Source organism: Paramisgurnus dabryanus, chromosome 4, assembly GCF_030506205.2.
Source record: "Paramisgurnus dabryanus chromosome 4, PD_genome_1.1, whole genome shotgun sequence".
NCBI classification, from domain to species: domain Eukaryota; kingdom Metazoa; phylum Chordata; class Actinopteri; order Cypriniformes; family Cobitidae; genus Paramisgurnus; species Paramisgurnus dabryanus.
This window is the reverse complement of record NC_133340.1, coordinates 12550533-12622621: the sequence shown is the minus strand read 5'-3', so window position 1 is coordinate 12622621 and position 72089 is coordinate 12550533. Positions and strand designations below refer to the sequence as shown.

The 72089-nt window shown below is 39.0% G+C and overlaps 1 protein-coding gene across 1 annotated transcript; it reads right to left on the bottom strand.

Annotated features, from left to right (window-relative positions):
• Positions 1–57136: 57136 nt before the first annotated feature.
• Positions 57137–71558, bottom strand: sparcl1 (SPARC-like 1). Its single transcript, XM_065265261.2, has 11 exons — positions 71423–71558; positions 70091–70146; positions 68155–68220; positions 66629–67576; positions 66130–66232; positions 65507–65628; positions 65215–65335; positions 61074–61210; positions 59852–60000; positions 57843–57991; positions 57137–57706 (listed from the first exon to the last, which is right to left on the bottom strand). The coding sequence occupies exons 2-11, from the start codon at positions 70142–70144 to the stop codon at positions 57678–57680; spliced, it is 1878 nt and encodes a 625-aa protein (XP_065121333.1). The 5' UTR covers positions 70145–70146; positions 71423–71558; the 3' UTR covers positions 57137–57677.
• Between the last annotated feature and the right edge of the window lie 531 nt (positions 71559–72089).

Here is a 72089-nt window from a genome sequence, read left to right as displayed (position 1 = left end):
ATATTTTTATAAACTTAAAATACGACGTTTATAAGAGAGCTCCTCCCGGCCGAGTGCCAGAGGCAATCACAGCCGTTACGATATAACGTAAACAAATACCACACGACTCCGAGAGCGATATAGCTTTTATACAACAGTTCGACGGCACAGGTTTGAAAAACGAAAACTAGAAAACAACAACGGAGTTATTTTAAAAGCCTCTTTGTTTGGGAACTACTTTCTTCCGCCACGGATTTCACTCGGCTGTTTTGAATCTCATAACAACTCAATGGACGGAATAGCCGTTTCTTAATATTACCGTTTATTTGTAGTTTTAAGATTAGTTCAGTCGAGAATATATATGTATAATATTCAAATATGCAGTCATTTAGTTAAGATAGCGCCTGTTTGAACGTTTGCTTAAGGAAGCTTCGGTACGTGAGAACCAGAGAGCTGACGTCAGTGTTCACTCGCCCCGCTGACCACCGCCCTCTCTGGGCTACATCTCTGACAGGGATTCCCTGGCTCTGATGTTGGCCTTTGTCTGTTTTTGATGGTCAAATATGAAATCAAATCAGCAGTATTTGCGGTCATGAAACTATTACTTGTTTTCTGATTCATATTTAGTGTGTTTTGTGTTGTTATTGTTTTGGCGCGAGGTAAAAGTTAATAAAACTATACTTATATAATGTTACTATTGCTTTCCCATTTAATCTTAACGCGATACGAGCACTCGATTATTATTAGACTTTGGTCTTGTCTTTTGACACTAAATAAAAAAAACTTTTAGTGTCAGAGAGATGTTTTTGCATGCTGCTTATAAAAATATCAGTGGTGATATTTCATATACACACAGTGCCCTTCATAAATATTGGAATATGTTATTATATATGTAAAAATGTATTTCAGTGTATTTAAGGTCCAAATGTAATGGGACAGTTCGCTTAAAAGCTGTTTTATGGATATGAGTTGTGTACATGATGTGGGTTCACAGCCACAGCGTCCAAATGCCAAACTTCAACTTCAGACCACAACATGCTTCATTTATGAGGAGATTATTTAACAAATACAAAATTCATGTCCATTAAACAGCTTTTAAGTCATCTGTCCCATTACGTTTGGCCCAATTAAACGACTGTAATTCCTAAATCCTAAAGACAAATTGGAATTTGTGAATACCCTCTAAATAAAGCTCAGTGTGTGCACTCTGTCCCAATATTTATGGAGGGCACTGTATAATATATGGGCAACAAGGGTGTCATAGTTTTTGTAATTATCCTTGCCTGTAGACTTGTCAAAGTGTTAAGAATCAGAACAATCTCTAATAATAGCTTATTTTTATTTAAATGTAGGACAGTCAACAAGATGACTTATTGAAAGACCCGGAAAACATCACCATGGGCATATGTGTAATCAAATAGAAAGAAGGTGTTCTTGGCGACTATGACGATATTGGAATTGTTGTTGGAGTGATGATTCTTGAGCAGCTCAAATCTGTGGCACCAGCCTGCACTGATGCTGGGTACAATCTATGTGCTTAATTTTGCGTACCCCAAAGAAGTAAAATACTACTATGAATTTTTAGAAATTCATTATGCAGATGGATTCTAAAGCTCTCCCCAAAAATTCAAGGACTGAAAAACTTTTAATACTGAAATTTTGCAGCAGACATGTATGTGCATCCTCGATGTTAGTCCAGATGTCACAGCCTGATCTGTTTTTTCATTTAAGACCTGGGAATCAGTAGTTTTAAACATTTTAAAAATGCTTATAATGATTCATAAACAAATCTACTGTTGTCTGTAAAAATCTAACACTTTATTTTATGAATTATTGTGCAATGTGTAAAGTCAGCATTACTGTTTTTGACTTTTGTGCAGTTTAAACATTGTTGTTTTATTGAATCACAAACAATGTGGCCTCTTTCCACCTGTTGTTTTTTATTTTATATTTTGTGAATGTGCAGTGGGCACTTGTTTTAAACACTTGTACACACACAAAGAAATTGTTATTGAACATGCACTACATTTGCTGACATTAAAAAAAATAACATACTTGGTGTATTTGCAAAGCCATTTAAGTGTGATTTTTATATATTGTTTTTTAAGGTTAGTGATTGCAAGCACTTTCCTTAAAAATGTTGAAAGTTTATTTAAATGTAGCTAAAATAAATTGATTGCAACCACTTACCTTAAAAAAAACTTAGTAAATCCAGTTAATAATTTTTCATCAGTCATAAATAAATATTTTAAGAGAAAGTGGTATAATTAAATATGGCTGGAATTACTACACTTTTTTATACTAGGGTTACTAATTAAAATTGATTAAGTTCAACTAATTTTTTTTGTTTAAATGTAGCTTAAATAAATTGATTGCAACCGCTTACCTTAAAAAAATTGGGTAAATTGAATGAATCATTTTTTTCAGTGTAACTATGTATAACTTTGCAACTACATGTCAACTAACTTTCATTATTTTGCAACTACCGTAGGGATGTCATTTTATGTAAATCTAACCCTAAACCAAAGCAACAATGGTAAGAAATTAGGACAAACAAGTTGATAACCAATACGTGACAGTGACAAAAACAGAAAAGCGTGACATGCTCACGCTCAAACACGGCACAGTCCATACGTGCCTATAGGTAATTTCGTGATACTGGGTTGTTGTGGCAGATGATTGTGAAACTGTACTGATTTCAAAAGAAACGGTCTGCGAAAAAATATAGTGTGTTGTGCTCAAGTTAGCTAAACAACAGCTTGTTGCTAATTTCATTCATCCATTCGTAGTGAACAATGGATGCTATCAAGACTCCATTTTATATTGTTTTGCCATTTATTTTCACAAGGGATTATAAATGCATCAGTCTCAGTGTGCAAGGTTCCTGTGCTTGACGAATACTGTATGTTGGATAAAAAATACGAAAAAACGCATAAAAAAATGGACTTGTGTGCAAGGATCTTTAATCTTTGGATTTTGCATGATTTTGCCGGTCAAACACTTCAAAACATGCTGTACTAAAAACTAAGCCATACTGAGTGAGGAAAGCAAAACATTATGTTTACGCATGTTTATACTGTAAATCGCAAAGGTTAAAAACAACACATGAATGAGATGTTCTCCCCAAGAGCAGATGCAGTCCTTTTCTTTCGGCTCTGAAGTTCTATGTAAATTCTTGCATTTCTGCCGTTCAACACAGAGAAATTGATGCAAGTTCCTTGGTGGGAATAAATTACCACCAATTACCCTGTTATCGATACCATTGTTCTGTCTCAAAGTCAAGTTAGATCACAACAGAAGCATACACGGCACAATAACACAACCCAGTGAAATTACCTCATATGTCTTTACTATACTGAACCGACACTTAATAACAACAGCGGCGGTTTGACAAATGTCACATTCATAACTCTTCTCATGCTGGCAGAATTTTAAATGATGACTCTTTTTTCTGATAAATATAATTTTCTGAGGGTTCCTAAGATATTTCTTTCGCTTTCCCCAGCTCACCGTATCAGTCTAGAAGTGATTAAAAGTCTGTTTTGTTACACTTCCTATTTTAAATTAATCAAGCCCCGTGGGCCTTTGGGTTCCAGAGGAAATTTCATTCCAGCTGCAGTCTTGAAGCCAATAGCCCCATCTACAGAGTCACAAAAGAAGCGAAGTGAAACCTCAGTGTGCAACACTTATCAAATGAGACACAATAGAACACAACCAGCTAGACAGATTTATTACTGAAACGCTGAAAGGGTTTAACACACTCTCAAATCATAATTAGGGCACAACTTTGAAATTTCCTAAAACACCAGATATCACTAGTTTTGGTAAACATCTATAAAGTGAACATTTACATCATACAGGTTTGACTGTTAAAAATTGCTTGGAAATTAAACCCTTCCCTTTCAAATACACCTATGGTCCTCCTTCATGCTTTGCAATGTGATCAGTTAAAGATCTGTGGCTAGAGTCTGTGAAATCATCAGAGATAGAGATAGAGAAAGATTCGAAGACCATCATACTCTAGAGACTCAATTAGATTCTGCATGTCAGACAGATTTTTCTGTGTCTCATCCGAGCACCATTGCTATATTGTGGCTATTTGTTTCTACGCCTACATGCACCACAGTCTCTATTTAATAAAGGCTACAGAAACATGCTGATTTTCTGCTTGGGGCGTTTCAGGGGTTAGAAATAGGATTTAGCTCGGGGAATAGGTTATTGATTTATCCAACTGACCCAGTGAGGCCTGGCCGAGGACAAGCAGTGCTGATAAGGGTGAAAGTTAACAAGTAGCCACAAGTCTTCAGAAATCCTATAGAATTCTGACAGATGTAATACACCAGTGCTATTATGGAAATTAGGATAAGAACTCAGCGCTGCGTTGCATTCTGTTATAGTGTGCAAGGACAAAGCGTACAACAATAACCTATCATATTAACAATGAGCTATTACAAATACAAGAAGTTACTGGGCTTGAAATTTATCTTAATGTTCACTTCAGGAACAAAGGTAGCACAAAACACAATTTAATAAATATCTTCTGTCTAAGAAAACACTTAAATGTGAAGCCTATTTCAAAATATGACAGTGAAGTGCTTTTTTAATACTTGATATATTAGGAAAAATGTACTATATCAAACTTCCAGTATGCATGTATTTACATTTTTGCATTTTGACAGGCTGACATGATAAATAGAAAGAATTATTATTAGGGCCCGAGCACACTGGGGTGTGAGGACCCTATTGTTTTTGCTCAGTTTCTTCTGCTTTTTCTTCTCCGAAATGAATCGCATTTTTGAGGGCCTAAACATGCTCGAAAACTCATGCAACTTTGCACACACGTCAGAAGTGACGAAAAATTACATGTGGTATACTGTAGGCGTCAGAAGTGGGCGTGTAGAAATGGCTTGATAGCGCCACCTGCAAAATTTTAAAAGAACAACCCTCCCGCTACGAAAATCGTACATATACGAAATTTGGTAGGGTCATCTATCACCTTAAGATCTACAAAAAAGTCCCTTGGAACCAGGCTCTAAAACCCACAGGAAGTCAGCCATTTTGAAATTTCGCTGTGATTTCTGTGCAAATTTTGTCATTTCCAGGCTTCGTAATTTAACGAACTCCTCCTAGAGATTTAATCCGACCATCATCATATTTGGTCAGTATCATCTAAAGGCCTTTGCGATGTTAAATTGCGGAGCTTTTGACTTTTCGTTGGAGGGTGTGTCCTAGGCGGCCTGACAAATTTCAGCGTTTTCGCCATGAAACAGGATGTTGTTCTAACTCAGGCAAACAATGTCCAATCTGCCCCACGCTTCACATGTTTGATAAGGGTCTTGGCCTGAACACATTCCAATGCCAAAATTCAGCTTCAGTCATAGCGCCACCTAGATGCAGCAAGAAATACCATGTTTTACGCCATGATTTACTGCACTTAGAAATTTAATCAAATCATCATCATATCTGGTCAGACTGATTTTAAGCCCTTTGCGATGATAAATTGCGAAGATCTTGACTTTTCGTTGATGGGCGTGTCCGTGGCGGCCTGGCAAAGTGTGATGTTTCGCCATGAAACATGAAGTTGTTGTAATTCAGGCATACAATGTCAGATCTATCCCCGACTTCACACATTTGATATGGGTCCTGGCCTGAACACATCAACATGGCATAATTCAGTAACAGTCATAGCGCCACCTAGAGGCAGCAGGAAATACCACGTTTTACACTGTGACTTACTGCTCTTAGAGATTTAACCATATCAACATCATATTTCATCAGTGTAATCTCAAGACCTTGTGTGATGATAAATAGCATCGACCTTGACTTTTCGTTAAAGGGTGTGTCCTTGGTGGCCTCGCAAAATATCGACAAATGAATCGCATTTTGACAGGCTAAACAAGCTCAAAAAGTCATAAAACATTGCACACACGTCAGAAGTGGCAAAAATGTACATGTGGCATAGGCGCCAGAAGTGGGCGTGTAGAAATGGCTCAATAGCGCCACCTGCAAATTGTCAAGAGAACAGCCCCGCCGCTACGAAAAACCCACAGATACGAAATTTGGTAGGGTCATCTATCTCCCCAAGACCTACAAAAACGTCTCTTGGAGCGAAGCTCTAAACCCCACAGGAAGTCGGCCATTTTTAATTTTCCCTGTGATTTCGGTGCAAATTTTGTCATTTCCAGGCTTCGTACTTTAACGAACTCCTCCTAGAGAATTTGTCAGATCGTCATCATATTTGGTCAATCTTATCTAAAGGCCTTTGCGATGTTAAATTGCGGAGCTTTTGACTTTTCGATGGAGGGTGTGTCCGTGGCGGCCTGACAAAATTCAGCGTTTTCGCCATGAAACAGGAAGTTGTTATAACTAAGGCATACAATGTCCAATCTGCCCCACATTTCACAGGTTTGATAAGAGTCTTGGCCTGAACACATTTCAATGCAAATATTCAGCTTCAGTCCTAGCGCCACCTAGAGGTAGCAGGAAATGCCTTGTTTTACGCTGTGATTTACTGTTCTCAGAGATTTAATCAAATCATTATCATATCAGGTGAGACTGATCTTAAGCCCTTTGCGATGATAAATTGCGAAGATCTTGACTTTTCGTTGAAGGGCGTGTCTGTGGCGGCCTCGCAAAAAGTGATGTTTCGCCATGAAACAGGAATCTGTTGCAATTCAGGCATACATTGTCCGATCTGCCCTATACTTCACACTTTTGATAAGGGTCCTGGCCTGAACACATCAATATAAAAACAATCAGTTACAGTCACAGCGCCACCTGCTGCACACAAGAGGAGTGGCACATCAAAGTTCCTTTAAAAATCCACCTATATTTACCCACTTAAACTTAAATCCCCTTGGTTCAATGCTTTACTAAGGCCATAGGGTGGCGGTGCACATGCGTGCGAGGGCCTTCCATCGCTGCTTGCAGCTTTAATTTAAATTAAGATTACTGTCAAAAAACTTATGGATTCACCATGTTGCGCATAATTCCCTCCATGTTCTTTTTTGGGCCTTATTTAAAAAATCTAAGCGCATTGCCTAAAGCGCATGGTGTAACATGGCGTGTCCGACTCCATTTTTGCTAATTTAACGACGGGAAAAATTATTGTGCGCTGAGCGCACGTTTGAAAAGGGGTTGTTCCTATTTTCGTAATGAGTAATGGGTGTGTTTTGGGCGTAATGTGCAATAAACCAATGAGAGTCTCAGCATTTAAAAGCCAGTTGCGCTGGCGCCATGCCAATGTTGTCAAGACTGGGTTGGAGAGACAGGACGCAAACGCAAGGTTCCAAATAAATAACATTTAATAATAAAAACACGAGGGCTGACAAGGTGAATACAGAAACTCAGGAACATGAACACAGGAAACAGACAGGGTATCAATGACAATAATCCGGCGACAGGTGTGAAACAGACAGCAGTATAAATACACAACACTTAACAAGGAACAGGTTTGATGAGGAATCAGTCCGTGAATTGTCCAGGTGACATAATCTGAGACACAAACAAAACATGACACGGACTAGCCGTGACATAACCCTCCCCTCTACAAGTGGCTACCAGACACTCACATAAAACACAACAAAAACAAAGTCTGGTAGCGAGAGTCCAAGGGAGGGGTGGAGGGCTTGGGGACCCTGGCGAAGCCGGCAGCCACCGGGATGAGACCAACAGGACGGTTGGCCGGACTGCGCCAGGAGAAACGGAGCGATCGCTCCGAGAACCGAGGCAGACGAATTACCCCCCTCCTGGGAATCGTCGACGATCAGATGCCCCCGGAAATCATCTCCCATCCCCTCGTGGAAACGGAGACCCTCGCCTCGGTAGCCACCCCGGGGAAATGATCGGGCGTGGGCCGTTCCGGATCCCCCTGCGAGCAGGATGGTGGTCCTCCGAGGGACTGTCGATGACGACTCAACCGTTGGGGGACCGCCTGGGCCGATCCTCCTCCCGCAGGCCCGCAGGAGCGAGCGATCGCTCACGTGGTCCCCAAGAGACATCGGGGCTGATGGGGAATGAACCCCGATGTCACTACTCCCCCTCGACGAAACTCCTGGGGGAGCCGCCCTCCGTGAACCTGCTGCGTCCATTTTGACCGGATTATTCTGTCACGACTGGGTTGGAGAGACAGGACGCAAACGCAAGGTTCCAAATAAATAACATTTAATAATAAAAACACGAGGGCTGACAAGGTGAATACAGAAACTCAGGAACATGAACACAGGAAACAGACAGGGTATCAATGACAATAATCCTGCGACAGGTGTGAAACAGACAGCAGTATAAATACACAACACTTAACAAGGAACAGGTGTGATGAGGAATCAGTCCGTGAATTGTCCAGGTGACATAATCGGAGACACAACAAAACATGACACGGACTAGCCGTGACAGATGTCCTATTTAGATGGCAGAATTTGTAAACTGAAAAACTAAGCGGAGGAAGAAGAAGACCACTAGTTTAAGATTGATATAAAAAATGTGTTGTTTTAATTTGTTATTTTTTGGTATTAAAACCTTTTAAAGTCGTTCTCTTTCAGTCATAAATCTGTGTAATCTCAAAAAATTTTTATTACATTTGCTATTTAAACAACGTGGCGCTAAACGTGACAATGATAATTGCGCCGTGTTGAAACTAGCAAAAGACACTTGTGTCGCGCATTGCGCCGGGTGTGATTGAGCCCATATAATCTTTAGACAATTTATCTGGGTCTATTATGTCAATGCAAACAAACAGATTAGCATGGTAAATAAGTGGCACATGCTAGTCCTTTTGAAAATTCTAGTTGAATTTTGATGATAGCGATTACAAAATTGAGTTCAAAAACATTTTCTTTGCATTGCAGTTAAACTGTGTACTTACAATCATTTATAAAAATATCTTCTGTATCATCATCATTTATTACAATGCTTCCATAATATTTGTTTTCCTACCATGGAAGCCAGTGGCTACAATCAGCTGTGTGCTTACCATCATTTAACAAAATATCTTCTTTGGTGTTTATCAGAAAAAAAGAAATGCTGTCTATAAGTATATTTGCAGGTGCATGTCAACTTATTCCACTAACCCTAATGTCTTCACTAACCCTAACCCATACAGTCTACTTATACTCTAATGACAGTTAGCTGACATGTAGTAGCAAAGTTATTTCTAATATAAATAAAGTGTAACTGAATTTTCATTTTTTTGTTGAACTATCCCTTTAAGAACTGGACAGTAAAGTATGAATCAATTCCATGCGAAACTGATTGATTTAATCAAATATCTTGCAAATAAATAATTACTACTTTGAGGCCTTCAAAACCCGCTGAGGAAACAACCTCAAAAAAAATGCGAAACAAACACTTGAGTCAAATGCAGCTGACAAACTGCTTTGAATATTTTGTCTTTAAAATTAAACCACACTCTCAGAAAGAAAGGTACAAAAAGGTACAAAAGTTGTCACTGGGGCAGTAATTTTCCAAACAGTACTTTTTGTACCTAAGAGGTGCATGTGCATACTCATACCTCAAATGTATGTATTATATACCATCATGGAACATATAAGGACCTTTTAAAAGGTACTGTCCCAGTGACAACTTTTGTACCTTTTCTTCTGAGAGTACAGGGGGCACTGGAACTAAAAGGTGGCCCTGGACTTTCTCGCTCTAACTGATTTTGCCAAGTAAGAGATGTCCTTAGGGCAACATATTGAGTTAACTCAAGGACAACATTTTTGTAAATAAAACCTAAAACCACCCTAAACCATAACCAAACCCTAAAATCAGAGGGACATGCTAATTGAAAAACAATGGTCTAGAAGCAGCTAGTCCTGGTTGTAGATTAAACTTAAACAAACTGTATACTTATTTCTGAAATCTGATTGGTTGATTGAAATGTTGTCCCAGGTTCAACATAGTGTTGCCCTGAGGATATCAACCAATTGGCAAAATCAGGAGAGCCGGACTTTCTCACCCAAAGTGGTCCTCCACAGCCTGCAACACACCAAAGCACACTGGCCCAACATAAATGCTACACTTTAAAGGAAATTGAATGTATTATAAAATAATTAATTTTAACTATCTGCCAATGACGTCTTACTAACCTTGACGTAAAACAAGTTTAAACCTGAGGCTTTTGTCACCAGGGGCACGTTCAATCTCACACCGGTGCGCAACGTTTTGCTACGGTTTCCGGGTTGAACGACATGTTTCCTGGAAACGGTGTGCAACGGAATGCAACAGGTTTTAGAAGCGTTTTCTCTTGTTTGGTGGGTGTGTCACAAATGTCAGCCCAATCAGCGGCAAGATGTTTAAAACCACGCGGTAGTAAAGAGACAGCTCGCTCAATGGGTTCAAGTTGGAATGTTGTCTTTCATTCTGGACGGCAAGGTCAGTGACTGTAACATCGAGGGTATTTTACAGTATTAAACACACATTTATAACGATTTCGTCAGGCTTCAGAAACATTTAAAAAAGAACACAAAGAATGGCCCCTCAGCTACCGTAGTTGCAACTTTTGCGTCATCACAACAGGGTGTTCAATGCATCACCGTTTCAGTTTAATAAACGTTGTGCAACGTTTTGTCGGGGCTGAACGCAGCCCAGGTGACTATGGGAGGGCGGGAACCAAAAGTGGCGGAGAAAGGTTCCGTGAAGATGGTTTCCGCCCGGGCCCGATTTTTAACTGCACCATTTTATTTCCTGGTCTCCCTAGCGACACAGATGATGGATAAACGAGCAACAGGTGTGACCATTCAAGCTGAGTACTCATGATTGGAGGATGGAACAGAGACAACGGACATAAAAGGGCCCAAAGAAGCCCAAAGAGGGAAGTCGTTTCGGGCACGAGTTGCTACACTGCCTAGGGCAGACACCGATCACACGCTCCGTCCTTTTAGAGGAGCCGGAGGGCGCCGTCGATCCACGGAGGTGCTTATAGCACATGGAAAGAGTGCGGCAGCCAAGAAGGGCGAAAAGGACGGAGCGGTGGATTTTAAAGGAACACTGCACCGGAACGTGCTGGTGGTATACTTTGTGTACGCTGTGTTGCTGCTTTGCAGACGGACCACGCTGGTTGGATCGCTCTCCTGGGGAAGAGAGAAAGAGACAATCAGCTGACGAAGGAATATTGTGGAGTTTCAGTGAGAAAGAGTGGACCCAGAGCCATCAAGAACGCAGTGAAGCGAGGTTATTGGAAACAAAGCGTGAGTAACCGTGGTGGTACTTATCTGTACATAACTTGTATGAAGAGTTGTCCTGGTGTGTGCTTTTTTGCGTTTCTTGAGGTCCCTGGCCCCACTGGAGAGGAAAGCGTGGGTGAGCCGCGGGTTGACCGGAAGCACGGACGACGCACCGTTCACCAGTAAGTCAGTGGCCCTGTGGGATAAAGGAAGTGCAGGTGAGTAGGGATGGCGAAAACGAAAAATTTTCTTGACCGGCCACCGAGCCTCATTAGCCGGTTGAAACCGGTTAACCGATAGGCCTATTAGTTTAAAATATGCTATGCTATTTAAAATAACAGCCATTTCTAGGTATGTGACAAAATGACGTAATACGCACGAGCGCTTTGTTCCCACGGCTGAGTTCCCAGCATGTATTCAGCGCCAGACATGTTGGTGACTTAGGAAATCTGTCATATCTTTGCTTTGTGAATACCTCTAAAGCCCATATACTAGTGACATAAATTACTTCCTCACGTTGATTCTCACGTTCGAATTTCCAAGACAGCTGTCGTAAGAAAAAAGTTATAAGCGAAGCATAATTTCTCTCGTGTTTGACATTGAAATCCTCTATGAAGACGAGTATTTTTTTGTTTCAAACCAAATACTTTTGATAGAATATACATTTAACTTGAATTAGGTGAAGTTTGGGATTGATTGTAACATTCGCATGTGCTTTTTTAAGATCCGCAAGTGACGTTGTTGTCAAAAGCAGAATCGCTCATTCAATCATATTGGCTTCCAAAACTTCTCCGTTTTCATCAATCCGTGCAGTATTTTTCAAAGTAATCATACAGAACGAAGGATTAGACTCTCTAGATTACATTATTGGCATAATTTTGTCAAACCTATAAATAAATACATGCATGCAACATGCATGCATTTATTGATTTATGAATGATAAATAACAAAATCATCAATTAATGTATTAATAATATCTGACCATTTAAATTGCTCGCCAGCATTATTAGTCAATTAAGAAATATTAAAGAAACAATTAAATGTTTCTTTAATATATAAAAATACAGCTTTTATTTGAGAGGGCTTTGATTTCATATGAAAGATATGCGTGGACTGATGCTCTGGGTTTCATTAATTAGTGGTTAATCAAAAATAATAACATTTTTATATATCTTTTAAAAAGATGTCTTAATCTTGTTGGGCTTTTAATTACCTACAATGTGGTGTTTGAATTATGCAAATAGACCAAGAAATGAGGAAGTTATGATATTTTAAAGTGTTTGGTCAAGCGGAAGAGGTCACAGTTTTTCATAGTTTTATTGTTTTAATTGGGTACAAAAATGCCCCCTAATTTTCGAGATAAAAATTCCATAACTTTCTTAATAATTATCCGATTTTAATAATTTAAAAACCATGTTAAAGTTCTTTTTATTATCTATCATATGGTTAAAATTATATATGAATTTTCTAGTATTTATATTTTTTTGTCACATACCTACCATTTCGAGCCGCGCCTGCAATTTCGCAACTTGCATCTCTCTGCGCTCTGCCTCCGGCTCACACACACACACAGACCTCACAACACTTTTTAAATCCCCTACAGCGCGAAACATAAGTCCCGCAAACGTGGCGCCGTGCTTAGTTTCGAAATAGTTTAGGTACTAGGTGATCGCGTTGAACTTGAAAATAAAGGCGTTTGTGAAGCTCATTTGAAAATTGCCGCGGCTCATTTAAGAAAATGACAGCTCAGAAGAGACTGCGCTTTAGTTTGGGGTAGTAATAATAAAGACATAGGATGATCATCATCACCTTTTCTGTTACCACTGAAATATAGATGTAATGTATTTCCAAATCTAAACCCATCTTATGCGGAATGTTGCCGACTGCAACACGATAAAACCAATGGATTAAACGGGCACCTTCAGAATGTGTAAAAGACGCACCGGCCAAAGCAGGTCTCGCACTGTGTTTGTTCTAGAACAAATGCAGCAAAGATATTTAATGCTTGTATGAGGCATATAGGCCTACGCTGAGTTTTATTTATTTATGATGAGGTGTGTTCTAATTAACAATGCAATGCAAGTGAATGCGCCGTGCCGGCGCCTTCATGCACGGACCGGTAATTATATACTCTGCTATATTTGCTTTTTATTTATTAAATACATGCATTTGGTTGATGAAACATTTATTAAAATTAAGATACAATTTATACAAAACGAAATTCACTTTAAAGAAATGCTTTCTACAAAGCAAAACGTAATAAAGTGGTAAAAATCATGGCTGAGGATTTACAGAAACAAAACTTACTCTGCACTTTAGTGTTAGCCTAAAAGACATAAATGTTAATAATTTGGAACACAACCAGGAGAGACTTTAATTTTAATTATTTTATTGCTGTATTGTATTTACTATTCGAATAAAGGAATTTATCAAAAAATAGCCTGTAGCATTTACTTTTCGCAAACCTTGTGAGCATGCGAAACCAAACGCAGTGACCTCGCGCCAAATGTTTTTTTATTGGTTTATAAAGTACAAACAGACCAGTTATGAAAAACTGAGTGTGAGGGATTTGTTCACTTCACACAAAAAGATGACTAACTGATGACTAACTGTAGTAGGGTTTAGTCCACTGTCTATAATAGCCTAATTTACAGATCCCTTTTTTTAACCGACAACCGACAACTTTGACCGGTTAACGTTGATACGGTCAACCATCGGTCAAACGGTCATCGGTTAACATCCCTAGTGAGCCAGGGGAGTGATAACCAACACGCCGGGCCTGTGAACATCACATATCTCTCCCTCAATTGTGATCCAGTTGTTACCCAACCATCCTCTCGAGGTCGTCGTAGTCAGGTGGCAAGGACGATCTAAAATTCACGTGAAATTGTATAAGAGTGCTGTGGGTGAGTTTCACTGATTGATGGTGTTTACGCTTTACTTGCTGTGTATATGCTGTGCTTGTAGCGTTCAAACTGCCGAGCCTCCGACGAGTCACGAGAGGACGACATCCGTTGTGGCCTGAGTCCTACAGAGAGAGAGAAAACCAAGCCCTGTGCCCGGGGTGTGACAACGAGAGCTTCGTTTGTACACAGAACAGACAGTGGTAGAACACAGTGAGTAGTATCAAGTGTGTACCGTGCGGATTGTGGGTCGTAACAGTGTGTGTACTGACCTCGTCAACAGAAGCTTGTGGTGAACGGAGCCTCGACGAAGGTTCGCCCCAGCTCGTGACCCCGGTCGTGGAAGAAGGAGGGGGAGTTTGGGAAGCGTTCGGCTCCGGTCATCGGACTCACTAGTCCCTACGACGCCCGGACAGCTATACTGGAAGGGCGAAGGAATACGGTACACTGACACTGTAGCAAAATCCACTGTATGTAGCAACTACCTACCTGAAACCAGTGAAGCTTTGTGTGGGAACGAGGATCCCCCGGCACTGTGAGTAACGTAACCTGTGAAATAAACCTGTTCTGTGCTTATAGTAACTACCTACCTGAAACCAGTGAAGCTTTGTGTGGGAACGAGGATCCCCCGGCACTGTGAGTAACGCCACCTGGGAAATAAACCTGTTCTGTGCTTATAGCAACTACCTACCTGAAACCAGTGAAGCTTTGTGTGGGAACGAGGATCCCCCGGCACTGTGAGTAACGTAACCTGTGAAATAAACCTGTTCTGTGCTTATAGTAACTACCTACCTGAAACCAGTGAAGCTTTGTGTGGGAACGAGGATCCCCCGGCACTGTGAGTAACGTAACCTGTGAAATAAACCTGTTCTGTGCTTATAGCAACTACCTACCTGAAACCAGTGAAGCTTGGTATGGGAACGAGGATCCCCCGGCACTGTGAGTAATGCAACCTGTGAAATAAACCTGTGCTGTGCTTATGGCAACTACCTACCTGAACTAGTGGAGCTCTGTGTGGGAACGAGGATCCCCCGGCATTGTGAGTAACGCCACCTGTGAACTAAACCTGTACTGTGCTTACAGCAACTACCTACCTGAACCAGTGAAGCTCTGTGTGGGAACGAGGATCCCCCGGCACTGTGAGTAACACAACCTGTGGGATAAACCGGTGCTGTGATTATAGCAACTACCTACCTGCATCAGTGAAGCTCTGTGTGGGAACGAGGATCCCCCAGTACTGTGAGTAGCAAAGGAGTACTTACCCTGGTCTGACTGTGTTTGATTCTGCCTCCAGGAGAAGCGGAGCGCGCCACGGATTGCTGGGCCAGAGCCCCGGTCCCCAGTCCTTTCCCCAAGTGGCCCTGGAGGCAAAGAAGAGCCACATTAGTTTTAAGTTTCCCTTTTTCCCTTCCCCCTTTTCCCTTTTTAAATATTTAATAAAGTCTGTTTTAATAGTAGTATACTCGTCTGTCTGGTCATTGGGGTGGTCCTGGGAAACTCCTCGAGGTGGAAGAATTAAGAGGGGTGTGACCCTTTAGTCTATTTGGGTCCGCCTCGGGGTGCGACAGATTGACTCAGTTGTCTTTTTGTTTCAGATCTAAGGGTGATGATCACTCATTTTAAGTTTTATGAATCATTATCGAAAACAAATTAATTTAAAGAAAAGCTACCAGAAAAGCCATGTAACCAAATGTGTTAACAGATTTTGCAAACATGAAGGCCTGAGGAGGACACACGGGTCTATTTATGCATACGCTGTTTTTGCAAATACTGTCCAAAGTCAAAATTATATTGTCTAAACCAAAGGGAACAAATGAAATTAACTCACAATAACAAAAAAATTGTAGTAGCTTTAATAAGATTTATAAAATCGTATTAACACAACCATAGCCCTAAAAAAAACAATCAAGTCATTTTTTCATTACTTGTGGTAACAGTTCTGCCCTGAATTCTTTCATTCTAATTCAATCCACATACACACATTCATACTTTATCTTATACTGTATAAGCATCTATTGTGGCTTGACTGTTACTGCAACAATAGCATTACATGACAAATAATGTAAATTTAATTTTTAATTTTAAACTGCATAATTTAATATAAGGATATTTGTAATATAAGGATATGCATTCGTGTGTAAAGAACTATACAAATGAAAGTGAACTGAAACTCCTGCCTTCCTTCATTTGATTGGTTGGAATTCTGCAGCTCTGCAGGTTTGATTGGCTGTAATTTGCAGTCGACTCAAATTCAAGACTTCTTTCATTTGATTGGTTGGAACTCCAGCTTAGCTCTGTAAATTGATTGGCTGGAGGTCGCAGTCATCTTATGAAACTACCAATGTCTTTCATTTGATTGATTTAAATTTTTGCTTGGTGTAATTCGATTGGCTGAAACTCGTTCACGGGTCCTGTAAACACAAATTATTAAAAGATACTTCTATATTAGGATTTGAGCTCTTGAAAGGAATTTAATGGGGAAGATAATCAAACTAACAAAAGTTGATATGAATATACATATATATATGAAGAGTTTAGTTCCAAAATGCAATAAATGCCATTTTTGAAAAAAATGAGTTACTGCCAAAATCAGTATTATATCAGGACAGTTTTTAAAAGTAATTTTTTAATTTTACGCAAAATCCAACATCCCCTGTGTTATTCTGTGATCTTTTATCCCTTTTTTCCCAAAACCCGATAACGCCACTCCTCCTTTTCTACAGAATGCAATAAATCCGCTCCACAAATTACAGAGCACCATTCCACGCAATGTAAACAAGCAATGGCGGCGCATTGAGTACACAGAGTCCTAGTTTTCCTCATCTACTTTGTACTTCGTGATCAACAAACAAACAAAAACAAAATAATACTTTAATAGCATTGATAAACCTGTGGTGGTTTTCTGTGACGGGAAAGAAACGTAAGCCATCAACATCTAATAATTTACGCGGGAAGCACTCGGGAGACGATCGCTTGTTCTCCAGACAGCATCAAGCACTGCTAACACATTGACCCCAGGGGATCTTATGAAAAACTTTACATAATTTTACTTAAAGTCAATGAGAATCGAGCGGGACCAAAACATTTTACAGCTGATTGCTGTGAAAAATGTTAAGCGACGACGTCCCAATTATAACCGCAGCAATGACTAACGTTATATGACAAAGTAAGTGTTTTGATTAATGCCATTAATGTTTATTTTTTTAATCAGTTTTTTACAACTGTTCAACTAAATGAATATTAAAAGGCAAAGATGAATGCACATTTGTACATTGATTGAATAGATTTATAGAATTTTGAAAAAAAAAACTTGTCATGGATTTATTGCATTTTGTGAAAAAAAATAATCAGTTTTTATAATAAATCTTTGAAAATCAAGTTGTGGATTTGAATTTTTTATGTTATTATAACCTAAAGATGCTATATATATATATATATATATATATATATATTTTTTTTTTTTTTTTTTTTGATAATATTAACATATTATTATTAACACAGATAAGCTCTCCTTGCATCTTAGAATACTTTAATAATGTTAATTCTGACAATTAACAATCATCTATTTTTCAAATCACCAATACAAAGCCTGTCAATAAACAAACATCTCTCTCATTTATCAGACATCGACCAACATATAAATGAGTGGAGAGCTCTGTTTACTCATCTGTTAGAACTTCATCATTCACTACTCTGTTATAACCAAAGATATTTAATATTAACAAGATGGGTCATTGGTATTGATATGAATGGGGGGAGATCGAATGGCCGCTGTAGTCCCACTTCCTAGTAAAAAAGACAATCGCAAACCGAAAAAAAAAATGGAATCCTCTAAGAGGGGGACTTTGTATGCGCAGAATTGACAGGTCTTGTTGGGCGGTGTCCGAAATAGCCCCCTATACTCTCATTCACTATTCCCTACATATTCCACTAATGTAGTTCACTCGAATGAGTACATGAAAACCAGTGAGTGAATTCGAACACTTGAGCTTGCCGGAAATGCTGGAGTGTGGGCAGAGGGGTAGCAATACATCAGGCAAGGCAGGCAATTGCCTAGGGCCCCGCATTTGAGGGGGCCCCTGTGGCCTGATAATTTAAACAATCCAAAATTTTTATATTATAAATATGTAACGCAACCACATGTCTGCATCCCCCTTTTGCCGCCTGTTTCAAACTTGCATAGCACGTTAAACTCGCGGAACGCATGATTTGAAACATGAAAATTCTTATCTGTCTGGAAGCCAGAAACAAAAGAAGCAGCAAAAAGAGGAGAAAAAAGGAAACAGGACAGCAGTAAGTAATGATAATTGATGACACATACTTTAGGTGTCAATTTCATATTAATTTTGCTGCACGTAATTATTTGCTAAATACTGGCAAAAGGATAACTAGTGTTAGCAGCAGCATGTATTACGGCAACCCTACATCAAGGCATTTTGTGGTATAATCATGAAATTTTTTTTTTTTCTTGTCACTCAGCACAGATTTCACACAATCATGCCCATGAACACGAATAAATAAATCAAATATTTTGTGACTATACCACAACTTGCCTTGAGGATTGATTTTGTAGTGTTAGCAGGTATTAATGCATGCAGGCTGAAATGGAATCGGACAGCCAATTATAAATATGAAGATTGTATTGTACCTCAAAGGTTATATTATATTGTGTCTTCTATTAAGATTTTGATAAAATAAACACTTTATGTTTTGTTAGACTATTTATTGAATGTTGTTTAATTATATGTCTGGATAACAAAGATATTTTAAGAAAAAATCTTTTAATAGGGCCTCACTGATTAATCTTGCCTGGGGCCCCCACTTAATGAAGCTGCGCCTCTAAGTGTGGATGTCATCTTCCACCGAAACGCAAGAATTAATTTGGCACAGCACATTGTTAAAAACAGATATTTAAAACAATTAACATATGCGTTGCAAATTTTACATAATGATTTCATCGTAGGCTGGAAGAGGGTGCATGCTGTAGTATTTGTCTTTCTGTGGACTGAATTAAGTCTATAGATTGGGCTTTCTTAACTTTTTGTACTGTTTTAAAACAAAACTCAAAGCCATGTTTTTTATTGTTGACTTTATGTTTTTACTGTATGATAATGAGACTAACTGTGTTGGACTACTGCCGCTTTGAAAATGTGACATGCAGCATCATGTGCACAAGACGGCACTTCCTACCCAACAATAGCACACATGCACAGATCTAAATGAGGTTATGTTTGCGTCTTTTTGGTTTACGGACAAATACACATAAACATTTCCCAAAATAGTGAGTATCAATGTAAACAAGTGATTATCTTAACTAAAAATAAAATAATAAAAGAAGAAGAGAAAATCACTCACTACTGCTGTGACTGCTTTCTGTAACTTTGTAACAAAGATGAATCCATATTTATTTTAAATAGGCTAAATTACTTTTTTTTGCCAAAAATCTTTATTGTTAAGTTTAAGGTTTATCATGGAGTTTAGATTTCCTGAACGACTTTTATGCAAGTTAGTGGAATTAACAAGAGTTTTTTTTTTCATTTACAGTAAATTATATGTTAGAAATAAAAAATTCAACCTTACATTATGTTTACATCTGTGCCAGTAATGCATGCAGTCAGTGTAGTAGCCTATATTTATATTTATCTAATGTGGGGTAATGTGAAGTAATCAGCAATCGTGAGATTCATTCATGCTTTTTGATACAGGTTGCACATCATTTTCTTTCATGGACTATGGACACGTAAAGTAGCCTTGGCCACATCATTTAATTCTGCCATTTTGCCACTGTGCATATATAACCCTAACCTTACACTGTATTCAAACAATTTTTTATTTTATTTATGTCATGGATTCGCCTGGTCCTTCCATACACACTCTTCATTATCCACAATCACAATCACTGGACTTTTGATTTGCTGCACCTGTCGCCCCTCATTATGACTGCTCTATATAAATCAGGCACACAGACACTGTCCGGTCTCGTCTAAGCGAACTATATTGTGAGCTATTGTGGACTTAACCTGACTCTCTGTTTCTATCTCCTATCGTCATCGTCACTATCAATTCATCTTTGGAGTTTTGGATTTCGGAGTTTGAGATGGATGTGCCTGTGGCTCCCCTCTGGACTACCATTCATCTGCCATTGGCCATTTACTCTTTGTCATATTTCAATAAACTGTTCTTTTAACTGTGAAACTGTTTCCGTCGTTTTCAGTCCCTGACAATTAATTAATTGATTTATTATACCCTCAATGTGGGGCTGAGCCCCCCTGAAATGAAAATCATAGAATCGCCCCTGGTTGTGCACTCAATATTGCGGTGCATTGTGGGGTTAAATGAGTACACTAATGTCCACCATGATTTCGTACACTACTAAAAATGCAATAAAATAGTGCACTATTTAAAAATATAGGGGGCGATTTCAGCCTTGATCTTGTTCCTGGATACTTTGCAAATGTGGCAGCGCAATGACGTGACTTCTTTTAAATGACTTTGGTTATGACAAATGAAGACATGGCATATCAGTAGGCAGTTAAGGTGCGTTCACGCCATATCGTAATTCCGATAATTACAAGATTACAGCATGCAAAAAGCGTTAACATCCTCATAAAGTTCGTAATTACAGCTTGTGTACTGGAACATTTCTGCCACTATACACTTGACCACAGCAACCTCACACTGAAGCACTTCCAGTATGTTATTATTATGTTGGCTTGAGAAAGCCAACATACTGTTGTTGTACATAAACTTTTTATTATTAGTGGTGCTTGCATTTATGCAAAGCATCACTATTACTATCTTGCATACTTATTAGTGGTGCTTGCATTTATGCAAAGCATCACTATTACTATCTTGCATACTTATTAGTGGTGCTTGCATTTATGCAAGGCATCACTATTATTATTGCTCATACTTATTAATGGTGCTTGCATTTATGCAAAGCATCACTATTACTATTCCTCAAAGATATTATTATGTTGGCTTGAAAAAGCCAACATACTGTTATTGCTCTTAAACTTATTATTATGTTGGCTTGAAAAAGCCAACATACTGTTATTGCTCTTAAACTTATTATTATTAGTGGTGCTTGCATTTATGCAAAGCATCACTATTATTATTGCTCATACTTATTAGTGGTGCTTGCATTTATGCAAAGCATCACTATTATTATTGCTCATACTTATTATATCTTATTATTCTTATGTCTGCACACTTTTTCGGCGCGTAACTCGTCCCGCACGGTTTGCCACAGTCCCATGAAAGAGGGCTCAAATCGACCGGATTATTAAGGAGAGGTGTGCTATGACTTTTATAAGCGATCGGGTGAAGGATTTTCGAAAGGGGGGCGAAAAACCACCCGAAAAATCCCATTGACTTAACATTGGGCCGAACTTTGACGGGTCATAGCTCCGCTTGAGGATTTTGTAGAAACATGTAGGTTACAACATTTGAAGAGGGTGATAGACTCTGTAAGAACATACATCACATAGGGGTGTAAGCTGTACCCCTGGGGTGTAAGAGGCACCCGAAAATGCCCATTGACTTATAATGGGGCAGGAAACATGCCCATATAAGGGAATAAAAAAGTTCCAGATGGGATATCTTCGCTTTACAATGTCGTAGAGACACGGGGGTTGGACCGTTTTACTCATGACTCAGAGTGTAATCATTATGGGATGCCAATTTTTTCCCTAGCAACCAAATACAGTACCCTAGCAACAGAGTAAACAAAGCCTTATATCTCCGCACCAGAACATCGTAGAGACACGGGGGTTGGACCTTTTGACTTGTGACTCGGAGTGTAATCATTATGGGATGCCAATTTTTTCCCTAGCAACCAAATACAGTACCCTAGCAACAGAGTAAACAAAGCCTTATATCTCCGCACCAGAACATCGTAGAGACACGGGGGTTGGACCTTTTGACTTGTGACTCGGAGTGTAATCATTATGGGATGCCAATTTTTTCCCTAGCAACCAAATACAGTACCCTAGCAACAGAGTAAACAAAGCCTTATATCTCCGCACCAGAACATCGTAGAGACACGGGGGTTGGACCGTTTTACTCATGACTCAGAGTGTAATCATTATGGGATGCCATTTTTTTCCCTAGCAACCAAATACAGTACCTTAGCAACAGAGTAAACAAAGCCTTATATCTCCGCACCAGAACATCGTAGAGACACGGGGGTTGGACCGTTTGACTAGTGACTCAGAGTGTAATCATTATGGGATGCCAATTTTTTCCCTAGCAACCAAATACAGTACCCTAGCAACAGAGTAAACAAAGCCTTATATCTCCGCATCAGAACATCGTAGAGACACGGGGGTTGGACCGTTTGACTCGTGACTCGGAGTGTAATCATTATGGGATGCCAATTTTTTCCCTAGCAACCAAATACAGTACCCTAGCAACAGAGTAAACAAAGCCTTATATCTCCGCACCAGAACATCGTAGAGACACGGGGGTTGGACCTTTTGACTTGTGACTCGGAGTGTAATCATTATGGGATGCCAATTTTTTCCCTAGCAACCAAATACAGTACCCTAGCAACAGAGTAAACAAAGCCTTATATCTCCGCACCAGAACATCGTAGAGACACGGGGGTTGGACCTTTTGACTTGTGACTCGGAGTGTAATCATTATGGGATGCCAATTTTTTCCCTAGCAACCAAATACAGTACCCTAGCAACAGAGTAAACAAAGCCTTATATCTCCGCATCAGAACATCGTAGAGACACGGGGGTTGGACCGTTTGACTCGTGACTCGGAGTGTAATCATTATGGGATGCCAATTTTTTCCCTAGCAACCAAATACAGTACCCTAGCAACAGAGTAAACAAAGCCTTATATCTCCGCATCAGAACATCGTAGAGACACGGGGGTTGGACCGTTTGACTCGTGACTCGGAGTGTAATCATTATGGGATGCCAATTTTTTCCCTAGCAACCAAATACAGTACCCTAGCAACAGAGTAAACAAAACCTTATATCTCCGCATCAGAACATCGTAGAGACACGGGGGTTGGACCGTTTGACTCGTGACTCAGAGTGTAATCATTATGGGATGCCAATTTTTTCCCTAGCAACCAAATACAGTACCCTAGCAACAGAGTAAACAAAGCCTTATATCTCCGCATCAGAACATCGTAGAGACACGGGGGTTGGACCGTTTGACTCGTGACTCAGAGTGTAATCATTATGGGATGCCATTTTTTTCCCTAGCAACCAAATACAGTACCCTAGCAACAGAGTAAACAAAGCCTTATATCTCCGCATCAGAACATCGTAGAGACACGGGGGTTGGACCGTTTGACTCGTGAATCAGAGTGTAATCACTAGTGGATGCCAATTTTTTCCCTAGCAACCAAATACAGTACCCTAGCAACAGTGTAAACAAAGCCTTATATCTCCGCATCAGAACATCGTAGAGACACGGGGGTTGGACCGTTTTACCCGTGAATCGGCATGTAATCACTAGTGGATGCCAATTTTTTCCCTAGCAACCAAATACAGTACCCTAGCAACAGTGTAAACAAAGCCTTATAACTCAGCATCAGAACATCGTAGAGACACGGGGGTTGGACCGTTTTACTCGTGACTCGGCATGTAATCATTATGGGATGCCAATTTTTTCCCTAGCAACCAAATACAGTACCCTAGCAACAGAGTAAACAAAACCTTATATCTCCGCATCAGAACATCGTAGAGACACGGGGGTTGGACCGTTTGACTCGTGACTCAGAGTGTAATCATTATGGGATGCCAATTTTTTCCCTAGCAACCAAATACAGTACCCTAGCAACAGAGTAAACAAAGCCTTATATCTCCGCATCAGAACATCGTAGAGACACGGGGGTTGGACCGTTTGACTCGTGACTCAGAGTGTAATCATTATGGGATGCCATTTTTTTCCCTAGCAACCAAATACAGTACCCTAGCAACAGAGTAAACAAAACCTTATATCTCCGCATCAGAACATCGTAGAGACACGGGGGTTGGACCGTTTGACTCGTGACTCAGAGTGTAATCATTATGGGATGCCAATTTTTTCCCTAGCAACCAAATACAGTACCCTAGCAACAGAGTAAACAAAGCCTTATATCTCCGCATCAGAACATCGTAGAGACACGGGGGTTGGACCGTTTGACTCGTGACTCAGAGTGTAATCATTATGGGATGCCATTTTTTCCCTAGCAACCAAATACAGTACCCTAGCAACAGAGTAAACAAAGCCTTATATCTCCGCATCAGAACATCGTAGAGACACGGGGGTTGGACCGTTTGACTCGTGAATCAGAGTGTAATCACTAGTGGATGCCAATTTTTTCCCTAGCAACCAAATACAGTACCCTAGCAACAGTGTAAACAAAGCCTTATATCTCCGCATCAGAACATCGTAGAGACACGGGGGTTGGACCGTTTTACCCGTGAATCGGCATGTAATCACTAGTGGATGCCAATTTTTTCCCTAGCAACCAAATACAGTACCCTAGCAACAGTGTAAACAAAGCCTTATAACTCAGCATCAGAACATCGTAGAGACACGGGGGTTGGACCGTTTTACTCGTGACTCGGCATGTAATCACTAGTGGATGCCAATTTTTTCCCTAGCAACCAAATACAGTACCCTAGCAACAGTGTAAACAAACCCTTATATCTCCGCATCAGAACATCGTAGAGACACGGGGGTTGGACCGTTTGACTTGTGACTTAGAGTGTAATCACCAGTGGATACCAATTTTTTCCCTAGCAACCAAATACAGTACCCTAGCAACAGTGTAAACAAAGCCTTATATCTCCGCATCAGAACATCGTAGAGACACGGGGGTTGGACCGTTTTACCCGTGACTCGGCATGTAATCACTAGTGGATGCCAATTTTTTCCCTAGCAACCAAATGCAGTACCCTAGCAACAGTGTAAACAAAGCCTTATAACTCAGCATCAGAACATCGTAGAGACACGGGGGTTGGACCGTTTTACTCGTGACTCGGCATGTAATCACTAGTGGATGCCAATTTTTTTCCCTAGCAACCAAATACAGTACCCTAGCAACAGTGTAAACAAAGCCTTATATCTCTGCATCAGAACATCGTAGAGACACGGGGGTTGGACCGTTTTACTCGTGACTCGGCATGTAATCACTAGTGGATGCCAATTTTTTCCCTAGCAACCAAATACAGTACCCTAGCAACAGTGTAAACAAACCCTTATATCTCCGCATCAGAACATCGTAGAGACACGGGGGTTGGACCGTTTGACTTGTGACTTAGAGTGTAATCACCAGTGGATGCCAATTTTTTCCCTAGCAACCAAATACAGTACCCTAGCAACAGTGTAAACAAAGCCTTATATCTCCGCATCAGAACATCGTAGAGACACGGGGGTTGGACCGTTTAACTCGTGACTCTGAGTGTAATCACTAGTGGATAGTGGGTTGGAACGTTTTACTTTTGGGTTGGAGTATAATCATATATTGTCCCGAGAATTTTGCCACGGCAAGCACCACTTCACATTTTCTTCAGGAAATGTACCTATCTAGTTATTATTATTATTCCGCTTTCTTCTGAGACTAAATTTTCGACACTAACTCGTCCTAGAGCTTTCAAGCTACATGCACCAAATTTTCCACGGACCTTCAGACTGGTCTGACTTAGTGTGCTATATCTTTTCTAACTGATGGGACCTTCCGAATTCCTAAACGGGGGTCTCGAACACCCCAAAATTTCCATTGACTTAACATTGAGACAAACTTTGACGGGTCATAGCTGTGAGTGAGAAACTTGTAGAAACTTGTGGCTTACCACATTTAAGGTGGTTGACAGGCTCTGTAAGAACATACCTCACAATGGGGTGTAAGCTACACCCCTGGGGTGTAAGAGGCCCCCAAAATTTCCCATTGACTTATAATGGGGCAGTAAACATGCCCATATAAAGGAATAAAAGCGTCCCAGATGGAATATCTTCACTTTAGAGTGTCGTAGAGACATGGGGGTGGGCTCATTTTACTCAGTCATCCAATAGGTCTCTTAGGATCGCCCCAGAGCTATTAAGCCACGCCCCTAGCAACAATTTTGGGTACCCTAGCAACATCTCCCATAGACTACCATTATAAAAAGCCCAGATGGATATCTTTACACCAGAGTGTCATAGAGACATAGGGGTGGGCTCATTTTACTCAGGCATCCAATCAGTCTCTTAGGATTCCTACTGAGGTATTAAACCACGCCCCTAGCAACCAATTTGAGCACCTTAGCAACATAATAAACAAAGCCTTATATCTCTGGATCTGAACATCTTAGAGACATGGGGGTTGGGTCTTTGGGTCATGTTAGCTTCATGCTAGCTCCATGCTAAGTCATACTAGCTTCATGCTAATTTCATGCTAGCTTTATGCTAATTTCATAATAAATCTTTCTAACTTCATGCTAAATCATGCTAACATCATGCTAAATCATGCTAGCTTCATGCTAATCATGCTAGCATCATGCTAGCTTCATGCTAATCATGCTAGCTTCATACTAAATCATCTTAGCTTCATGCTATTCATGCTAGCATTATGCTAGCTTCATGCTAATCATGCTAGCATCATGCTAGCTTCATGCTAATCATGCTAACATCATGTTAGCTTCATGCTAATCATGCTAGCATCATGCTAGCTTCATGCTAATCATGCTAGCATCATGCTAGCTTCATGATAATCATGCTAACATCATGCTAGCTTCATGCTAATCATGCTAGCATCATGTTAGCTTCATGCTAATCATGCTACATCATGCTAGCTTCATGCTAATCATGCTAGCATCATGCTAGCTTCATGCTAATCATGCTAGCATCATGCTAGCTTCATGCTAATCATGCTAACATCATGCTACCTTCATGCTAATCATGCTAGCATCATGCTAGCTTCATGCTAATCATGCTAGCATCATGCTAGCTTCATGCTAATCATGCTAGCATCATGCTAGCTTCATGCTAATCATGCTAGCATCATGCTAGCTTCATGCTAATCATGCTAGCATCATGCTAGCTTCATGCTAATCATGCTAGCATCATGCTAGCTTCATGCTAATCATGCTAGCATCATGCTAGCATCATGCTAGCATCATGCTAGCTTCATGCTAATCATGCTACCATCATGCTAGCATCATGCTAGCTTCATGCTAATCATGCTACCATCATGCTAGCATCATGCTAGCTTCATGCTAATCATGCTAGCATCATGCTAGCTTCATGCTAATCATGCTAGCATCATGCTAGCTTCATGCTAGCATCATGCTAATCATGCTAGCATCATGCTAGCATCATGCTAATCATGCTAGCATCATGCTAGCTTCATGCTAATCATGCTAACATCATGCTAGCTTCATGCTAATCATGCTACCATCATGTTAGCATCATGCTAGCTTCATGCTAATCATGCTAGCATCATGCTAACTTCATGCTAATCATGCTAGCTTCATGCTAGCTTCATGGTAATCATGCTACCATCATGTTAGCATCATGTTAGCTTCATGCTAATCATGCTAGCTTCATGCTAATCATGCTAGCATCATGTTAGCTTCATGCTTATCATGCTAGCATCATGCTAGCTTCATGCTAATCATGCTAGCATCATGCTAGCTTCATGCTAATCATGCTAGCATCATGCTAGCTTCATGCTAATCATGTTAGCTTCATGCTACCTTCATGCTAATCATGCTAGCATCATGCTAGCTTCATGCTAATCATGCTAGCATCATGCTAGCTTCATGCTAATCATGTTAGCATCATGCTAGCTTCATGCTAATCATGCTACCATCATGTTAGATTCATGCTAATCATGCTAGCTTCATGCTAATCATGCTAACATCATGCTAACTTCATGCTAATCATGCTAACATCATGCTAGCTTCATGCTAATCATGCTAACATCATGCTAGCTTCATGCTAATCATGCTAACATCATGCTAACTTCATGCTAATCATGCTAACATCATGCTAACTTCATGCTAATCATGCTAACATCATGCTAGCTTCATGTTAATCATGCTAGCATCATGCTAGCTTCATGCTAATCATGCTAGCATCATGCTAGCTTCATGTTAATCATGCTAGCATCATGCTAGCTTCATGCTAATCATGCTAGCTTCATGCTAATCATGCTAACATCATGCTAGTTTCATGCTTATCATGCTACCTTTATACTTAAACATACTAACTGCCAGACTGCCTACTAAACTAAACTTCTGTCAAACCGTTTTAATTGTTCAGGCTACGCTTTTTCAAGCCAACATAAAGTTTGTCTTCAAACTTTAATATCTAGTTATTATTATTCTTTTTCTCCCCCCAAAATTTCGGCAACTAACTCGTCCTAGGGCTTTCAAGCTACATGCACCAAATTTTCCACAGACCTTCAGACTGGTCTGACTTAGTGTGCTATATCTTTTCTAACTGATGGGACCTTCCGAATTCCTAAACGGGGGTCTCGAACACCCCAAAATTTCCATTGACTTAACATTGAGACAAACTTTGACAGGTCATAGCTGTGAGTGAGAAACTTGTAGAAACTTGTGGCTTACCACATTTAAGGTGGCTGACAGGCTCTGTAAGAACATACATCACAATGGGGTGTAAGCTATACCCCTGGGGTGTAAGAGGCCCCCAAAATTTCCCATTGACTTATAATGGGGCAGGAAACATGCCCATATAAGGGAATAAAAGCGTCCCAGATGGAATATCTTTACTTTAGAGTGTCGTAGAGACATGGGGGTGGGCTCATTTTACTCAGTCATCCAATCAGTCTCTTAGGATCGCCCCAAAGCTATTTAGCCACGCCCCTAGCAACAATTTTGGGTACCCTAGCAACATCTCCCATAGACTGCCATTATAAAAAGCCCAGATGGATATCTTTACACCAGAGTGTCATAGAGACATAGGGGTGGGCTCATTTTACTCAGGCATCCAATCAGTCTTAATAGGATTCTTATTGAGGCATTAAGCCACGCCCCTAGCAACCAAATTTGAGCACCCTAGCAACATAATAAACAAAGCCTTATATCTCTTGGTCTGAACATCATAGAGACATGGGGGTTGGGTCTTTGAGTCATGTTAGCTCCATGCTAGCTCCATGCTAAGTCATACTAGCTTCATGCTAGTTTCATGCTAGCTTTATGCTAATTTCATAATAAATCTTGCTAACTTCATGCTAAATCATGCTAACTTCATGTTAAATCTTGTTAGCTGCACGCTAAATAGTGCTAGCGTCATGCTAATAATGTTAGCATCATGCTAATCATGCTAGCTTCACGTTAAATCATGCTAGCTTCATGCTAATCATGCTAACCTCATGCTTACTTCATGCTAATCATGCTAGCCTCATGCTACCTTCATGCTTATCATGCTAGCCTCATGCTACCTTCATGCTTATCATGCTAACATCATGCTAGCTTCATGCTAATCATGCTAGAATCATGCTAGCTTCATGCTAATCATGCTAGAATCATGCTAGCTTCATGCTAATCATGCTAGAATCATGCTAGTTTTATGCTAACATCATGCTAGCTTCATGCTAATCATGCTAACATCATGCTAGCTTCATGCTAATCATGCTAGCAACATGTTAGCTTTATGCTAATCATGCTACCATCATGCTAACTTCATGCTACCATCATGCTAACTTCATGCTAGCTTCATGCTTATCATGTTAGCATCATGCTAGCTTCATGCTAATCATGATAACATCATGCTAGCTTCATGCCAATCATGCTAGCTTCATGCTAATCATGCTAACATCATGTTAGCTTCATGCTAATCATGCTAGCATCATGTTAGCTTCATGCTAATCATGCTAGCATCATGCTAATCATGCTAGCATCATGCTAGCTTCATGCTAATCATGCTAGCATCATGCTAGCTTCATGCTTATCATGCTACCATCATGCTTACTTCATGCTAGCTTCATGCTAATCATGCTAGCATCATGCTAGCTTCATGCTAATCATGCTAGCTTCATGCTAATCATGCTAACATCATGTTAGCTTCATGCTAATCATGCTAACATCATGTTAGCTTCATGTTAATCATGTTAACATCATGCTAGCTTCATGCTAATCATGCTAGCATCATGCTAGCTTCATGCTAATCATGCTAGCATCATGCTAGCTTCATGCTAATCATGTTAACATCATGCTAGCTTCATGCTAATCATGCTAGCAACATGCTAGCTTCATGCTAATCATGCTAACAACATGCTAGCTTCATGCTTATCATGCTACCATCATGCTTACTTCATGCTAGCTTCATGCTAATCATGCTAGAATCATGCTAGCTTCATGCTAATCATGCTAGCATCATGCTAGCTTCATGCTAATCATGCTAGCTTCATGCTAATCATGCTAGCATCATGTTAGCTTCATGTTAATCATGCTAGCATCATGCTAGCTTCATGCTAATCATGCTAACATCATGCTAGCATCATGCTAGCTTCATGCTAATCATGCTAGCATCATGCTAGCTTCATGCTAATCATGCTTACATCATGCTAGCTTCATGCTAATCATGCTAGCTTCATGCTAATCATGCTAACATCATGCTAATCATGCTAGCATCATGCTAGCTTCATGCTAATCATGCTAGCATCATGCTAGCTTTATGCTAATCATGCTAGCATCATGCTAGCTTCATGCTAATCATGCTAGCATCATGCTAGCTTCATGCTAATCATGCTAGCTTCATGCTAATCATGCTAACATCATGTTAGCTTCATGTTAATCATGCTAACATCATGCTAGCTTCATGCTAATCATGCTAACATCATGCTAGCTTCATGCTAATCATGCTAACATCATGCTAATCATGTTAGCATCATGCTAGCTTCATGCTAATCATGCTAACATCATGCTAACTTCATGCTAATCATGCTAACATCATGCTAGCTTCATGCTTATCATTTTAACATCATGGTAGCTTCATGCTAATCATGCTAGCAACATGCTAGCTTTATGCTAATCATGCTAGCATCATGCTAGCTTCATGCTAATCATGCTAGCTTCATGCTAATCATGCTAACATCATGTTAGCTTCACGTTAATCATGCTAGCTTCATGCTAATCATGCTAGCATCATGCTAGCTTCATGCTAATCATGCTAGCATCATGCTAGCTTCATGCTAATCATGCTAGCAACATGCTAGCTTCATGCTAATCATGCTAACAACATGCTAGCTTCATGCTAATCATGCTACCATCATGCTTACTTCATGCTAGCTTCATGCTAATCATGCTAACATCATGCTAGCTTCATGCTAATCATGCTAGCTTCATGCTAATCATGCTAGCATCACGTTAGCTTCATGTTAATCATGCTACCATCATGCTTACTTCATGCTAGCTTCATGCTTATCATGCTAACATCATGCTAGCTTCATGCTAATCATGCTAGCTTCATGCTAATCATGCTAGCATCACGTTAGCTTCATGTTAATCATGCTAGCATCATGCTAGCTTCATGCTAATCATGCTAACATCATGCTAACATCATGCTAGCATCATGCTAGCTTCATGCTAATCATGCTAGAATCATGTTAGCTTCATGCTAATCATGCTAACATCATGCTAGCTTCATGCTAATCATGCTAACATCATGCTAGCTTCATGCTAATCATGTTAACATCATGCTAGCTTCATGCTAATCATGATAGCTTCATGCTAATCATGCTAACTTCATGCTAATCATGATAGCTTCATGCTAGCTTCATGTTAATCATGCTAACATCATGCTAGCTTCATGCTAATCATGCTAACATCATGCTAGCTTCATGTTAATCATGTTAGCATCATGTTAGCTTCATGCTAATCATGCTAGCATCATGCTAGCTTCATGCTAATCATGCTAACTTCATGCTAATCATGCTAACATCATGTTAGCTTCATGTTAATCATGCTAGCATCATGCTAATCATCCTAGCTTCATGTTTATCATGTTGGCATCATGCTAAATCATGCTAAATCATGCTACCTTCATACCTAAACATACCAACAGCCAAATAGCCTACTAAACTAAACTTCTGTCAAACCGTTTTAAACGTTCAGGCTACGCTTTTTCAAGCCAACATAAAGTTTGTCTTCAAACTTTAATATCTAGTTATTATTATTCTTCTTTTTCTGGACACTTTTTCGGCGCGTAACTCGTCTCGCACGGTTTGGCGTAGTGCCATGAAAGAGGGCTCAAATCGACCGGATTATTGAGGAGAGGTGTGCTATGACTTTTATAAGCGATCGGGTGCAGGATTTCCGAAAGGGGCGCGAAAAACCTCCCGAAAACGTCCCATTGACTTTACATTGCGTCGAACTTTGGCAGGTCATAGCTCCACTCTAGGATTTTGTAGAAAAATGTGGGTTACAGCATTTGAAGAGGGTGGTAGGCTCTGTAAGAACATGGATCACATTGGGGTGTAAGTTGTACCCCTGGGGTGTAAGAGGTGCCCAAAAGTGCCCTAATGGAAAGTCAATGGGGCGAAAATCCCATAGACTAACATTGCCAAAAAAAATTGACAGGTCACAGGTCCAAGTGAGGATTTCATAGAAACATGTGGGTTACTAAAATTGAAGAGGGTGCTAGACTCTGTCAGGACGTCCCCCACAATGGGGTGTAAGGTTACCCTAGCAACCGTTTTGGGCACCCTAGCAACATCTCCCATAGACTGCCATTATAAAATGCCCAGGTGGATATCTTTGCAGCACAGTGTCATAGAGACATGGGGGTGGGCTCATTTTACTTAGGTATCCAATCAGTATCTTAGGATCCTTAAAGACAAACTAAGCCACGCCCCTAGCAACCACTTTTGAGCACCCTAGCAACATAAAATTCAAACAGTTATATCTCGGCATCAGAACATCGTAGAGACACGGGGGTTGGACCGGTTTACTTGTGACTAGGGGTGTAACAATTGGGCACATCATTGGCAACTCCCAAGCCACGCCCCTAGCAACCAAATTTGAGCACCCTAGCAACGGAATAAACAAAGCCTTATATCTCTGCATCAGAACATCGTAGAGACACGGGGGTTGGACCGTTTTACTCGTGACTCGAAGGGTAATCACTAGTTAATGCCAAGAGGTGTTAAGCCACGCCCCTAGCAACCAAATATGAACACCCTAGCAACCGAATAAACAAAGCCTTATAACGTCGCATCAGAACATCGTAGAGACACGGGGGTTGGACCGTTTTACTCGTGACTCGTAGGGTAATCACTAGTGGAAGCCAAGAGGTGTTAAGCCACGCCCCTAGCAACCAAATATGAACACCTAGCAACGGAATAAACAAAGCCTTATATCTCCACATCAGAACATCGTAGAGACACGGGGGTTGGACCGTATTACTTGTGACTCGGGGTGTAATCACTGGCCAAATCATTGGCCACTCCCAAGCCACGCCCCTAGCAACCAAATACAGTACCCTAGCAACAGAGTAAACAAAGCCTTATATCTCCGCATCAGAACATCGTAGAGACACGGGGGTTGGACCGTTTTACTTGTGACTCGGAGTGTAATCACTGGGCACATCATTGGCCACTCCCAAGCCACGCCCCTAGCAACCAAATACAGTACCCTAGCAACAGAGTAAACAAAGCCTTATATCTCCACATCAGAACATCGTAGAGACATGGGGGTTGGACCGTTTGACTCATGACTCGGAGGGTAATCACTAGTGGATGCAATTTTTTTCCCTAGCAACCAAATACAGTACCCTAGCAACAGAGTAAACAAAGCCTTATATCTCCGCATCAGAACATCGTAGAGACACGGGGGTTGGACCGTTTGACTCGTGACTCGGAGGGTAATCACTAGTGGATGCCATTTTTTTCCCTAGCAACCAAATACAGTACCCTAGCAACAGAGTAAACAAAGCCTTATATCTCCGCATCAGAACATCGTAGAGACACGGGGGTTGGATCGTTTGACTCGTGACTCGGAGGGTAATCACTAGTGGATGCCATTTTTTTCCTTAGCAACCAAATACAGTACCCTAGCAACAGAGTAAACAAAGCCTTATATCTCCGCATCAGAACATCGTAGAGACACGGGGGTTGGACCGTTTGACTCATGACTCGGAGGGTAATCACTAGTGGATGCCATTTTTTTCCTTAGCAACCAAATACATTACCCTAGCAACAGAGTAAACAAAGCCTTTTATCTCCACATCAGAACATCGCAGAGACACGGGGGTTGGACCGTTTGACTCGTATCTCGGAGTGTAATCACTAGTGGATGCCAATTTTTTCCCTAGCAACCAAATACAGTACCCTAGCAACAGAGTAAACAAAGCCTTATATCTCCGCATCAGAACATCGTAGAGACACGGGGGTTTGACCGTTTGACTCGTGACTCGGAGTGTAATCACTAGTGGATGCCAATTTTCTCCCTAGCAACCAAATACAGTACCCTAGCAACCGAATAAACAAAGCCTTATATCTTCGCATCAGAATATCGTAGAGACATGTGGGTTCAATTGTTTTACTTTTGGCTTGGAGTATAATCATATATTGTCCCCCGATATTTGCCACGGCAAGCACCACTTCACATTTTCTTCAGGAAATGTACCTATCTAGTTATTATTATTATTCTTCTTTTTCTGGACACTTTTTTGGCGCGTAACTCGTCCCGCACGCTTTGTCGTAGACCCATAAATTAGGGCTCAAATCGACCGGCTTATTGAGGAGAGGACTGCTATGACTTTTATAAGCGATCGGGTGCAGGATTTCCGAAAGGGGGGCGAAAAACCACCCAAAAAATCCCATTGACTTAACATTGCGCCCAACTTTGACGAGTCATAGCTCCGCTCGAGGATTTTGTAGAAACATGTGGGTTATAACATTTGAAGAGGGTGGTAGGCTCTTTAAGAACATGGATCACAATGGGGTGTAAGTTGTACCCCTGGGGTGTAAGAGGTGCCCAAAAGTGCCCCAATGAAAAGTCAATGGGGCAAAATCCCATAGACTTACCATTGCAAAAATTTTGACGGGTCATAGGTCCGAGCCAGGATTTCATAGAAACATGTGGGTTTCTACATTTGAAGAGGGTGCTAGTCTCTGTCAGGACGTCCCCCACAATGGGGTGTAAGGTTACCATAGCAACCATTTTGGGCACCCTAGCAACCTATACCATAGACTGCCATTATAAAATGCCTGGATGGATATCTTTGCACCACAGTGTCATAGAGACATGGGGGTGGGCTCATTTTACTCAGGCATCCAATCAGTCTCTCAGGATCCTTACAGACTTACTAAGCCACGCCCCTAGCAACCACTTTTGAGCACCCTAGCAACATAAAATACAAACAGTTATATCTCGGCATCAGAACATCGTAGAGACACGGGGGTTGGACCGTTTTACTTGTGACCAGGGGTGTAACAATTGGGCACATCATTGGCCACTCCCAAGCCACGCCCCTAGCAACCAAATTTGAGCACCCTAGCAACCGAATAAACAAAGCCTTATATCTCCGCATCAGAACATCGTAGAGACACGGGGTTTGGACCGTTTTACTTGTGACTCGGAGTGTAATCACTGGGCACATCATTGGCCACTCCCAAGCCACGCCCCTAGCAACCAAATACAGTACCCTAGCAACAGAGTAAACAAAGCCTTATATCTCCGCATCAGAACATCTATAGAGACACGGGGGTTGGACCGTTTTACTTGTGACTCGGAGTGTAATCACTGGGCACATCATTGGCCACTCCCAAGCCACGCCCCTAGCAACCAAATACAGTACCCTAGCAACAGAGTAAACAAAGCCTTATATCTCCACATCAGAACATCGTAGAGACATGGGGGTTGGACCGTTTGACTCATGACTCGGAGGGTAATCACTAGTGGATGCCATTTTTTTCCCTAGCAACCAAATACAGTACCCTAGCAACAGAGTAAACAAAGCCTTATATCTCCGCATCAGAACATCGTATAGACATGGGGGTTGGACCGTTTGACTCGTGACTCGGAGGGTAATCACTAGTGGATGCAATTTTTTTCCCTAGCAACCAAATACAGTACCCTAGCAACAGAGTAAACAAAGCCTTATATCTCCGCATCAGAACATCGTAGAGACACGGGGGTTGGACCGTTTGACTCATGACTCGGAGGGTAATCACTAGTGGATGCAATTTTTTTCCCTAGCAACCAAATACAGTACCCTAGCAACAGAGTAAACAAAGCCTTATATCTCCGCATCAGAACATCGTAGAGACACGGGGGTTGGACCGTTTGACTCGTGACTCGGAGGGTAATCACTAGTGGATGCCATTTTTTCCCTAGCAACCAAATACAGTACCCTAGCAACAGAGTAAACAAAGCCTTATATCTCAGCATCAGAACATCGTAGAGACACGGGGTTTGGACCGTTTGACTCGTGACTCGGAGGGTAATCACTAGTGGATGCCATTTTTTTCCCTAGCAACCAAATACAGTACCCTAGCAACAGAGTAAACAAAGCCTTATATCTCCGCATCAGAACATCGTAGAGACATGGGGTTTGGACCCTTTGACTCGTGACTCGGAGGGTAATCACTAGTGGATGCCATTTTTTTCCCTAGCAACCAAATACAGTACCCTAGCAACAGAGTAAACAAAGCCTTATATCTCTGCATCAGAACATCGTAGAGACACGGGGGTTGGACCGTTTGACTCGTATCTCGGAGTGTAATCACTAGTGGATGCCAATTTTTTCCCTAGCAACCAAATACAGTACCCTAGCAACAGAGTAAACAAAGCCTTATATCTCCGCATCAGAACATCGTAGAGACACGGGGGTTGGACCGTTTGACTCGTGACTCGGAGGGTAATCACTAGTGGATGCCAATTTTCTCCCTAGCAACCAAATATAGTACCCTAGCAACCGAATAAACAAAGCCTTATATCTTCGCATCAGAATATCGTAGAGACATGTGGGTTGAATTGTTTTACTTTTGGCTTGGAGTATAATCATATATTGTCCCCCGAAATTTGCCACGGCAAGCACCACTTCACATTTTCTTCAGGAAATGTACGTATCTAGTTATTGATGTCACAAGGTGACGATCTTTTCAGGGCGGAACCAAAAGTTGGGAAAGTTTGGTTCCGCCCGGATGTTTCCGCCCAGACCGGAGAACGGAAACACCGGACATCCGGCAGCTTCGCGAAGGCTGTAATCAGCCGATTGAGTACAGCTGTGTATAGTTGAAGAGATCGCCGGGTAATTGGACAACTGGAGTACATGGAGGAGTATAAAAAGGGCAGCTAAATCACAGTTCGGGAGTTCGGGCACGAGAGTGGGATCGACGCGGGGAGAGCTCCTCTGCCTAGGGCAGGAACAGTACAAACGTACCTTTTGAAGAGCCCGCAGGCTCTGTTGATCCGGGCTGCGCTCGGAGCGCGCGGAGAGAAGACAGGAGCTGCCTGGGCGAAAGAAAGGCGATACGTGGTGGAGAAAAGGAGCACCCCGAAGAGAGCATTGTGCTGACAAGTTGGGTCGTAGTGTGTGCTGAGGAACGGAGCTGTGCTCGTTGCTAGACGTGGTGGCTGTCTATATTTCTCTCTCCATTTCTCTCTCTCTCGTTGAAGTCTGCGGTGGACCTGCTAGAGTAAAAGGAAAATCCTATGGGTAAAACGGAACTGTGATCTAACCAGCACTTTTGAAGGGGCAAAGCAGGAAGAAAATTGACTTTGTTGTGACGCCGGGCGGTTCCCTTGTGTGTACACTTGTAGTGTGGTGAGTGAGACTTTGCAATTAATAAGCTTTTCACGTTGGAGTGGTGCTGTGTATTTGCTGTGGGTTGCTGTGTGTCTTGTCAGAAGAAGGCCCGCATCATCCATTCGTCTACTGGGCAGAGGACGGAGAGGCTAACGACCTCAGAATTTGCCGCTACCATACGCAGTGTGCTGTTTCGGAGTACGAAGGGACGCAGACCAAGAGCTGTCAGTGACTGTGAGTAAAATATTGGAAATATTCGTGGTGCAAACTTACCTGTGTCTGTCTTTGTCGCAGAGTCAGAGGCGAAAGGGTCCGCCGCCCCCGCGGTCTCTACAAAGGGGCGCCCCTGTCCAGGATTCGATCGCCCTACGGGCGGTGGAGATAGGGCAGCGCTCGGCCTGGTGAGGTGGTGTGTGACCTTCGCCCCTCTGCTGACCTACGAAGGAAAACGAGAGTGAACAATTGGAGAACAGACTGTGTAACGTGATACCTACCCAGAGAGCTGTAAGCAGCAGAGCCGGTGAGAAATACTCGAAGTCGAAGTAACAGTGTCTTTGTGTCCTAGTGGCCGCCTGTGGAGAGAAAGGAAAACGAGAGTGAACAATCGGAGAACAGACTGTGTAACGTGATACTTACCCAGAGAGCTGTAAGCAGCAGAGCCGGTGAGAAATACTCGAAGTCCAAGTAACAGTGTCTTTGTGTCCTAGCGACCACCTGTGGAGAACGAGAATGAACATTAGGAGAAGGGACTGTGTGAAGACCCAGTTGGTGGTGGAGGAGAGCCTAGAGTGGCCAATATTTTAAGTTCCCCGTTTTCCCTTCCCTATTTATCTTTTTTAAGTAACTTAAATAAAGTACATTTTTTAAATTATGCTTACCTTGTGTGTCTGGTCATTGGGGTGGCTTTGGGAATCTCCTCGAGGTGGAGAAAGGGGCGTGACCTTATTTACATCTGGGTCCACCCCTACCTGTGACATTATTATTATTCTTCTTTTTCTGGACACTTTTTTGGCGCGTAACTCGTCCCGCACGCTTTGTCGTAGACCCATAAATTAGGGCTCAAAACGACCGGCTTATTGAGGAGAGGACTGCTATGACTTTTATAAGCGATCGGGTGCAGGATTTCCGAAAGGGGGGCGAAAAACCACCCAAAAAATCCCATTGACTTAACATTGCGCCCAACTTTGACGAGTCATAGCTCCGCTCGAGGATTTTGTAGAAACATGTGGGTTATAACATTTGAAGAGGGTGGTAGGCTCTTTAAGAACATGGATCACAATGGGGTGTAAGTTGTACCCCTGGGGTGTAAGAGGTGCCCAAAAGTGCCCCAATGAAAAGTCAATGGGGCAAAATCCCATAGACTTACCATTGCAAAAATTTTGACGGGTCATAGGTCCGAGCCAGGATTTCATAGAAACATGTGGGTTACTACATTTGAAGAGGGTGCTAGACTCTGTCAGGACGTCCCCCACAATGGGGTGTAAGGTTACCATAGCAACCATTTTGGGCACCCTAGCAACCTATACCATAGACTGCCATTATAAAATGCCTGGATGGATATCTTTGCACCACAGTGTCATAGAGACATGGGGGTGGGCTCATTTTACTCAGGCATCCAATCAGTCTCTCAGGATCCTTACAGACTTACTAAGCCACGCCCCTAGCAACCACTTTTGAGCACCCTAGCAACATAAAATACAAACAGTTATATCTCGACATCAGAACATCGTAGAGACACGGGGGTTGGACCGTTTTACTTGTGACTAGGGGTGTAACAATTGGGCACATCATTGGCCGATCCCAAGCCACGCCCCTAGCAACCAAATTTGAGCACCCTAGCAACCGAATAAACAAAGCCTTATATCTCCGCATCAGAACATCGTAGAGACACGGGGTTTGGACCGTTTTACTTGTGACTCGGAGTGTAATCACTGGGCACATCATTGGCCACTCCCAAGCCACGCCCCTAGCAACCAAATACAGTACCCTAGCAACAGAGTAAACAAAGCCTTATATCTCCGCATCAGAACATCGTAGAGACACGGGGGTTGGACCGTTTTACTTGTGACTCGGAGTGTAATCACTGGGCACATAATTGGCCACTCCCAAGCCACGCCCCTAGCAACCAAATACAGTACCCTAGCAACAGAGTAAACAAAGCCTTATATCTCCGCATCAGAACATCGTAGAGACACGGGGGTTGGACCGTTTTACTTGTGACTCGGAGTGTAATCACTGGGCACATCATTGGCCACTCTCAAGCCACGCCCCTAGCAACCAAATACAGTACCCTAGCAACAGAGTAAACAAAGCCTTATATCTCCACATCAGAACATCGTAGAGACATGGGGGTTGGACCGTTTGACTCATGACTCGGAGGGTAATCACTAGTGGATGCCATTTTTTTCCCTAGCAACCAAATACAGTACCCTAGCAACAGAGTAAACAAAGCCTTATATCTCCGCATCAGAACATCGTAGAGACATGGGGTTTGGACCGTTTGACTCGTGACTCGGAGGGTAATCACTAGTGGATGCCATTTTTTTCCCTAGCAACCAAATACAGTACCCTAGCAACAGAGTAAACAAAGCCTTATATCTCCGCATCAGAACATCGTAGAGACACGGGGGTTGGACCGTTTGACTCATGACTCGGAGGGTAATCACTAGTGGATCAATTTTTTTTCCCTAGCAACCAAATACAGTACCCTAGCAACAGAGTAAACAAAGCCTTATATCTCCGCATCAGAACATCGTAGAGACACGGGGTTTGGACCGTTTGACTCGTGACTCGGAGGGTAATCACTAGTGGATGCCATTTTTTTCCCTAGCAACCAAATACAGTACCCTAGCAACAGAGTAAACAAAGCCTTATATCTCCGCATCAGAACATCGTAGAGACACGGGGGTTGGACCGTTTGACTCGTGACTCGGAGTGTAATCACTAGTGGATGCCAATTTTCTCCCTAGCAACCAAATACATTACCCTAGCAACAGAGTAAACAAAGCCTTTTATCTCCACATCAGAACATTGCAGAGACACGGGGGTTGGACCGTTTGAGTCGTATCTCGGAGTGTAATCACTAGTGGATGCCAATTTTTTCCCTAGCAACCAAATACAGTACCCTAGCAACAGAGTAAACAAAGCCTTATATCTCCGCATCAGAACATCGTAGAGACACGGGGGTTGGACCGTTTGAGTCGTATCTCGGAGTGTAATCAGTAGTGGATGCCAATTTTCTCCCTAGCAACCAAATACAGTACCCTAGCAACCGAATAAACAAAGCCTTATATCTTCGCATCAGAATATCGTAGAGACATGTGGGTTGAATTGTTTTACTTTTGGCTTGAAGTATAATCATATATTGTCCCCCGAAATTTGCCACGGCAAGCACCACTCACATTTTCTTCAGGAAATTTACCTATCTAGTTATGTTGGCTTGAAAAAGCCAACATATTGTTATTGCTTTTAAACTTATTATTATTATTCTTTTTCTGAGACCAAAATTACGAACACTAACTCGTCCTAGAGCTTTCAAGCTACATGCACCAAATTTTCCACGGACCTTCAGACTGGTCTGACGGAGTGTGCTATATCTTTTCTAACTGATGGGACCTTCCGAATTCCTAAACGGGGGGCTCAAACACCCCAAAATTTCCATTGACTTAACATTGAGACAAATTTTGACGGGTCATAGCTGTGAGTGAGAAACTTGTAGAAACTTGTGGCTTACCACATTTAAGGAGGCTGACAGGCTGTGTAAGAACATACATCACAATGGGGTGTAAGCTGTACCCCTGGGGTGTAAGAGGCCCCCAAAATTTCCCATTGACTTATAATGGGGCAGGAAACATGCCCATATAAAGGAATAAAAGCGTCCCAGATGGAATATCTTCACTTTAGAGTGTCGTAGAGACACGGGGGTTGGACCGTTTTACTTGTGGCTTGAAGGTTGATCATTATGGGATGCCATTTTTCTCCCTAGCAACCAAACTTAGTACCCTAGCAACGGAATAAACAAAGCCTTATATCTCAGCATCAGAACATTGTAGAGACACGGGGGTTGGACCGTTTTACTTGTGGCTTGAAGGTTGATTATTATGGGATGCCAATTTTCTCCCTAGCAACCAAACTTAGTACCCTAGCAACGGAATAACAAAGCCTTATATCTCCGCTTCAGAACATCATAGAGACACGGGGGTTGGACCGTTTTACTTGTGGCTTGAAGGTTGATTATTATGGGATGCCAATTTCCTCCCTAGCAACCAAACTTAGTACCCTAGCAACGGAATAAACAAAGCCTTATATCTCCGCTTCAGAACATCATAGAGACATGGGGGTTGGACCGTTTTACTTGTGGCTTGAAGGTTGATCATTATGGGATGCCAATTTTCTCCCTAGCAACCAAACTTAGTACCCTAGCAACGGAATAAACAAAGCCTTATATCTCCGCTTCAGAACATCATAGAGACACGGGGGTTTGACCGTTTTACTTGTGGCTTGAAGGTTGATCATTATGGGATGCCAATTTTCTCCCTAGCAACCAAACTTAGTACCCTAGCAACGGAATAAACAAAGCCTTATATCTCCGCTTCAGAACATCATAGAGACACGGGGGTTGGACCGTTTTACTTGTGGCTTGAAGGTTGATCATTATGGGATGCCAATTTTCTTCCTAGCAACCAAACTTAGTACCCTAGCAACGGAATAAACAAAGCCTTATATCTCCGCTTCAGAACATCATAGAGACACGGGGGTTTGACCGTTTTACTTGTGGCTTGAAGGTTGATCATTATGGGATGCCAATTTTCTCCCTAGCAACCAAACTTAGTACCCTAGCAACGGAATAAACAAAGCCTTATATCTCCGCTTCAGAACATCATAGAGACACGGGGGTTGGACCGTTTTACTTGTGGCTTGAAGGTTGATCATTATGGGATGCCAATTTTCTCCTTAGCAACCAAACTTAGTACCCTAGCAACGGAATAAATGTTAGCTTCATTCTAGCTTCATGCGAATCATGTTAGCTTCATGCTAGCTTCATGCTAATCATGCTAGCATCATGCTAGCTTCATGCTAATCATGTTAGCTTCATGTTAGCTTCATGCTAATCATGTTAGCTTCATGCTAGCTTCATACTGATCATGCTAGCTTCATGCTAATCATGCTAACTTCATGCTAATCATGCTAACAGCCAGATAGCCTACTAAAACAAACTTCTGTCAAACCATTTTAAATGTTCAGGCTACGCTTTTTCAAGCCAACATAAAGTTTGTCCTCAAACTTTAATATCTAGTTATTATTATTCTTCCGTGTTTTCTGAGACAAAATTTCTAACTCTAACTCGTCCTAGAGCTTTCAAGCTACAGCCATTAAACTTTGGACATACCTTCGGTCTGATCTGACTTGAGTTGCTATATCTTTTCTAACTGATGGGACCTTCCGAATTCCTAAACGGGGCGCTTAACCACCCCAAAATTTCCATTGACTTAACATTGAGACAAACTTTGACGGGTCATAGCTGTGAGTGAGAAACTTGTAGAAACTTGTGGCTTACCACATTTAAGGAGGCTGACAGGCTGTGTAAGAACATACTTCACAATGGGGTGTAAGCTGTACCCCTGGGGTGTAAGAGGCCCTCAAAATTTCCCATTGACTTATAATGGGGCAGGAAACATGCCCATAAAAGGGAATAAGAGCGTCCCAGATGGAATATCTTCACTTTAGAGTGTCTTAGAGACATGGGGGTGGGCTCATTTTACTCAAGCATCCAATCAGTCTCTTAGGATCACCCCAGAGCTATTAAGCCACGCCCCTAGCAACAATTTTGGGTACCCTAGCAACATCTCCCATAGACTACCATTATAAAAAGCCCAGATGGATATCTTTGCACCAGCGTGTCATAGAGACATAGGGGTGGGCTCATTTTACTCAGGCATCCAATCAGTCTCTTAGGATTCTTATTGAGGTATTAAGCCACGCCCCTAGCAACAAAATATCAAGACCCTAGCAACATAATAAACAAAGCCTTATATCTCTGGATCTGAACATCGTAGAGACACAGGGGTTGGACCGTTTTACTTGTGGCTTGAAGTGTAATCATTATGGGATGCCAATTTTCTCCCTAGCAACCAATCTTAGTACCCTAGCAACGCAATAAACAAAGCCTTATATCTCCGCTTCAGAACATCATAGAGACACGGGGGTTGGACCGTTTTACTTGTGGCTTGAAGTGTGATCATTATGGGATGCCAATTTTCTCCCTAGCAACCAAACTTAGTACCCTAGCAACGGAATAAACAAAGCCTTATATCTCTGCATCAGAACATTGTAGAGACACGGGGGTTGGACCGTTTTACTTGTGGCTTGAAGTGTGATCATTATGGGATGCCAATTTTCTCCCTAGCAACCAAACTTAGTACCCTAGTAACAGAATAAACAAAGCCTTATATCTCCGCATCAGAACATTGTAGAGACACGGGGGTTGGACCGTTTTTCTTGTGGCTTGAAGGGTGATCATTATGGGATGCCAATTTTCTCCCTAGCAACCAAACTTAGTACCCTAGCAACGCAATAAATGTTAGCTTCATGCTAGCTTCCTGCTAATTATGCTAGCTTCATGCTAGCTTCATGCTAATCATGCTAACATCATTCTAGCTTCATGCTAACTTTATGCTAGCTTCATGCTAATCATGCTAACTTCATGCTAGCTTCATGCTAATCAAGCTAACATCATGCTAGCTTCATGCTAATCATGCTAGCATCATGCTAGCTTCATGCTAATCATGCTCGCATCATGCTAGCTTCATGCTAACTTCATGCTAATCATGCTAGCATCATGCTAGCTTCATGCTAATCATGCTAGCATCATGCTAGCTTCATGCTAATCATGCTAGCATCATGCTAGCTTCATGCTAATCATGCTAGCATCATGCTAGCTTCATGCTAATCATGCTAGCATCATGCTAGCTTCATGCTAATCATGCTAGCATCATGCTAGCTTCATGCTAATCATGCTAGCATCATGTTAGCTTCATGCTAATCATGTTAGCTTCATGCTAATCATGCTAGCATCATGCTAGCTTCATGCTAATCATGCTAACATCATGCTAGCTTCATGCTAATCATGCTAACATCATGCTAGCTTCATGCTAATCATGCTAGCATCAAGCTAGCTTCATGCTAATCATGCTAGCATCATGCTAGCTTCATGCTAATCATGCTAACATCATGCTAGCTTCATGCTAATCATGCTAGCTTCATGCTAATCATGCTAGCATCATGCTAACTTCATGCTAATCATGCTTACATCATGCTAGCTTCATGGTAAATCATGCTACCTTCATACTTAAACATACTAACAGCCAGATAGCCTACTAAACTAAACTTATGTCAAACCGTTTTAAACGTTCAGGCTACGCTTTCTCAAGCCAACATAAAGTTTGTCTTCAAACTTTACTATCTAGTTGTTACCTGATGCCCTTCTTGTGTTCTACAGTAAATTAATAATGTAATTTAATATTGTAATTATGTATTTTACAGCTGCTTACAATATTCTTTCATATTGATATTGTTACTGTTGCTACTGAAATGCATAATTCTCAGATTGAGGACGTGAACTGCTTTAAGTGTTGTCATCAAAAAAATAATGGTAATTATGATAATGTGTGAACGCAGAACCCACTGATGGGCAGCATTTAGCTTGAATGTACGGTGGCCCTGAAGTGCAAACCACAACAACAAATTACTAAACAACAACAACAAATTAAAAAACAGCACAACAAATTAAAAAACACTGCAAAAAATTAAAAAACAACAGCAAGTTAAAAAAACACTACAATAAATAAAAAAACAGGAAGAATAAGAATAAAAAAACAGGAAGAATAACTTTCCGTTCAAAAGCCGAACTGCAGTGTCTTCCAATCAGCGTTGTCTCATGTTGCCCACTGGTACCTACCTCTTCCGGTAGGTTAATGTAGTTGTGTTTTTTAATTTGTAGTTGTGTTTTTTAATTTGTTGTAGTGTTTTTTATTTTGTAGTTGTTTTTTTATTTTGTTGTAGTGTTTTTTTATTTTGTTGTAGTGTTTTTTAATTTGTTGTAGTGTTTTTTTTAACTTGCTGTTGTGTTTTTTATTTTGTTATGTTTTTTTATTTTGTTATAGTGTTTTTTAATTTGTAGTTGTGTTTTTAATTTGTTGTAGTGTTTTTTTTTAATTTGTAGTTGTGTTTTTAATTTGCTGTAGTGTTTTTTAACTTGCTGTTGTGTTTTTTATTTTGTATTTGTTTTTTATTTTGTTGTAGTGTTTTTTTAATTTGTTGTTGTTTTTTAATTTGTTGCAGTATTTTTTAATTTGTTGTGGTGTTTTTTAATTTGTTGTAGCGTTTTTTTAATTTGCTGTAGTGTTTTTTAATTTGCTGTAGTGTTTTTTAATTTGTTGTGGTGTTTTTTAATTTGTTGTAGTGTTTTTTAAATTTGTTGTTGTTTTTTAATTTGTTGTTGTTGTTTAGTAATTTGTTGTTGTGGTTTGCACTTCAGGGCCACCATATGAATGCCATGGAAACACATCTAAAATAAAAAAGAGCTGTTATACATTTGACTGTACACATATTTTATATTTAAAGTCTCCCTGAAGTCAATAATTTTATCAGTTAAAATTCATTTTTGAGCATCATAATAGCTGTCACAGAAGCTGTCCGTTTTAGCTGTCACAGTAATTTCTTCATGCTTTAAAACAGCTTAAATGTAACTCTACACACTTGCCTCATTTATGCGCGGATCTATGATTATGCAAATTACTTCCCTCCCTTTACTCAATCGCACAGCTCAGACCATATATATGAATATGCAACTTAGTCTCAGACTCTTTCGCACCACCTCAAACCATAGATATAAATGTAAATAGATGCTACATTCTGCACTTTCAGACACATACCTGTATGCATACATTTTTCACACGGGTCCTCACAATGCATATGTGAACCGCATGTTTGCAACACTAATCTTTAAGCCCTGATGTGAACAGGTTACAGCACTCACCCTGCATGTGTGAGCAGCACAGAACTAAAGCTTGAAGCAGCAACTGTGCTGCAATCGTTTCATCTCCAAGTCTATGTTGCATCCATACATAATATCTATAACTCAAATTACTGATCAACGTGTATAACTGTGTTGATATGGTTGGTTACATTGGTGAAGATGAAAACCAAGGCAATTTTAAACCGCAGAAATGAGAGTGCGATTTTATGGAGAACATACTCAGCAATGGTGTTAAATAATGAATTTGCACATGGCTTGTCTTAAAGGAGCAGTGAATCAAACAATCAATTTTAACTTGATCATTTGTTATATAAGATGTCATCATACTTAAATAAACATTCTGCAAGTTTAAAAAATGAAAACGTCCGAATGAAATTCGGGCTGAAATATAACAGTTTTGGTCTGAAAAAAAAATGGTCGAGTCAGGAATGTGCCGAAATATGACATCAGAGTAGAATTGAAACACCTTCCCAAACCCAAATACAACGACCACTTTTGTAGCCCCGCCTACAGCTTCGTGTGACACACGTTGCCAGGGGCAAAGCAAACCATGCAGTGTCTCAACAATCAGTAAACATGTCTTTAAAGGTGCAATAAGTAGGATTTTAAGTGTTTTATTAATCAAAATCAATGTCTTCATTCATAAATATGTCCTCGTTGGTGTCAAATAACCTCTGCCAGTGATCTGACTTTTCTTTGTAAGCTTATAATTTCTTCTTTTTACTTACATTGAACAGGTATCTCCAAGGAGGCATCCTTATCTTTTCGCCATATTGATAAACTATAATAGCAGAGAGGGACAAAAAGCCCTTGCCTACCAATGCGTTTCCACAACGTGTTTTCATTCAGAACACGTGAACCAGATGCAACGGACGTGGAGATCAGCGATTACATAACGGCTACCGTAGTCACAACATGCATTTGGAAAGGGGAGGAGCTAAAAAGCACTGTTCGTTGGAATGCAAAATACAATTCCACCACTAGATGGGGGTAAATCCTACTTATTGCCCTTTTAAAGATTGCCAAATGTAACCAAAATGACTTTTAAATACATTTTTTTTTTTTCTAAAATTCAGCATAATTTACACAAAATGACAACTGCAAAGGTGACAGATGCACAATTGAACACACTCATAAGTCTCCTTGTTTTATCTTTGATAGAAAAATGAAATATAAATCAAAACCGCATGGTGACCATGAGTACTGCAGACATTCATAAAAGCCACAGCAAGACTCTCAAGTCTGCTACATGTAACAAAACTCAAATTTTTCACAAAAAGTGATTGGTAATTAAGCAATATCGCTCGAGTAGGAGTGTGATATAGCTCTATATTATATATTATAAAAGCATCTGCTAAATGACTAAATGTTATGTAACAAGCAATATCTATCACACAGCTTCTTATTTAGTCATTTTTTATAGTCCTTAATTGTAGTAGTGCACTCTAGAAATGAAAGGTGCTTAAAAGGTTCTTTACAGTGATGCCAAAAACTATTTTTGATTCCTCAAAAAACCATTTAGTCAAAAGCTCTTAGATAAACCATTTCAGTAATATGTTTTTAAAATCTACATAATCTTTTTGAGAGGTTAAAAAAAGGTTATTTGGATGCTAAAGGTTCTTTATTAAACCATTCGGCTAAACATTATTCTTAAATGTATAACAGGATGGTGCAACACATGTTCTTCAATCTTTACATTTTTTGAAAAAAAAAAAAGGTCAACCTATGACATTTAGGTCTTTCATTGGTCATGCCATCTTAAAAGAATCTTCTCAGCACATACAGTGTCCATTCTGTATAGGCTGCCCCTAATATCTATTAGCACAAAAGATCTGACAGGAGAGAGATGATTCACCCCAGCAACTCATCAAAAGACAAATTGTCTCCTCTTTTCACAGATCCAGCAACGTCTGCAAATCTCATTATTGTATGGTGACAATGTCAGTTAGATCTAAGCTGCTTTTAACATTTGTTCTAGCCCTGTTAACCATGCATTAGATAATGTAAACCCTAAAACACTTGCAGAGGTTAGTCCCATCTAGACTCAATCTTAATAAGATGCTGTGCTTCCAAAGTCATGTCTATGCATTTAGCATTGATTTTGACATTGTGCGTGGTTCATTCATTGATCTCACAAACCTGGCAAGAGAGATGGAGAGTCTATGTTAACAGATGCTCGGATCTGATGTGTCTCTCTGGTGAAAAATTGTAGCAAGCTTGTGATTGCCATTTACACCGTAGTGGATTTTATTGGACTCTTTGCAACAGCTACCAATTATAGGTTTGTTTACTTCATCTATTTCAGACGTAACAGGTTCAGCAGTTACCCTGTCTATATAAGTTTAAACAAAATATTTAAATAAAAAAACAATGAAAATGTTAGAACAATATGTGTCCAAAGACTATTCATGAGTTTCTGGAAAATCCCTATAAAAGTAACATTTAAAAGATAACAAAAATTAAACTGCAACAATCTATTTAGTTTTGTTTTTGTTAAACTTGTGTTGGTATTTTATCGTGTATCAACATTATGTATTGCAGTGATGCGCTGATTTCATTTTGTTGCGTCATTTGATTTGTCAGTTGCTTAAATGTGTATCACAATAGCCTTAACCAAAGCACCGCTCCATCACATGCCATAAGCTCTGTGTTTTGATAATGCAGTGCAATATCACAACAGTTAAAACACTTTTTGTGTTGCATTGCATTGCATTGTGATGCACATTTGAACCAAACACTGCGTTAACCCTTCCCGGCGTAATTGAATTTTTATAAATTGCCTCATTAGAATTATGAACAACCTTCCTACGATCCACAGAAATCATTCAGGCCTGTGAACAGGGTATAAGTTATCCCCCTGCTAAATAGAATCCAATTAACATCTGTTTATTCGGCTGAATCAACAGCTATACGTTTAACTGCAATGACTGTGACACCCAATTAGCTCTAATTGCAATGTATGCAGCAGGGACGTAAAGAGTGCTGTGCCAGTACTCTGACTAACAATAATGATAACTCTATTACTGTCATACTCACCCCATATTGCCTATAGATGAACCCATTTCAACAGAAACTTTCAAAATGTTATCTAAATTCAAATAGTTCAAGTTTATCTCTTAGTGAAACTGATAAGTTGCATCAAGAAGACACTTCAAAGCTTTAAAAACAAAAAGAAAACAAACTTTCTGATGTGTTACCAAAGATTTTCTTATCACTATTATTTCCAAATCTCTAAAGAAAAAGAGGACTTTTCTGGGGAAGGTAAGAGAGATATCTTTTACTATCGTTACTATACTTTTTACTTTCCCTATCTGGCTCATGTGATAAACCATCTCTGCTTTTAATCCAGATGATGGGTTAATGCAATTGGTTGGGTAGGGTCGTTCAATTGCTTACAGTATGTACACTGTCAGAAAAAATATTGAAAAGAAAATGTTCCCAGCTGTCACTGGGGCACTACCCTACATCTTTGCATTTGAAGTTCAAGTGTCCTCATAGACTTTAATCAAAAATGCAAATCTCCTTTCCTTCTCAAAACGTTCTCTCTTTACTTCCAATCATATGTATGGCAGGTGGGTGGGGTCCGGGAAAATATCTCAGCAAATAGCAACATGACCCAACTTCAAATTATCCATTATTCCTCAATGGACAAATTCAGATGCCATTTCACTCGAATATATGTCACCATGGGAAATACTTCCATTTCATGCCACCTTTAAAGGTGCAATGTGTCAACTTTTACAAGGATCTTTGACAGAAATGCAATATAATATACATAACTATATTATCAGTGGTGAAATTGGAGTTGGTGGAAATTCACAATATTACCACTATACGCCGCTATAAACACATTACACCGTTGAAGGGGACATATCATGAAAATCAGACATTTTCCATGTTAAAGTGCTATAATTGGGTCCCAGGTGCTTCTATCAATCAATAAAATGTGAAAAATAACAACTTACTTTTGGTAAACCATTCTCTGCAAGCATGTGAAAAAATAGGTGACTGAAATTCGGATCCCACTGTGATGTCAGAAGGGGATAATACCACCCCTTAATCTGCACTACAAAGTGGCAATTTTACAATGCTCTAAAAATGTATCTATATGGTATTTTGAGTTAAAATTTCACATATGTATTCTGGTGACACCAGAGAATTATTTCACATTTTAAAAAAAGCCCCTTTAATATTAGTGTCTCAAAGGTACATATTCGTAGCAAAAGGTGCATATTAGTACATCAAAGGTGCATATTGGTACCCAACATGTACATTATATAATGTACATTAGAACCTTTTTTAAGGGTTCTGTCCCAGTGACAGCTTGTGACCATTTGTTATCATTTCTTCTAACAGTGTGCCAAAGCTCATTTTTAGGCTACAATAATTATAAAGCACACCTTTGGTGGTTATTATGTTAGTGAAAATGCTAAAAAGCACTGAGAATGCAGAGTCATAGAGTAGTTTATTAAATAGAATATACAACAACATGCTATTGCCTTTTTTGAAAAGGAATGGAGTCCAAAAAAGAGCAAAAGAGGTGAGGGTAAATTGGATGAACAGCTTTTAGTACAACTGCATTTGATTGAATTGAAACTTAATTGAATTAAATGGACATTCCAACCCAACCTTGAACCTCAAGAAATCCATTTACAAGCTATATGTAAGTCAGTTATATAGAAAACTACAGCAGCATACTGTAGCTTACGTAAAAGCACATTCTTTATAATCTTCCCTGTAGAGATAAAAATATATTTTAAAGTGAAACATTTCAGTAGAATAGCATTTTAGTGAATTGCACACTTTGATATGCAGCGATACAGCTTTATGATTTTTTTATGAAGACTTTCTTTAAATTATATAATTCATTTTAATATTCAGAGCCAGGAAGGGCATAAAGTCTGTGTGTTTAACATAAAATCAATAAACTGACGGTCTCTGCCAAACAGCTCAGTGTGACCTCAGGAGACTCGACTGATTCAGAAATTAAGGCTTGTACCTTTAATAAACACTCTTTAATAAAAAAATTATAATCCAGTATATAAATAATTCCATCAAAGCAAAATAAATAAATTAAAATGCATAATTTAGATCAATACAGACAAAACAACATCAAAGTAGTGCTTGAAGTCACACCTTTATGATGTTTCACAGAATAACTATGATAATATGCAATAATGACATGCAATTTCCCAAATGCATGACATGGTTTTCTGTGACCTCTTTCCTCCATAATTTACAGCAGCGATCGGAAAATGGAAAGGATGCTACCAGGACACTTTCACAAAGAGCCGGGTGGGGATCAAAGGGGAATGTTGAAGTCAGATGCTGCTCTAGTCACACATATTGATAATTCAGAATTCTCTGACAGCACATCACACACACACACACACACACACACACACACACACATACACACACACACACACACACACACACACACACACACACACACACACACACACACACACACACACACACACACAAACACTCTCTCTCTCTCTTCATACTCCATTTAAGTGTCAGAGAGCCCTTGAAGTGTCACCTGTACACCATTAGCTGCTTCATCTAATTCATACAATGCTCAGGGGCCATGGCCAAATATTTATGTCAGAGATAACATTGCTTTTCAGAAGTCAGCAAGAAAAACCTGTTTGAAAAGCCAGTCCTAAGTAATTTTTGTATTCCCATCCCTAACCCGCTTTCAATGAATATACAAAAGCTGTCCAAAAACTCCCTATCCATATAGTGCACTATATATTAGGTGTCGACCATATAGTGTCCGAAATAAGATTTGTTTGCTCTTTTTTTACCCACATTGTACATCTAAATGTACACTTGCTAACTATTTCGGTTTTCTGAAAAGAGACAACTGTTTTACTGGATTTTGCTGTACAAAATGATTTGATCAATATAAAAATATTATGATATTTTAACTTATAACATTAAATTAAGTATTTACTGTTCACCACCTTGTTTCGTCCCTATAGTCAAAATTGAAAATAGTAGGTTGAAAGTTCTTGCAAAAATAAATGTGACAGACAGTGTTTAAATATATTTTGTTATTTTTTGTTGTATTTGTTAATGTCCAGTTATCATAACAAAGACATCTCAAACAATATCATTTTTGCATTAAAAATGACATAATTGAATGAATGACACTTATTGACATTTGTCATAAACGTGCATTAAATTGCACATGTCATGTCATGATTATGAAGTTGTCATGTCAGTCTTATGAACACCCTTCAAGTAAATTGTCACCAAAAAAAGCATGTTTTTAATACAGTATATGACCTATAACAAAATGTAACAACAAAAGTCATAACATATAATATATAAAGGTTTATAAAAGGTAAAAATAAGGGTAAAAATTTGGCCCACATTATATTAACAATTTTAAAATCTGTCCCTCGAAGAAGAAGACCCCTGCAGTAGGAAATGGTAGTGAGTGACCGGTAAAACAAAGTGCCTAGAAATCCCATGTTCACAAATATTTCAATAAAGAAACACATTCCAGAAGAACCATTTTAAAATAAATTCTGGTAAAGTTAAGGAAATGTGTGGGTGCTTTGTGTCTAATATTGGCTGAAAAGGCTTTTAGATGCCATCTGGCCCATTCCAGTTAAAACCATTTTCACGCTAACCTTAAAAAACATTGTGCTGATGTAATACTGCCCTCTACTGGAAAGGCTCATTGTTGTTTGAATCCAGCTTGGCCTTGATCCAATAAATAATAAATAAATAAAATCTACTTGAACGAGTGAATATTTGAAAATATGTTGCTTTAATGTATTTTTTATGTATATATACAACTATAATATCAAATTTCTTTAAAATTTCATGTGTGTGTGTATATATACACACATAAGCATATATGTATAGATTCAAAGAGGATCAGGGCTAGTCACATTGTCATTTTCAGTATAAGGTTCTGAGTCAAAAGTCTAAATACACAAATATGTATCTTCCATAGCAGTGGTTTTGAATAGGTTTTAATTATCCAGTTCAAACTCCTCTTCTTCTGTCTAAAGTATCATATTTTTGGACAAACAAGCATAAAAAATTTAGTCTATAAATAAAATATAATAACTGCACATGTTTTTAGTGTAATGTTTGTCCGGGATCCCTGCATCACTGACATATTATTAGTTGCATTACTTGTTTTATTTATAAGTACTGTGCTATGACCATGGCCAAATATTTATGCAGAGCTAACATTGTTTTTCTTTTTAAGTCAACAAGATTCCTTCCATTAGAATGCTTTTAATGACCCCAGAGAGCCTTAAAATGGACCTCCAAAAAGCAAATGTCACACTCGTGCTTTATAATACTTGATAAAACCACATATCAAAGTAAGTTCCAACTTTAGGCTTTTTTGTGAAATGTATTATCTTCACAGGTCCAACTCTCTTTCCAGCACATTCATCTCCTAATTATGAATTACCAAATAACTCTAAATCACACTGGGAACTTTAAACACAGCAGCAGCCAAAGGATAAATCTCTCTGCACACAGACTGCAAACATTACTCTTGTCTTGTCCTTGAAGAGATCATTTGCGCTCACCTGTATGCACATAATTAAGTTACAGATGCATAAAACTCTTAGTTTTGGTCTTTTTCATTTTTTTAGATATGGTCACACAATATGACTAGAAAAATTATTACTAGACAATTGTTGTAAGAACCATGTGGTCCAGTTCTAAACAAAAAGTAATAAAAAATTGTGTCTGATATGTCAGTCAGATGCACTACATAGAAAGTACACCTCAAACAGAGCACGTACCCGGTTCAAGCACTGGCTGGATCAGGAGGTCTTTCTGTTTGATACTCTACTCTGGGTATTACAGTATATTTAGTTTTCTTCCACAGTCCAAAAACTATACATACGTTGATCTATACACAAACTGAGGGCAATTTAACATCTCCAATTCACCTAACCTGCATTTTTAACCTGACTTTAACCATTTCTTGCCATAGATGTTGAAATGGTGTTAAGAATAAATATTTTCCAGTTATTCCCATCAAAACAAATATTAATGCTATACCATACAATTCCTTTTTAAATATTTGTGTGTGCTGAAATGACCCCTGTATGCCCCTGTGTTCAAATCATTGATGGGCATGAAGCCAGCTACTGTATACAGGGGCATTACCTTGTTGGAATACAAAAGGTGCTCTGCCCAAATTGTTTCTATAAAATTTGAATATAAAATGAAGCACCCAGTTCTCTAGAATATCAATATATGCTATTAGAATTAAGATTTGCACTTAATGAAATGATTGAAGTAGTTAACTTGTTCATTAGAAGTGGGCGTCCCAAAATGTTTGTCCATATAGTGTGTTAACATAATGCATTTGTAATTCTATTTGTAAAATAAATCTTGATATTGTAATTAGGCATAAGTAGAGAGAAAGGAAAAGAAGATAAAGCCAGTGATCGAGAAGATAAGAAAAACAAAGAGATTACAGTGACAAGAAAATAATCTGACACTGAATCCTGTTTTTATTTTAGTTCTGAATAAGTGAAGCTTAGCACTATTAAACTGTTAAACTTTCATGATCATCCTCTCCTCAAAAAATGGAAGCTGTAAACATGTGTCAGTGGTATATGTAGGAGATTTTGAGGGGTTATCCTTTGTATCAGTTTTAAAATATTCACATTTTTATGTTTTTCATATGCTAATCTGGGTTGCTGGGTTGATTAAAAAAGTAAATAATATGCGAAAAATCTATCATTAATAACAGCAAGAATGCCTTAAGATATGTATATACACTCGCCTAAAGGATTATTAGGAACACCATACTTATACTGTGTTTGACCCACTTTCGCCTTCAGAACTGCCTTAATTCTACGTGGCATTGATTCAACAAGGTGCTGAAAGCATGCTTTATAAATGTTGGCCCATATTGATAGGACAGCATGTTGCAGTTGATGGAGATTTGTGGGATGCACTTCCAAGCTCCCGTTCCACCACATCCCAAAGATTGGGTTGAGATCTGGTGCCTGTGGGGGCCATTTTAGTAAAGTGAACTCATTATCATGTTCAAGAAATCAATTTGAAATGATTCGAGCTTTGTGACATGGTGCATTATCCTGCTGGAAGTAGCCATCAGAGGATGGGTACATGGTGGTCATAAAGGGATGGACATGGTGAAAAACCAATGCTCAGGTGGGCTGTGGCATTTAAACGATGCCCAATTGGCACTAAGATGCCTAAAGTGTGCCAAGAAAACATCCCCCACACCATTACACTACCGCCACCACCCTGCATCGAGACTCATCAGATCAGGCAACATTTTTCCAGTCTTCAACTGTCCAATTTTGGTGAGCTTGGGGAAATTGTAGCATTTTTTTCCTATTTGTAGTGGAGATGAGTAGTACCCGGTGGGGTCTTCTGCTGTTGTAGCCCATCTGCCTCACGGTTGTGCGTGTTGTGGCTTCACAAATGCTTTGCTGCATACCTCGGTTGTCGAGTGGTTATTTTAGTCAAAGTTGCTCTTCTATCAGCTTGAATCAGTCGGCCCATTCTCCTCTGACCTCTAGCATCAACAAGGCATTTTTACCCACAGGACTGCTTCATACTGGATGTTTTTCCCTTTTCACACCATTCTTTGTAAACCCTAGAAATGCTTGTGCCTGAAAATCCCAGTAACTGAGCAGATTGTGAAATACTCAGACCGACCCGTCTGGCACCAACAACCATGCCACGCTCAAAATGGCTTAAATCTAAATTTTTTCCATTCCGACATTCAGTTTGGACTTTGGAGTTCAGGAGATTGTCTTGACCAGGACCACACCCCTAAATGCATTGAAGCAACTGCCATTCGATTGGTGGATTAGATAATAAGAAATTAAACAGGTGTTCCCAATAATCCTTTAGGTGAGTGTATAAGTATATATATAAATACACACACACACACACACACACACACACACATATATTTTTCATTATTTTTGGAATAGTAATTAAAATGGTGGAAATAAAACTTGATAAGTTATTTGAGATCATCTAATGATTTTTAGTTCAGCCTGAACAAATAACATGCCTGTGTTAATTATAAAGTGTTCATTCTTTACAGCCGCCACCAGTAACACTGAATTTTGATACACTCATGTAGTAATGTCTTTTAACTGCAATAGTTATAACCTACACATCACAACATCATATTAAACATCTGATATTAACTTGTCTGCCTTTAAAATGTGAAGTTTCCATATTTAAATATTTTGTATATTTTTACTACCACAGACAGACTACTCCTTCCAGTCACATAAAGCACTGAAATAGTTTAACATAATATTATTAATTCATGAGTTAGATAGAGGACATCAAACGTGTAATGCATATTGAAATTGAGCTTTAATACAGGTGTTAATAAAAAATAAGAATTGGTGTTATTAAGTGTTTTACAGTAACATACAGAAAACATGTTTAAAATCATTGTCATATAAAATGCTCTGTGGAAAAAGTATTTTTTTCCTGATTTATGCTTTTAACTATTAACAAAACTTGAAATAAATATGCAAGCTTGTCCTTCTGCAACAAAGACACCTTTAGAAATTATACATTGTTTTCCAACCTCTATAATAATGTGTAAACTCTTCCCCCACTGGAACACATACAAAAATCCTAAAACCCTACAACAAAAAAATTGTTAATAATTTACAAACTACTCTGAATATAAGTTTTAATAGGCATATGCAATGCATGTAATGCATTAATGATCTTAGACATCCTTGTCCTTCACCTTGATTAATACATAAATAAGAAAACAGTATCGTCTGACTTAATAAACCTCTGCCTCCTGCAACAAAGACTCAACCAACCTATTTGTTTCTTCCAGTTCACTCAGAGATGCTTGTTAAGGCCCTCGAGAAAAGTTCAGAATAGCAGATTGGAGTCCATATCCTCTGTGGTAATAAAGGGATGAAGGTTGAAAGACTTGTTTATTAAGTTTTTATTTATTTAAAGTGTATTTCGTCAATGAATAATACATTTCCTGGCAACTTTGAACTGTCTGGAATGAGACCTTCAGAAAACGCTTACCTTCTTTAATGCCAAAGCAGCTGCACCACTCCCTGAAGGAGACTAACTTGTCCTTGTCCTCATCACATTTTTGGAAAAAGACTGAGGTGCAGTGCTCCATGGGTACAAGAGGAACGCGCAGAGGAGCCAACTCCGAATGAGAGAGGTACCTGGAATAATGTGCATAATGAAAAAAACAATGATTTAATTTTTTTTCTTTTTAATGGCTCTTATAAGAGAAAATGCAATAGACTGTTCGGGAAGCTACTATACTGTGAGCGAATATTTGGTATGTTGTTTTTTGATTTAATCTCCAAAGACATTTCCTGTATAAGTCATTTGCAGGTTGGTTTCTCTATAAACATCGCTCTGCTGTGCTTTAAACTTTGCTCTCTTTGTTTGTAGGACCCATAAGCAACAATAGGTCAATCAAGATTGTCTAGGTACTTATTAAACTGCTTGCTTGTTTGATCAATAAAAGACAAGAGTGTCAGGGCCGGCGTCAAGGGGGGGCATTCGCGGGCAGTGCCCCCCCAAACAGGTTGTTGTGCCCCCCTTAAAAGTTTTTTATTAATTTAATATATATCAAGAATAATTAAAAAAAATTAAACATTGAATGTTTCATGACTTGTAATGTAATCAAATGAGGAAAATATAGTTGATATATGTTTTCTTTAATTAAAATAGACCAGTTTCTCTGATTGGATGTATTGCCGCGTCTCACTCGTCTTACGTCTTTAACATATTGGTGACTTGATACTAGCAACATGTTTTTTCGCGGCATTTTATGGCATTTTATGCATTCATTTCAATGGCTTGCGCCGCGCGAGGGCAGTTTGTTGTTGCGTTGAGCAAAGCGCGAGCGCAGCGGAGCTCAGCTTGCGCTCACGCCGCGGTCGAAGTTCAATAGTTTTGCGCATAGTTTGTGGTCTTTTGCACTTTATAAGGGAAATGAGCTGACAGTCTGTACCAGTTGTATGAGTGTGTTCTTGCACTGTATTTGTTGTTTTAATGTCTTGTTTTTGCAAGTTAATGTTGCTATTGCGTGCCCCCCCGTTGGAAACCAAGTGCCCCCCTGTTAGTTATGGTCTGGCGCCGGCTCTGAAGAGTGTTTGGGAAAACTGTTTAGAAACTATATGACAATATTGGAACAGAATAATTCAGAAAATGTATTCAGAAATTGTTATTTTTTGCATCTTTAACATTACCACTCTTTGCCTATTTGCTATAATGTACTTATTTTATTAACCACCTTTTTGAGGTCTCCCCCGGGGAGGCTTTTTAAACAGTGTTGAAGGAATTTCTGTGTACTGTATTCAGGGATCTTAAACGTTGTCCTTATTATTTGCTCCAAGTCATTCATTAAAAAAATATATATATATTTTTTTTAAATGAAATAATTGTTGGCACAATTTTATTTTTCTTTGCATGACATTCAGACACATGCCTTCAGATCAAAATGTTTTATAAGATCTTAAAAACATTCCAGTCAAGTGACCCTAAACCTTTGTTTAAATAAACAGTGTTTATGATACCCTAAACAGTGAACCTCTGAATATTGGCACTGAGTCTGTTTTTTTGCTGGAAATGTCCCTCAACCACATCCTAAATATACTTTTTAAACTCCTCTATGAATAAGTGAGGGTTAGAATAGCTTCAGCCTCAGACAGCTTGCCCACAAACTGCCCATAGACCTTTCACTGACTGTCTCGTGTACACAACACTCAAAAGAGCAATTGCTTTCGAAGAAGAACACATCACTGGATCTGGCAATAAATCTTTGGAATTGGCTATTATTGTGATATATCCAGCATTTCAGATCTATCCATCACCCAGGCTCTTATTGGCCAAATTGAGGTTGGTGACTTCAACCAGCTTGACAAAAAAATCTAAAACTAGCTGCAAAGTTGAACAAACTGAGTCTGGTACTGCAAGTTCAGACTTTTGTGAGTTTAGATATTTGCAAGCAAGGCAAAAGTTAAGAATAAACTGTCAAATATTCCCAGGAGAACAATATACACAGATCCCACCTGTCGGAAGGATGTTGATCCATTTGTGCAAACTGCCAGTGCACTGGATAAATGTACATGTTGTAGTTTTTATCAAAGTCCTTCAGTATAAGCTCAATGGGATGATCACCCGCGTGAAGACGCTTTTCACCTTCATAGATCTTCTGAACCTGTCAAGCAGATTTAGATTCAGTATACGTTTAAACATTTGGCAGACACTTGATAGAAGTGATTAAAATGAGGTACATTTTATCAGAATGTCTATTTCCTGGGAATCAAACCCCTGACATTTGTGCAAGTAATGCAATCCTCTACCAATTGAGCAAGTACCATCTATTTGATGTTTTTAAAGCAATCATGAGGAGTTCAGATGCAAAACCCTCTAAGTGCATCTGACATTTATGACACTTTTCTCTACCCTTATGTTCAGTAATTTCACTTTAAAGGCGAAGTGCACAATGTTTGAAAGCCAATGTTGACATTTGAAATCACCTAAACAAACACCCCTACCCCAATCAAATCTGGACCTTCTTTTGATAGACCCGCCGCACACATACGCAGCCCCAGCTCGGATGTCGGTTAGTAGACACGCCCCTTACTTGGCTACAAGTGTGTTTTGGTAGTCGGCCCGACTCCCTTTTCCAAAGCGTTTTTCAAACATTGTGCACTCCACCTTTAATGGCAATGAAAAGGTTATTAGTCAGTACTGCCTTATTTTCACAAATACTTTTAGTCACTTTGGTCATTTTACTGGTATTTAGCAAATGGCTGTCTTTTGCTGCAAAACCCTTTAAGTGCATGCAAGCGTTTTGGCAAAAACCTCCACTTGTAAAGAAAAGGAGGTACTGTGATTTGTATTGAGGTCCAAGTTTTCCAAGAGACTCAAGTTTGAATGTGATTCATGTTGCACCATCCTTTATTCAATTCAATTCTTCAGTGGACTTTACTGGAAAAAAAACTACCGGTATGTGCGTTTATTGGATTCAGCCAACCAACCGGTATTTCTGAATGACCTGAGACTAAAATTAAGCGAATTTGAAGCGAATGTATTTAATAAATGTATAATGCCTTCTGAGAGCATTCGGTTAATATCATTATCTATATTTTTTGACGAAGGTGGCGTTTGGCGGTTTTGCACCTGAGCTCCTCATATATTTCTCTAACATCTGAAGTAACTACATTGTGTTTTCACTTATTTTCTTTCACCCTTGTAGAATGTCTCCAGTTTAATAATACATTTTACCTTGATTCTTTGTTTAGGTGTGAGAAAGCCAGGAGAAATGGAGTCGTGCTCATATAGCTGCAGAAGTACATTCTTCAGCCAATCCCGCATGCGCAGAGGAAACTGAACAAGCTCGGTCTCTAGACATGGTGCAATAACTGCCAGCAAAACCAAAAGGAATTTTTGCTAAAATTAAAGTCATATCACAGCACACGATAAATAAGATCTGATGGGTGTATTTATGTCTGAAGGATCTAATCTTCTGTAATCTTTGAGTGCTTGCTCATGTTGAACAAGATTTAACAAATGTATTTGCAACCTTTGTGACTGATGAAATCAATCTTTAAAAATATTTACTCTGACACAGTCAAGACAACAGTGAAGATCTATGATTCATGTAAAAATCCTGGACATAAACAGGAACCCTTACGAAAAAGAAGTTTATTGAAGTGTGCTATAAGTATTCTTCTTTTAAACTTAAAATAAGAAAGTATACTTTCAGTTTACTTTTTATGTACTTCTCTAAAATGTACTTTAGGTACTTCTCAGAAATATACTTAAATTGTACTAAAGTATACTTGACCTATACTGACCGGAATGTCTAAGTATATTTGGCCTATACTTGTTTACTGACATATACTTAAAAGTATAAAGTAAAAATGCAACAATGAAAGCTACATCAAGAAAGCTGCAAAAAGCCAAATGAATAGCCCTGGTGAAAAATAAATATACTTTATTGTATTTCAAGTATATTTAACTTAATTTAAATAGTACATTACAAATATACTTAGAAAGAAATGTACCATATTTGAATATATTGAAAGTATGCTTACAACATATTTACTTACAATTAAACTTTTAACATATTTCAAAATAATTATAATTTAGTATATTTTCTAAAAGTATACTTTAAAAAATATACTTGGAGTTAAAGTTCTGTGCAATTTGCAATTTTTAAAGTATACTAATTTGAACTTATTTTAAAGTTTATTTTAGGTAAACTTTATCTGTTAAAGTTATCATTATAATAATGCACTGACAGCATATTTATAAAATACATTATTTAGCATCCTTTAGAAACAGTATATTTTAAGTAAATTTTGAAAGTATATGTAGTGTACAAATGTATATTATCTTTATGGAGAATCTTTAGTGTTAGTAAACTAGTAAGTTATTAATTTTGTGCTGCAGGTATACTTGCAAGTATTCTTTTACTATACTTTTAGTTAACTAGTGTACTCATACTGAAAGTGTACATGCAAGTGTTCTGTTAGTGTACTCTTAGTAAACTAAGTTACTAATTGTGTGCTGCAGGTATACTTGCAAGTTTTCTTTTACTATACTTTTAGTTAACTAGTAGTTTACTACTCAGCTTTACTTTAAGTGAACTTAACATCATACTATAAATATAAATATATTGCACTTAAAGTACAATACAATGTTCCTGTGTATTATTTTTTTTACTTGTACCTTTTAATTGTACTTTCAATTTGAAGCTAAATCTTTCGTATGCTATCAGTGAGCTAATCAAACAAAAATAATAAAAAAAAATTATATATATATAATGGGACACTACAGTGGGACACTGTAGAAATTGTGAGTAAAAAAGGAATGGAATAATTTACCAATCTCATAAACTTATATTTTATTCACAATAGAATATAAACTATCTCTGCCCATCTTGACTTCTGAGAGACACTGCCACACTTTTTATACCCAATCATGTTGCCAATTAAGTTGCAAATTGGTCCTTTAGTTGTTCCTTATATGTACATTTAACTTTTATACTCTTATTGCTACCTGTCCCAACTTTTTGGGAATGTGTAGCTCTCATAAAATCCATATTGAGCCAATATTTGGTATGACATTTCAAAATGTCTCACTTTCAACATTTGATATGTTATCTATATTCTATTGTGAATAAAATATAAGTTTATGAGATTTGTAAATTATTCCATTCCTTTTTTACTCACAATTTCTACAGTGTCCCAACTTTTTCTGATTTGAGGTTGTATATATATATCTATATATATGGCTGAATATATGGCTGAACTTTCGTTCTGGACTCCATTTCCCATAATCCCGCATGCCTGGACTGATTAGTCTGCCACCTGAAACTCATTGGACAGCCTATATAAACTCTCTGGAAACATTCAGTCAGTGCAAAGTCTTGATTTGTACCGGCTGTCATTGCTGAGCGGTTTGCCTGCCTGCTTATCTATCTGTATTTATTAATCTTGATCTGTTTTACCTGGTTTATGAGTACTGTTTGTTTGTTGCCTGCCCTGACCCTTTTGCCTGTTTCATGACTACGAGATTTGCCTGCCTTACATTGCTGTGTTTGCTGTTTTTTGACCTTGCCTGTTGAAATATGAGTGTGTTTAATAAACACCTGCAGATGGATCATCAGTGTCAAAGTGCTTTGTTACACAAGCAGTATACAATAAGTAACCTACTAGTTTACTAAGAGTACACTAACAGAACACTTGCATGTACACTTTCAGTATATGAATAGTAAACTACTAGTTAACTGAAAGTATATTAAAAGAACACTTGGAAGTATACCTGCAGCACACAATAAGTAACCTACTAGTTTACTAAGAGTACACTAACAGAACATTTGCATTTACACTTTCAGTATATGACTAGTAAACTACTAGTTAACTGAAAGTATATTAAAAGAACACTTGGAAGTATACCTGCAGCACACAATAAGTAACCTACTAGTTTACTAAGAGTACACTAACAGAACATTTGCATGCACACTTGAAGTATAAGTCTAGAAAACTACTAGTATACTCATGAGTTCACTTGCAGTACAAATGAAGAACTAATTGTGCACTAGTTGTACACTTAAAGTTGACTACTCTTACACTTATAGTACACTTAGAAGTATACTTCTATATACTAAAAGTGGGCCAATTTAGTCCCAAGCGGTATTCAAGCAGTACACTTACAAGTATACTACTAGAACATAAATGTTAGTACACTTACTACATAAAGTATACTTAAAACTATACTCCAACATTACTTAAGTATACTTAATAAAATTAACTTGAAGTATACTTCTTTTTCGTAAGGGAAGTTGTAATGCAAATAATGTAGTTTGTACTCAGGGCTTGACATTTACTTTTTTTGCTTGCCAGACACAGCGGCTAGTGGTTTTCCAAAATTACTAGCCACTCAGCATTTTCACTGGCCACAATTTTGTGATTGGGAAAATACATTTTATATGATTAAAATTGACTTTGCTAAAATTACTTGATTTAGAGTAATTTTCCTTGATTTAGCTAGATTGAAAACCCTTTGAAATGCTGATTGACCATCCAAATTATGACTACATACAATATATCAGCTATTGTACAGTATAACTAGTATATCACTACAGCTCATGTCAAAGCAGGTAAAATAAGTATTGAACACGTCACCATTTTTCTCGGTTAACATATTTTTTAAAGGTGCTATTGACATTAATTTTAGATGTTGGTAACATCCAATGCAATCCACACATTTAAAGAAATCAAACCATAGATGTCCATAAATGAACTTATGTGTAATAATGTAAAATGACACAGGAAAAAGTATTGAACACACTTACTGAAATGTATTTATTAATAGGTACAAAAGCCTTAGTTTGTGATGAAAGCTTTAAGACGCCGTCTTTAAATCTCGAATGCTCTGTGGGCCTCTGATCTTTAGTTCTTTCCATAGATTTTCAATTGGATTCAATTTAGGTGATTGGCTGGGCCACATTTTTTTTCTATGAAACCAATTGAAAGTTTCCCTGCTGTGTGTTTGGGTTTACCCATCATGAGATATTTTATAGGCCAACCGTTGCGACCTAACAAGCTGTTATTATTTACAATGACAACGGGCAGGATTGCTTTTTTATTACCGACTATCTTGGCTTTCCATGACTTTTCTCACCTCCTTTTCTTCGGAATTCAATAATTTTACATTACTACACCTAATTTATGAACATCTATGGTTTGATTTCTTTGCATGTGTGGATTGCATGGGTTGTTACCAACATTTGGTGAAAATTTCATGTCAGTAGCACATTTAGACATATATTAAATAAAAATGGTGATGCTTATTTTATCCACTGTATTTTCTTATTGAGTTGCTAAACTTAGTTTTACAGTATAAGCATGTGCCCTACATTTGCAGGGTCCGGTGTAGTCCAGGTGAAGTCTGTGGCCCTTTTTGGTCCCCTCAAGACCACACTTGGTGGAAAAGAGCTGACAAGATGTGTCATATGTCTTATTGTCCGTTCCACACACCTACAATAAAAATACCACAGGATCAGCAGCTTGTTATAATTATTTTTTCATTAACCAACGTTCATTTACATAATTAAGCTGCACTCCTGTGCACCGCTGTATAAAACCCCTGCACTGTACTACTTTCTAATAAAACATCAATCAGTTAAATAAAAATAAACAAATACTTACATGGTCAAATTCATTCATACTGGTAGGACATGCCGAAGGCTCCTGACACACACAAACTGGCTTGTTCTCATTGTTTATTATGCATGTCTTCCCTCGTTTACAGCGAAAGTTTTCGCAAAGGTCTGGAACAAACAAGGAAAGAACATCTGCTAAGTCCCAGCCCATTAGTGATGACATCATATTTAAAAAATTGCTAAAAGTAGACACTGATGTCATGACTTAATATATTTGTCTTTTCACCATTTTGTAGTAAAATATATACAATAATAAAAACACAATTCATTGTTTTCTGTGATTCCATAATTAATACATTCCTGCAAAAAACAAACAAAAAAACGTAAGGGAAAATTGTGAACGTGTGACATTTTAGCCCTAAACTCATGTACTCAAAATGTATCCTCAAATCCAAACTATGAATTACTTTTCCTGAATGCTATAACTAATAATGAACTTACCTCTCTGTAAAAGTGCCACATTCCTTTGGTTCTGTTGCACAAACCACGGACTAAGGCTCCCATTGACTTCTTAAGCCAGGTTGGGTCAATAGTTTGGAAAAACTCTGCTCAGCAGAATTCCAATAGGAATTCAGGGCTGTGGAGATACAGTACTAAAATAACACTCACCAACTGGCACCTCCTGTCCGCTGGGTCGATGGGTGGGTCTTATGTCAGGATACAGCTCCATGGAGGCCTTAATCTGTACCGGATTCATCCCAACCAAGTGAGCCTATAAAGAGGCACAGCCAAACACATCAATCTTTCTTTGATAATGAATTCCTCCTTATCCACTCTGAAACTAAAGCATCATTAAGTTTATTGTCATAGGAGTGTGTTTCAGTTTTGCACTTTTTAGGGGCCATTCGCTGTGTTTTTTACTAATTTATTCACTTGGAAATCGTATAAATATCTACAGTAGAACAGTTTTGTGTACAGGCTCATTTTTATGAATAAGGCACAATTTGCATGTTTTTTCAATGCTTTACCAGTGCATTTACTTCCTGGTTAAACTAAATTAAGGGTGGTTAGTAAACAAGATTTTGCACTACACATTACATGCAAATTCAGTGATAGCTTTTCAATGAACTGGCCCCTTGTTTAAAAAGAAATTCTTGCAAAGTCATACCCGTTTCCCATTCGTCTTTCTTGGTTTAGGCACTGAATTTTCGGTGGGGTGCACATCTTTCTCATGATGTTTCCTCTGAGCATCTTCATTGTTTGCTTTCATTGTACTGGCCTGGTCATTCTGCATATCTTTCACATGCTCCTGCTTCTTCCGCTGCTTCTTGCCTTTGCTTTTTCCGTGAATACTCTCCTTCATTGCCATCTTGGAAGGAATACTTTCAGAATGACTGATGTCCTTTTCACCCTCCAGCTTCTTCTGATCTGATTTGTTTTCACCCACTTTGTTTTTGTCATTTTCAGAATCTTGAAGTGGATCTATCAGTTCATCCAGTGTTTGTTGTTCCTCTGACACTTCCTGCTCAGATTGTTCCTCTAAAATGTCCTCTTTGGAGTTTTCAGCACTACTGGATTGTTGGGAATCATAGTCCATGGCTGTGGGGATCACATCTTGTTTTTCTACCTCTTTGGCCTCCTCGAGCTTAATGGGCAATGGTTTTGAGACATCACTATCAGATGCATAGTCTAAATCGATTGGGATCTCTGACTCTGTACTGCTGTCAATCTCTGTGCCACCCTCTTCCTTATTTGTACCTTCTTTGTTGTCTTCAATTTCTTTATTTGTGGACTCCCCATGTTCCTTACTCTCTTCCTGTGTCTCCTTCTGATCTTCTGATCTCTCTCTTGGATTGCCATCATCTTCAACCGGTTCTCCTGCTTCCTCAGAGTCCTGCAGGAGTTGAGTTAGTGCCTCCTCACTGAGGAGCAGAGGGGTATTGCGCTTACCTTCCTCTGAGATTGTGATCTCTTTTGCCTGCTTCAGCCCCCCTTGGCTTTCTTTCTCCTCACTCACATCCTCATCTTCCAGGTCCTGAGTGCTGGACTCAAAAGGCAGAAACGTGGGAAGAACTTCACTTTTACTCTCATTAATCTTCACTAACTGTGGGTTGCGCTTTAAAAATAATAGTCAAATGTAAAAATAATTTTAGCAACAGAAAGAGAAAACCTGTTTTTGTGAAACAAACAAACTTTATATTTATAGATCTTGTTGTTACTGTAGCTCAACTGGTAGAGCATTGTGCTAGCAACGCAATATGTGATGGGTTCGATCTTTAAAGGGATAGTCACCCAAAAATGAAAATTCTTTCTTCTTGTTATTCTGAATACAAAGGAAGATATTTTGGGAAATGTTTGTAACAAACCGTTCATGGACCCCATATTCTTTCATAGTATTCTTTATTCCTACTATGGAAGTGAATGGGGTCCACGAACGGTTTGGTTATAAAAAAATTCAAAATATCTTATTTTGTGTTCATCAGAACAAATACATTTATACAGGTTTTTAACAACATAAGGGTGAGTAAATGATGACAGAATTTTCATTTTGGGGTGAACTATCCCTTAAAAGAACACACATACTTATAAAATAGTGTGTTGATTAAATACACAACTTTGGATAAAATCTGAGGAAGTCTTGTGTTTTAATATTGTATACTGTAAAAATTACAAATCACACATTTATTTAATTACCTGCTTTTCTGGAGTGCCGTTGTGTTTGGAAACATGCAAATTTTTGTCATGAGGTTTACTGTGTGCCTTGACAAGGATGTAAAAACAAATGAATAGAGTATAAGAAACAACTTTGCTTTTTGTTTTGGTTCACAACGACAATGAAGTCAAAATTTTCTTGCCAGTCTGGGAAAACACGTTACTAAAGCTCTGCATTTGAAATTAAATTTACTTTGGGGCGGATTCTCGGACAGGGATTAGACTAGTCCTTGACTAAAATAAATGTAAGAGCAGTCCAAACTGAAAACAACTTGCACTGACATATCTTTAAATACATCAGTCCCCTTTGTTTTGCCACAAAATGCACACAAGTAATGTTTTTAGTAAGGCATGTTTTTTAAAACTAGTTATATTTCCAAATTAAACTAAAGTCTAGTTCTGGCTTAAGCTAATCCCTGTTCAGGAAACCACCCCTGAATGATCCAACCTCTGAGTTAAAGGAGAATTACTCAACAATCTTCCTTTAGCTGCAAGTTTGTCTGTCTCAGATACATTGCTGGTCGTAATCTCTTTCCAAGCTAGTAGTTTGAGGTTATCTGGCTAACCACTCATGATGTTGTAATTTCCTGGCTGTCAGTCTGTAATGTATTGTCTTACCTCTATAGCCTGATGAGAAACTAATGTTGAGTCCAGAATTTACACTACATTGACTATGTTTGATTTAGTCACTGATTTAAGGGAGGCATTTAGTATTTTAAAGCTACACAATTACCTCCTTTACGCCATAGGACTGTGACATTGATTTACTGCCCAGCACTAATCTATTTAAAAGTGAGTTTACCACTTTTTCAATTCCGACAAGTACCATGGAATGTAATAATAGCAGTGTTTGGAATTAACAAACCCTGTTTGTTGACCCTGGTCTTACAATATCAGAATAAAAGCTGAACAAATATTTATACATTAGATCAATGTTTCTTAAACATTTTCCATAAAATTTATGATAAATAAATGTAAATTTCATATAACTGGGGGCCCACTGGAATTATCTGTCGAGTGGGAAGTGACATTGAGGAGCTGAGCATTTCACCCAAAATTGAAAAAATTTTCAACTCTTGTCGCTCATCGCTGAGCGTGGGAAAACCCGCCAGCTGCTGCCGTTTTTGAAAAGCGCTGCACTTCCATTGGAAACAATTGAAAATATACGCGGCATAAATGCTTTGGTGTGCACGCCCCCTTAGCCTTGTATTGTCTACAGAAACTTTTTAGCAGCAGATAGGTCCTGTGGATGTTAAAAGTTCTTCATGGAACCATACAGCCTGAGGAAGAACATTTCAGGAATCCTTCATTTTTAAGAGTCTATAGATGGTTTAATCGGACGCACATGCGTTGTCGAGGTTACGCATCAGGTCGGAACTTTACTTCCGGTTTCTGTTTGCTTAATGGTCTGACTAGTGGCTAGAATGAACTCTGGAACAAATACCTCGTCAAAAATAACAAATGTTTTGGTTTCCTACAGACAGTGGGAGACGGCGATTATGAATCACCACTATGTAAAGGGAGGTTTGGCAGCCGGTTTGTAGTTAACATTGTATAAGCCTACACATTTTACACAGCAACATTAGCTCAGTGTTGTTTTTTAAACACTTTAGATATGAAATTTGAACTAAGGTAATCTACTTGTTTATTTTGCTTGTTATCAGAAATAAACGACTCTAAAAGGACTTTGGTATTTATTCTTTGATGTAACCTTTAACATCTGAAGAACCTTTCGGTTTTACAAAAGGTTCTTTGTAGTAAAAATACTCCTTAGATTATAAAAAGGTACAAAAAATATATTTCAATATGGTTATGGTTTTGGACACTTATTTTTGGATTATGTTTGACTGCATTTGGAAGTTTGACTTATGATATAAAGTTTTATGGTTTTGAATGTTAGATTGGATTTATTACTTACATATGCAGCCAGTGCTGGGACCAAAAAGCACAGCAATAGCAGATGGTTCTTCATTTCTAGAAAGAGACCAACAACACCATTTGTTATTTATTACAAAATTCATAATTTCAGTATTAATTAAAGTCCCTGTAAAGGTAATCGTGAAAAATGCATCTAAACATAAAAATGTATTGATGAAATACACAACAAGGACTGTAAACTATGTAGTACTGGATTGCAGAGTAGAATGTTAAACAGTTCTTCACCATTTCTGAGTTCAGTCCTAAAACGGTGGCTCGATGACCCACTTGAGCCACTGTGCATGGCTCCGCCCCTAACAAAATCGCGATCATCCATTCAGGTTGTAGTGGTATTTTTGAAAGAATAAAGCTGTGCCACGAGTGGGCGGGGTTTCAGCATAGCCAGCGGACACGCCCCCACCGATTGAAAGCAGAGAATGCTGTCAATTTTTCCAAGATTTTGATAACTAATTTTAGTTTTTAGATTTTCCAACATTCAAATTTGGTAGGGTGGTTAATAACACATTTTTCTGTTATGTGACAAACTCAAAACACATTTAATATCTGACTTTACAGGGACTTTAACATTCTTGGTAATTTCTCGGCATTTGACCAGCATTTTGTGTCGTGATTCAAAAAATGTGCTGTATTGCCCTCCCAGTCATTCTCACAGAGAGTTCAGAGTGGTCCATCTGTATGCTGGACATAGTCCTACCATGACACCGCAGCATAAATCGGCTGCCTCAGTTGTCATGGCAACAGGGCCTGCGAGATGAGCTTCACTCAAAAGTCACATTCAAAGTCCGGAGGGGCAAAGCAAACATCAGAAGCTACTGGACTAGAAAAAGAGTTGACTAAGTACACAAGCTTTAGGCTTGCACAGAGACAATGTGCCCATGTTGATGTAGACAACGGTCAGGCTGCAATGGCATGCAGATACCACATACCAAAAGTTGATATTTATATTTGACCATAATGCTTTTATTTTGTCTGTAACTTTCATGTTTATGGAGAAAATATGAAGAACTATAAAAGTTATAAAAGAGACCTAACACTGTGCATTGTGAATCACACTGTGCATTTTCATTGCTGGTCGTTCATCATTGACACCCCTTCATAAAACATACAAATAATAAACAGATTAAATTCTCGCTGAAAACACTACTTTATAGCAATAGATTGAAATGCAGACAAAGTTTCATCCTTATTGATGACAACATGATATGCATTATGCATACTGCATGATAAATGTTGCAATGTTACATAACAATATTGTTTCATAAGTGATGTAAACAAATGCAAAACTCCCATTACATAAACATAGGAGACCTACCTGAGCTGCGATGATGGAGATGGTATGAGAAAGCTTCAAATTGCCAGGAGATACAAAAAGACAGTCGGTACAAAGCCCCTCTCTCTGCCTCTTGCCCCTCTCAACACTGAAGTTCATCAGATGCCCTTTATGTGCAATGGGACATAGAAAGAGAAACATCCAACTGAATCTTTAGGGAGGGTGGGAACAGAGAGGGGTTTGCTGAGTTGAACTTAAACACAGACTGCAACTTGTTTATTCATGAATTAATATTTTATAAAAAAAATACATTTGAATCATTTAAATATGTGACCCTGTCTGTAAAGTCCAGGCTAAAGTTTTATAATTCTATTTTCAGACTAGGAAGGAATATCAAAGTTTGATTTCACATTGATCAATCTTTGACATGGCCTTACTTATCAAGGATATATTTTTACAGAATGTTCTTTACATTATGTTGGATGATTTTTTTGTAGAAAACTTTAACTCAATCAATCAATCAAACTTTATTTCTATAGCACTTTACAGCAGCCACCAGGGGTCCAAAGTGCCTCACATTAGGTACAAATAACACAACATTCAAACACAATATTCAAATTAAAGTAGAAAAGAAAAAAGACAACAAAATCATAAAACATAAAAAACAATATAACAATATAACATCTATAATTACTTAAAATCATCAAAA

What these genes read in the sequence shown, in the direction of transcription:
- sparcl1 (XM_065265261.2), bottom strand. Translation starts at nt 70,144, where the DNA reads ATGAAGAACCATCTGCTATTGCTGTGCTTTTTGGTCCCAGCACTGGCT. An exon ending in ACGGCACTCCAGAAAAGCAG is followed by an intron (nt 67,577 to 68,154) that starts GTAATTAAATAA and finishes TTATTTTTAAAG; the next exon opens with CGCAACCCACAGTTAGTGAA. An exon ending in GATCAACATCCTTCCGACAG is followed by an intron (nt 57,992 to 59,851) that starts GTGGGATCTGTG and finishes ACATTATTCCAG; the next exon opens with GTACCTCTCTCATTCGGAGT.